We start from the raw sequence: 68949 nt of genomic DNA on the forward strand, positions 1-68949 counted from the left end.
TCCCTGCCTTGCCCTGAACCCCGTAGCTCTCTTAGTCCATGCACAGAAGCCAAAGCTGTCCTCTGTCTTGGTTCTGAATCACAGGCCAGCACACCTCCTTTTCTGTGAGCACTATCAGTCTGTTATCCTCCTTCATGGGTGTCAGTCCTTATACTGAAAATCTGCAGCCATGGTTTACCAAGAACTTGTTCCAATATGATTGTGTAAAGCCCCATGTGATCCAGTCTGGGGCATCAGGACTCCACCTCCCATAGATCCACAGACCCTGGGTGAAGACATCTCTCCACCACGGGACTTAGGAGGTCCTAACAGCCTGGGGGTGAGCATAGGATCTTCGGTGCAAAGGGAGCCTTGGAACTTTCTGCTCAAATCCCCTCCATGGGGCCACAAGACAAGACACTTGTCCAAGACCACACAGCCAGTGCCTGCAGACTGAGGTCAGGCCCCAGGCTCCCACCACAAGGAGAAAGGGAGAGAAAGACCTGTGGGGATCTGGAGGGTACAGGCGTGCCAGCCTGCCCCACCCCTTTCCCTGAGAAAGCCAGTGTGGATCATCTACCTGAAGACAACGTGAGAGAGGGCTGAGTTCATGTGTCTCCCCTTCTCCAGGGATGAGGATCAAAATGGAAGAAAAGCAAATATGTGCTAGGACCACCCTCCCGACGGAGTCCACTTTGAGATAAATGTCCAGTGTGACCTGCTGGGCTACAAGGGAGTCCTGGGCCCCTATCCTCCATGGAGAAGATCTGCATCTTACGTTTCTTCTTAAAGAGTTGACTGCTTCTGCCTCCACCCCGCCTCAGCCCACTCCCTTCTCCACCACACCCTCCAGTAAACTTCACGGGAAAGTCACCCATTTGGGAACCTACATGCGCTGACCAGATAGGCTCTGAGTGTTGCTCACCCCCATTCGCCATCTGTCTCACTGGCGGAAGAGCTTGTCATTTCTATTCAGCTTTGGATGGTGGGCAAAATGACCCTTACTTTTCTTCTTTACTGGGAAAGCTCCATTTAAAAAATATTTAACTTCAGGTTCTTGAGCCCTACTTGGCAGCCAAACTGGAATCATTATTGCCTAATTAAGGGGTAATAGTGTACTATTGTTGTTATTAGGGGTATTATCAGGTGAATGGCCAGAGGGTGTTTAGTGGGAAGCAGTAGCCTTGGGGCTCAAGTTGGGAAGGCAACTCTGCTGCTTCGCCCAGAAAGCAATCCCCAGCCCATTACACCACGGAGTCCTGAGGTGTTGGGTTGGGAGGTGTCCCGTCAGTTCTCTTTCATGAGCATTTAGAGGAAGGGAGGTAGCCAGGGAGGGGATGGGCATAGCTCCTTGTATAAGCAAGCCCTAGGCTCTTGAAGTAGCATTTATTCAAAAATCATTAACTAAGCACCTACTATGCGCCAAACTCTGTTCTCATCTTGGGTACAAAAGGTGACCAAGACCTTTGTCTACTGGGAATGCAGGCCAGTGAATGTGCTGTCAGATATGAGTCCTATCTCAGGGTCGTGCATTTTAGGAGCAAGGGGCTAGGGTAGGTGGATGGGGGGACTTTCTTGATGAAGAGCCCTGGAAGCTGACACCTGATTTTGGAAAGATGAGGAGTTAGTAGGGGTAGAGAGTTTTAGATAGAGGTGCTCTTTCTCCTGTGGGGAAGCCAAGCCCACAGTAGGTGGACAGTAAATACAAGTTGAATGAATGAGAAGGAGGTTGACAAAAGCACGGCTCGTTGGGGTCTTTCAAGGAAGTGAGTCTGGAAGCGCTTGGAGAGAAAAGTAGGCGAGGTGGCTGGGGTCAGATCATGGGATGAGAGCCTCTCTGGGTAGACTGACCGACTTGTTCGTTTTCCTGAGACATCCCTGGTTTTAAAACTGAAAGTCCCATGTCCTGAGATCCCACTCAGTCCCAGGCAAACCGGGACGGTTGGTTGTCCTGCTGCTGCATTACCTCAAGAGATTTGGACCCCATGGCGCAGTTTTAAACAGTGGGGTGATACTGGGACCAGGGTGCTATCCAGCAGATAGAGTGCACCGGAGCCTGCTGTTCGTTCCCCAGGGTCCTTTCTCCTCTTCTGCTACCAAAATAGAAATTGTAGGTGAGGCCTGGCTACCCACCTGAAAACTACATTTCCAAGTCTCCTTTGCAAACAGTTCTGGCTACGAAACCAAGTTCTAGACAATGGAATGTGAGCTGAAAGTAGTTAATGCTCCTGATTGTGACCTTAAAAGGCAGAGCCCCAGAGAGTGGGTTCCGACTCCAAAGAAAAAAGTGTGAGGAAGGACAAGAAACTCTACAGGCTCAGGCCCTGCCCCAGACCTTTTGAATAAAAGTCTCAGAGTTAGGGAAATGGATTGTTTTAAAAAGACTTCAGGTTGTAGAGGTTAAGTGCGTGGGCTCTACAGCAGGCTGCCTGGCTTCCATCCCTGGTGCCCAGCTGTGTGACCTTGTCCAAGTGACTTAACCTCTTTGTGACTCAGTTTTCTTACCTGTAAAAATAGGTGTTAATTATATCTCCTTGATAGGGTTACTCTGAGGATTAATGTTCTCAGAACTGTAACTGGCACATAGTAAGTGCTCAATAAATGTCTCAAGATGATAACACCTTGCAAAACTATAGTATAAGATCACAGCGAGGATATTGATGTGGATACAGTTAAGACATAGAACATTTCCATCACCATAAAGATCCCTTCTGTTGTCCTTGATACACCTACTTTCCTCCTGTGGCACCCCCTCTTTACCTCCGGTAACCGCTGATCTGTTTTCCTTGTTCATATTTCAGGAATGTTATGTAAATGGAATCATACGGTATGGAGCCTTTTGTGACTGGCTTTTTTTCACACAGCATAATTCTCTGGAAATTCATCCAGGTTTTTGCAGGTTTCAGTAGTTTGCCCCTGTTCACTGCTAAACATACTCCATGGTACGACTGCACCACAGTTGGTCACCCATCGAAGGTGTTTGCATTCTTTGGCTATTACAAATAACGCTGCTATAACACTTCTGTGCAGGGTTTTGTGTGAACATAAGGTTTCATTTCTCTCCGATAAATGCCCAGGTGTGTAATTGCTAGGATGTGTGTAAGTTGCATATTTAGCTTTTTAGAAATTGCCAAGTTCTTTTCCAGAGTGGCTGTACCATTTTATGTTCCCAGTAGCACTGTATGCGTGGCCCAGTTTCTCTGAGCCCTTGCCAGCACTTGGTGTTGGCACTGAGTTTTATTTCAGCCGTTCTGGTACATGTGTAGTGATTCTCACTGTGGTTTAAATTTGCATTTCCTTAATGGCTAATGATACTGAAAATCTTTTCATGGGCTTTGCTACCATCTGTACATCTTGTTAAACGAAATATCTCTTCAGGTGCTTTGTCCATTTTCTAAATTGCTTGCTTGCCCTTTTATTGTTGACTTTTGAGGGTTCATTATATACAGTATTCTAGATATAAGTCCTTTGGTGGACTTGTGATTTGCCAATAATCTCTCCCAGTCTGTAGCTTGTCTTTTTTATCATCTTAACAGGGTCTTTTGCAGAGAAAAAATTTTTTAATTTTGAGGAAGTCCAATTTATTGATTTTTCTTTTTATAGATCATTCTTCTGATATACAGTCTAAAAGTTCTTTATCCAGCCTAGATCCTGAAGTTTATTTTCAAAAAGTTTTTAGGTTTTTTACATTCTAGGTTTAAGTCTGTGATCCATTTGGAGTTAATTTTTGTCTAAAGTGGGACACGCTGAGGTTGTGTTTGTTTGATTTGGGCTTATGGATACGGGGCTGCTCCCACACCGTTTGGTGGAAAGGCCGTCTTTCCTCTGTCGAATTACTCTTGAACTTATGTCAAAACTCATTGGGGGCCACTTTTCTATTTTTTCTTTTGTTGCTTGTGCATTTGATGTGTTATGGATTCAATTGTATCCTCCCCAAAAGGTACGTAGACGTCTTAACACCCAGCACCTCTGACTGTGACCTTATTTGGAACTGATGTACATGTATATAGACCACATAGACACAGACAACACTGCGGTGGCAGCCAGAGGGAGGGGGCAGGTGAGTGGGCAAAGGGAGGAAAGCAGGATAGGAAGAGGCTGTGCTTGGGGCCATGACGCACCATGCAGCACACAGATGATGCTTTATTGAGCTGTGCACTCGAAACCTGTGTGGTCTTGTGAGCCAATGTCACCCCAATAAATTCAATTAAAAAGAGAAATGTTGTGTTATGAAATTTTTCTCTTGAGACTTTTTCTTTGACCCATGGCTTTCCAGTTTGAGTCCTTGTTCCCTGGCTCCTGGGATCCCTAGCTGGCCTGTCTTCGCTCCACCTGTCAGCCTCCTTACATCCGTTGTATGTGTAACATCCAGGCTTTTAGCAGCAGGAAGTGGAGGGATGATGTTCACAGCAGCTCCCCACTAGAGCAGTGTGAGATAGAGCACATCTGCTCCATCTGCCAGGACAAGACACACAAAATATTCTTTTACAACCTGGTTGTATTGCTCCTGGCGAGGATGGGGTTAATTTCCTGGCTCTTTCGTCCTAAACCCATCAGAGACACCTGCCCTAGAGGCCCTGAGTGGGAGGTGGCTGACTTCGTAATGGGGCGAAGATCAGCAAGGGTTCAGCTGGCACTGAGTGTCCCTGTGGAGAGCAGTGGCAGGATGGGAAATGTAAGGGCCTACTGTTTAAAACGTCACTCAGAGAAGTTTTAAGACAGGTGCTAAGGACCCTGTCGTTAGGGGAATGATTCCAGGGGCCCCTGACAGCCTGCCTGCGCCCTCTGAGACGTCCTGAAGACCCCTCACCCCGTGATGCTGGACACCGTGTAAAGAGCACTAGCGGGAGGATGGGACTTGTCCTCAAGAAACTTCCGGGCTGCGGAAAGATGGGCACACCTGGCACACAGGTAGAGACACCACGTTAGAGTGGAGAAGCCGTGCAGTTTGGGGAGGCTGGGCAGATAGGACTGGCTGGGCCGAGACATGACCAGAGGTTTCCCAGGGTGCCCTGCGCCAGTGGGCAAGGAGAGAGGCCAGGGTGGGAGAGGGGAGGCCCAGGCCACGCGGGTGGGGGCTAGCTGCGCAGTGACACGCGCACCCCCCTGCGGAGCTGGCTGTTGCCGCGTGGACGCTGCTTCAGCCCTGGGGAGCCATCCTGAGGCTGTGGCGCAGCTTGTGGCTCTGTGGAGACAGGTCTGAGTCACGTCTGCGACTCTGGTGCCGAGAGAGTCAATTAGGGGGCGATTCTTGCGGAACACACAGCGCTGTCATCACAGCGCAGCTTTGCCGGTCCCAGCTTGTGCCTTGTGAAGAACCCGCACAGGGATAAATCCTTGGTGTCTAAAGAAAAAAAGACGAAAAGGATTGTCAAGTGCCATTGCGGGAAGCAAAACTGAGACTAAGGAAATGATTATTCTGAACTAGAAAACAGCTGTTTTATATGAAAAGAGAAGGGAAGATTGAATTTGGCATCTGTGTGGTACACAGTATTAGAGGCATCATGCTACCGTATTATGCTCTACAGTATAACGTGGAGTAGGGCCATAATCGCTGTGCAGAAATAGAAGAGAGGGAGTGGCAAACTGTTCGTTCAAGCACTCCAGCTAGTGAAATCAATGATTTTTATGGAGGAAATGTTGTACTGTGAATGGATTTGGGATTTGGGAATTGTGAATACTTTGGTAATGTCAAGGATCTAATGAAACTTAAAAATCTGCCCTCCCCCTAGAATTGCGAACTAGGTTTCCGTCTTATTAATTGAGGACCCTGGAGCCTTGCACAGTACCCTGGACAGAGTCAGCCCTCAACAGAAGGGGTGGATGGATGAATGAATGCAGACAGGAAAGGCCTGCATAGTAAGGCCTCTCTGAATGAGGAGACAGAGACTCCTCAAGGCTGGGTCCTACGTTTTGTTGGGCGTTTGCATCCTTTGGGATTCATATAAAGAAAGGGCTCATGGAATGTCTGTCCTCAACTCTCTGAGCCTTGGTTTTCCCATTTGTAAACTGTGGGTCATCCCAGCTCCTCCCCAGGTCGAGCAGACTAAATGAGACTCTGTGTACCGGGAGCTTTTCCATGCTGTAAAGCTCTGTACCAGTGTCAGCCACCGTGAATGGTGGCAATCCATTACTTCAAGGTCAAGGGTGAGGGTGGTGGGGAAGAGGCAGAAGCAAAGCCGGTGTGTGTAGGGCAGCCTGGCCAACACAGAGGAGCAGGGAGGCCACAGTGGGCTGGCAGCCAGAGGGCTGGGCCGGCTTCCTCGACCTGGCTCATCGCCATGGTCCTGGCCACCATGAGAACGGTCTCAAGGAACCCCGGGCAGGTAGGCCACGGAATCTCTTCCTAACCACATAAAAGTGGTCCTTGAAGCAGCCCATCTGATGCCGATATAATCATGAGATCTCTTAGGTGACACTGTCAATTAAAAGTCTCCCCTCTGCACCCCCGCAATCCACTCCCCCCCTTCTGATTCCCTGGGGAAGGGCAATTGAGACTGTGACAAACCTCCTAGCCAGGATCTCTCTAAGGATAATTTGGCCAGGCTAAGTGCCCCACGTTCATTAGATAAGACTCAAATTACATGAGCAAGGCTTGCAACCCACCACTTCAGGGGTTTTCAAATTATTTACCTGCTATCTCTGTTTTTTTGTTGGGAGAAAATGATTTCTTGCTCCAAGGCAAACTACACCCACAAATTAGGGCAGTGGTTCCCTCTCGAGTCCTATAAAGGGGGAGACCAAGATCGCAGGCTGGCAAGTTGCATCTCAGCTAAGGACTAGCTTCTTACCCCAGCTCTCGGGCCTTTCAAGCATGAGCCGCCAGCTCACCTCCAAGTCAGGAGCTGCCCCCAAGGGGGGCTTCAGCGGCTGCTCTGCAGTGCTCTCCGCGGGCAGCTCACCCTCCTACCGGGCAGGGGGCAAAGGGCTCAGCGGGGGCTTCGGCAGTCGGAGCCTCTACAGCCTGGGGGGCTCCCGGAGCATCTCGTTCAACTTGACCAGTGGCGGCGGGTGGACAGGGGGCTATGGGTTTGGCCGGGGCCGGGTCAGCGGTTTTGCTGGCAGCATGTTTGGCAGTGTGGCCCTGGGGCCCGTGTGCCCCCCTGTGTGCCCTCCAGGGGGCATCCCTCAGGTTACTGTCAACAAGAGCCTCCTGGCCCCCCTCAACGTGGAGCTGGACCCCGAGATCCAGAAAGTGCGCGCCCAGGAGCGGGAGCAGATCAAGACTCTGAACAATAAGTTCGCCTCCTTCATCGATAAGGTGGGACTTTCTGGAGAAAGCTGAGCATAGAGTCCCTTCCTTCTTCCTCCTCACTCCCCTTGGGGGCTCCCTGTCTGAGGCAGAGGAAGGCAGGCCACCTCCCAGGGTGCAGACACAGCCGAGGACAATGAAGGAGGAGCTGGACAAACCTTGCACATCTGACTGAGAGACCAGGGTGGCCAGAGGGGTGGGGATAGCTAGACAGCTTCGTCTAAAAGGTCTCCTGGAGTCATGAGTTGAGAAGTAGGAGAGTGATGGCGTGTGAAACCAGAGCCAGAGAGAGGAGAGGCCCACGGGAGCCTAGGATGTCTAGTGTGCCGTGAGGCTCAGCTGCTCCTCTCATGGAGCCCAGACCAGCTCAGGCTCTGGTCAGAAGACAGACTCAGCCTGTAGCACATCCAAACTAGAGGGCGAGGCACGTGGGGACCAGCAGTGCCCTGAGCTGGCAGCATCAGCGTCACCTTGGTGCTCATTGGAATGCATACGGCCAGGCCTCGTGCCTGTGGAGCCACAAGCTCTGGGTCGGGCCTGAGAAGGAGCATTTCTAACAGCCCCAGGGTGCTGCTGTTGCACACTCAAGTCTGACAACCGCTGACGAGCAAAGGGGTAGGAGCATCTTGGGACGGAGACTTCCTGAGCTTCAGGGAGTAGGGGAATTCCCAAAGGTGAGGGGTGGCGGGGGGTCAAGCCTGAGTAGGAGTTTGCCAGGCGGAGGTGGGGAAGGCAATTTAGGGAGAGGGAGCAGTCACCTGCCCCGCGGAGGACTGTTTGGAGAGCAGGACACGGGTGTCAGGGGAATGTGGAAGAGGGGCTGGGCATACTGGGCAGAGCCTAAGAAGGATTTGGATTTGACTCTGTAGGTGGTGTGGATCCACCAGAGGGTTTTCTGCAAGGGAATGGCATGATCGTTACAGGCTGCCACTTGAGAATGCTGGGGGATGCTCTGAGGTCATAGAGAGTTAGACAGGAAGCAACATAGCAGGGGCCGAGCATCGACCTTGGCTGTGCTGGCAAAGGTGATGATGAAGGAGACAGAGTAGGCAGAGCACAGGCCAGGCCGCTCGCCTGAGCAGAGCCACCCAGAAGCATGAAGGCCCGTACAGGACAGTTCACATATCTAAGGACTTCCTCAGAGCACTGGCTCAGGCTGACCCCGGCATTGGTCCAGGCAGGTTTGGATGGGTGCAGAGGAGAGAGATCTTGACTAGAGGGAAATGAGGATGTTGAGGCCCCTCCTGATCGGAGCTGCTCCCAGGAAGAGACCTTCTCAGTCAGAAAAAGGGTCGGGCAGGTTGGGGCACGAGGCTTACCCTTTAAGTGAATGCAGCGTAACGGAACACAGGGAACGAAATTCCACAGCCTCTCCCCAGGACTGAGTGTCTGCTGATCTGGGTTCCAGGTGCGGTTCCTGGAGCAGCAGAACCAGGTGCTGGAGACCAAGTGGGAGCTGCTGCAGCAGCTGGACCTGAACAACTGCAAGAAGAACCTGGAGCCCGTGTACGAGAGCTACATCAGCTCCCTGCGGAAGCAGCTGGAGACGCTGTCGGGGGACAGGGTGAGGCTGGACTCGGAGCTGAGGAACATGCGGGACGTGGTGGAGGACTACAAGAAGAGGTGAGCAGGGATCCTGCACCCAGGCCGACCATCTCCTTGGCTGGGCTTTCCCAGCCAGCACTGGGGCATTTTCCTCTGGCCTTGGGAGCACTGAGCTTAGGTGGGAGTGACCCCTCCTGAGCTCTTCTGCTGGGTAAGATGAGGGCAAGCCGGGCAGGGGAGGGCCAGCCTCTTGGAAAGTGGCAGGACTGTCCTGACAGGTGACCACCTCCTGGGCATGTTCTCTACTCTCCCCAATCGAGAGAGCTCAAGTGTGCCTACCCCCAGCCTCTCGGTTCCTGAGCTCACTCAGTTTGCTTCTAAGTTGCAAGGAAGCTCCCTGGCACGGCAGGGAGCTGGGATTTCTGTTGGGCTTTCTTTCTCATTTCCCACAGGTCCTGGGCATTTGGGCCATGCTTCTTCTTCCTTTCCCAGGGGACAGTTTAGGCAGCCATGGGACTCATGCTTGGGGGTGAGGTGGAGTTATTGATAGGGGTATCAGATAGTGGGGTGACACAAGAATCATGGCCAAAAGGGACAGCGACATGTTCCTGTGATTTGGACACTGAGTAGGAGGAGGGAGAACCTATTCACTCTCCAGGCAGCAGAAGAAATTCAGACCCCACACCATTCGGTCACCTGGCCTGGGAGGACATAGCTTCAAACCCTGCCCACAGTGCTGAACAAATAGTCTTAGTGTGTTTTGGACAGATTTGCAAAAATGTACAATAATACCTATTTAAAAATACGTAACACAGGCATTTCCTTACACACACACACACACACACACACACACCCCTTGCTCATTGTGACAATTTTCCTACAGGTATGAGGAGGAAATAAACAAGCGCACAACTGCTGAGAATGAATTTGTGGTGCTTAAAAAGGTGAGGAGGGGTGTGTACCCCTCATCACCCAGGGAGTGGAATGTGGTGGGTGAGGGAAGTGACATCAGAGATGAGACAGAGGTCTGTGCTCCCTACAAGGCAGATGGAGGAATTTGCTGCTTGGGACATGTTGAACACCTTGATGTTTATCTAGAACACATCACTTTGTCAGTACCTATGTTTGTGTAAATCGAAGGAGCCCAGACCTGGACAGTCCATCCCCAGGTCCTGCCCACTTTGGTTTTGGGACAAGGGACTACAGGTTTATCTCTCAACTTGGCCTGTCTCTGACAAATTGCCGTGGCCGCTCTGGGCTCTGACCACTGAATGGCAGACTGTGGGCGTGTGGGTGTGTATGGGGGAGGGCATGGGGCTCTTTCCCATACCTACTCATTGAGAAATGGAAGCAGTAAAAAGATCCAATTTTGGATGGGGTAAAGGAGTTACAGAGGCACCAGGATCTTGCTTAAGGTCTCACAGTGAGTCCTGTATGGAAGTCAGGCGCCTGTCCCCTGGGTCTTGACTCCATTCCCTGAGGCAGCTGGTCACAGAGTTGGAGCTGGGGTGACGGTCCCTAGGAGAACGCTGTGTGGCTGAAGAAGGGTGATGTCAGAGGTCTCTGGATTCCCTTAGGACGTGGATGCGGCTTACATGAGCAAGGTGGAGCTGCAGGCCAAGGTGGACGCCCTGGACGGAGAGATTAAATTCTTCAAGTGTCTGTATGAGGGGGTAAGGCTTCCCTACCCCCACTCCCTGCTCTCATTTCTGGGAGGACAAACGTGAATGGGCAGTTATTTACTCATCAGTAACGTTACGAGCCCAGGAGAGTCCGGCCCGTGGCTCAGTGGTTGAGCGTCAACCCATGAACTAAGAGGTCACCGGTTTGATTCCTGGTTAGGGCACATGCCCAGGTTGTGGGCCCAATCCCCAGTGGGGGCATGCAGGAGGCAGCCAATCCATGTTCTCTCTCATCGATGTTTCTATCTCTCTCTCCCTCTCCCTTCCTCTCTCTCTAAAATCAATAAAGAAAAAAAATAATAAATAAATAAATAAATAAATAAATAAATAAATAAATAAGAGCCCAGGAGATCTCCAGTATTTGGAGGCTGGGAGCTTTGTTGATCGAAGGCGAGAGTGACTTCTGTCCTCATGCTTCCCAGTGATGTGTGCTGTCAGTCCCAGCCTGGCCTCCGTCCAGCTCTCACATCCTCCAGGAGGTCGTGGGTCCTTAAGGGGCTCCCACTGACCCTGAGCAGAGCACACTCTCATTTTTGCCTATCTTCTCTCTGCCACTTGGGGAATTTCCTAGGGTCTTGGTCAGGAATCCCCAGGAATGGAGGTGGGAGTCCTCAATCCATTTCTGCTGCCTCTGTGACCATCTGGCTTCAAACCTCAACCTGTTGGCCAAGCATCTGTGGGCTCCTGTGTCTTTAGTGTCTCTTGTGTGGTGTTCAGGCTGTTTCCCCTCCACCTTCTCTGCTTGACACTCTCCACTCTCAGGTGACAGACATGTGGGATGTTTCCCACTTGGGCTGCTTCAAACCCACTCAACAGTTTTTAGGTGTGGTGTTGGAACCTCTGGGCTTGTGAGCTCCGTTTTTATAAGCTTTGGACAATGCAGCTGCAACTGTTTGGAAGGGTTTGGGGATTCCCCTGCTGGGATGGGGCCATCACCTTGGCACCTTTCTCTGCTCACCAAAGACATTTCATGCTCCTTGTTTCCCCTGCAGGAGATCGCTCAGATCCAGTCCCACATCAGTGACACATCTGTCATCCTGTCCATGGACAACAACCGGAACCTGGACCTGGACAGCATCATCGATGAGGTCCGGGCCCAGTACGAGGAGATCGCCCTGAAGAGCAAGGCCGAGGCTGAGGCCCTGTATCAGAACAAAGTGAGGCTGCACACCTCCCAGAGTTACATGTTCCAAGGCCTCTGGTCCAGTTCCATGACCCACCATGGCCCCCACACTGGCTGGGAGCAGGACCCTTTGCACAGCACTAGGGGAAGCCCAAAGGGAAGAAAAGACAAAGCTCTGTCCTTAGGATCCACTTAGACCACGGCGGCAATGGGAGGACACACACAGCTGAGTGTGAATGAATGTGGCAGAGTCATGAGCACAGGGAAGAAAGATTAGGGAACTAGGATCAGATGGGCAGGTCAGGAACTACTTCTGCAGACAGTTTTGAACTGAGTCTGGGAAGGAGCAAAACATGGGTAGTTAGCATCTCAACTTCCTTGTTAATTATAATAAATTAGGGGGTCTCTTCAGTGTGATCTGAGATTAGGTAACTCCTACCTTTTCATTCAAGTCCAACTCCAAGAATAAAGGGGGTGTTTGAGTCCCTTAGATCTTAACTCCTCTAATGGGTTGTGGGTGGGGAAATAATTCTTTAGATAAGGTGGTTTCTCAGATCTAGATGGCAACTTCCTAATTGTTCCTTGCTGTTTATCAGGCTCATTCTCAAGGGAAATCCACACTCTTGAGACCTTATCTTGTCCATCCCTCTGCTTCCTAGCTACCCTAGGGACAGAAAGATTTGGCCCGCAAGAGTGGGAAGAAGGGAGGCTTTCAAAGCTTGGGCGACATCACAGGCCGGGGCTTCTTGATAAAGGTTCCAACTCAAGTCTCCAGTCCCCGAATCCCTCTACATTTCTGCTGCAAGCCAGGATCAGGGATGGCCGTGCGGCTTACCACTCAGGAGACCGCTCGGTGTCAGAGTGGGGGAGTTAGTGCCTCTGTCTTAGTCAGTGTGGGAGGGCCCTCGTACTCACACAGCCTTGCAGAGAAGCACAGGAAAGCCATCAGTCCTGCCGTAGTGCTTTTTGTCCTAAGATTATCCCCAAAGATGAAACATGGGAGCATAGAGAGAAGACACTTACCTTCCAGAATCCCAGCACCTTTAAGAGGAATCCTAAATCTAGGGCCATGCTAGAGACAGATATGAGACAAATGGCAAGGCCAAGCACCTGGGGACAGAGACAGGCAATGCACAGCCACCAGAGGTCTGGATGCCATACATTTTTCTGTTTCCCTTAAGCCAAATTCTAGGGTAGAAATGGAATATTCTCTGTTGACTATCCAATGGATGACATCAAAGGCAGGAATAATTCCAAACTAGTAGATGACCTAAAATTCATGACTAGTTGTGTTGAGGTATAGCCAAATCTATCCCCACCACTCATACACACGTTCCTCTATGCCCAGCAAGTCTGATAGTAGGCTGGGGCCCAGCTGAACTGTGAAGGGAAGGAAGTCACAGAAAATATAGATGGGTAGCTCATTAGCTCTCTCTTTGGTTCGTTCATTCATTCATTCATTCATTCATTCATTCATCAATCATGCCTCTTTTGAACACCAGCCAGGTACTAGGTATTCAGAAATTAAAAAAAAAAAGGTCCCTTCCCTCCAGTCATTCAGAGTCTGATGCTAAAGACATGGAAACTTGTGATCACAGTACAGTGTGGTAAGACCTAAGGACTGGTGTGGCAGGGGCTATGGAGATAAAAGTGTACCCAACCAGGGATCAAGGAAGGCATTCTGCAGGAAGTGATTATGTACTGACTGAGTTGGAGCCTGCTAGGGAGCAAGGGACAATGGATAGGGACAGGATAGGTGGAGGGAGAGGTTCATGCAAAGACCCAGAGACTTTAGAGCATGTGGGACATTGAGGGACATGGAACTGTTTGGTACAGGTGGAAAGCCAGGTGAGTGATGGGCAGGATGAATGAGTCTAGAGAGGCTGGTGGATGCTAGATCTCAAAGCATCTTGATTCCATAATAGGAGTTTGAACTGACCTTGACTTTGAAGGGCTATAGGCAGAGGAGTACTACTTTTGGAATTGTGTGTTATAAAGTTTCAGCGTGGAGGGTATGGGACTTTCAACAGTCCCTATGGCCAAATCTAACCATCAGTGAGATCAACTGTGCTTAAGGAAAATAAATACAGCCAATAATTGAGTGGGAGGCTACTGATAGACCTGGTGAAGTTGGAGACCCCTACCCACCCCTGCCACACTCTCCAGGCAGAGACACAGTCTTCCAGGCCCTGAGGTAAGGCTTTGGCCCATCTCCCCTTAGTTCCAGGAACTCCAGCTGGCTGCTGGTCGGCATGGGGATGACCTCAAACACACCAAGAATGAGATCTCAGAGCTGACCCGGCTCATCCAAAGGCTGCGGTCAGAGATTGAGAGTGTGAAGAAGCAGGTGAGGGGCTTTAGGGGTTTCTGGCTCACTCCCAAGGGAGGGGTGAACTGCCCAATCACACACCCTCCCTCATGTTCCTTGTCCTTCTCTTGGTTCTCCATCGCAGAACCCCCTTCCTCAATGGAGGCCCTCCTCTCATCCCCCACACTTAACCCCCATCTGAAGTCAGGGAACAATTGGAAAGGTCTTTTCAGAAAGACAAGGGGCTGAGGATACTACCCATCCGGCCCCAGTTTGACAGACTCCAACACCATGGACACAGCTTTGCTCTAAGAAGTGGGGCAGGACAGAGGAGGGTCCAGCCACTGGGAGCAGATGGGGGTGAAGTGAGGCTTAGCGTGCCTTAGAACTCAGGGGGATGCTACCTCCTGGCTCTCAGTGCTCCAACCTGGAGACGGCCATCGCCGATGCCGAGCAGCGGGGCGACTGTGCCCTGAAGGACGCCCGGGCCAAGCTGGACGAGCTGGAGGCTGCCCTGCACCAGGCCAAGGAGGAGCTGGGCCGCATGCTGAGGGAGTACCAGGAGCTCATGAGCACAAAGCTGGCCTTGGACATCGAGATCGCCACCTACCGCAAGCTGCTGGAGGGCGAGGAGTGCAGGTGGGTGATGGGAGGGTCTTACAATGTTAGAGCTGGAAGAATTTTTGGAATCCCCTGACTCAGTTTCCCAGAATTTATGGGGCAGGCTGCTGGAGGGGTTGAGGATGCTTTTCAGGTCACCCACAAATATAGCCTCAAACAGCATACGATCAGATGAGACAGAGGTTGCCTGTATAGTTTTTCTCCTTTCAGTCTTCAGCGTGGTACTGCTCTGTCTCTAACACTGCCCCCACACTTGCAAATACCCCTATTAATAAGAAGAATAAATCCAGGTTCCACCTCTGGGCAGAGCACAACATCCAGCCAAAAAATTCTTTAATTGCTTAATTTTTATTATATTCATTTTGACTGCTACTGTTTTGTTCTTATTCGGTCAGGTAGTAGGTACTAGTTGTCTATTTATCCTGGTGATATAACACTTCCTTATAAGAGCAATGCATTTTTTTTGTTGTTATAAAAGGTAGAGTCGATGAAAAATACTAGCTATATAACACTATGACTTGCCCCTGGTCGTAGCAGCCCTCAGAGGGTGGTACATGAAGCACTGATACTTTAAAAGCTCTGTTCTAACTTAGCACTGTGTTATACACAAGACCCAAAGAGGATACGTTACTGGCCCTAAAATCATAGTTCGTCCAGTAGTGGCAGCTCCAGTGCTCAAATTTCCACATGTACTTATTCAGGCGGAAGCCTCTCAGGAACGGAAAAGTGGGCTAAGGAGAAACTTGGCAGGAGCTGTTGCTGCTGGGGGCTCCAACGTTTCAAGGTCACACATCTCTGAAGGGGGAGAGAAGACGGAGAGGGAGGTGCTCAGAGTCTCGCATGCGCAGTGCACCCCCCGACAGGAGCCGTGGGCGGAGGGTTTCAGGGGTGGTGAGGGTACCTCGGATTCCATGTGACGGTGAGTCGCCTTTGCTTTTCTCTCCGTGCAGGATGTCTGGAGAGTACACCAACTCTGTGAGCATTTGTGAGTATTTCACACCTCTGGGGAATATTTCTAGTCCATTAACAAACACAAAGTCAGTGGGTGCCTGCCACCAGGACCCCCCTGGAACAGCTGGGCTCTGCCTGGCAGAGGTCCACTGTCATACCCACCACCCTTGCCAAGACCTGCTGCTGCTTCTCCCATCGCAGCTGACCGTTCACATGGGCCCCTTCTCCAGAAATCTCTCCCAGACAGGGAGGGCGCTCAGCTTTCCCACTTGAGGGGAGCCGGGAGGCGGTGAGCAGGCAGAGTGTGGGACCCGGCACAGACCCTGCGCACGCCAGTTGTAGTGCTGGCCATATGGGGTTCAGCTCGCTCTCCTTCTAAGACAGGCCAGCAAAAAGCTCCCCTAAATCAACCAGTCAGGAAATTCTTTGGGGAAAAAAATTAAGACTGCATTCGAAAGTTAAGTGCATGACTAGCTTGGCACCATCTGTTCTTCAGGGATAGCCCTTGCTACTTCTGTTCACTCAGAGAAGGAGGAGCTGCCTGATTTGGGGGTCTTGTGGGATCTGGGCTGTTTCTCCTGGTGCTTGAGCTGCTCAGGAATTGAGTGTGTGTCATTAAACTCAAGTACCCGGTTGATATGAAGTATTTGCTTAAAGAGGAGACATTTAAGTTAGTTGGGACACACAGGTTGGAGAGGACTCAGGGCCACCCCTGTCCAGGGACACACACTTACCATCCCTCCCTCCCATCCCCTCAGCAGTCATCAGCAGCTCCACAGCCGGGACCCCGGGCACAGGGACTGGCTTCGGGTTCGGCGGTGCAGGCACCTATGGCTACCGGCCCAGCTCCGCTGGCTACGGCATACTGTCTGGAGGCTGCGTCGTTGGCACTGGAAATTGCAGCCCTCGCGGGGAGACCAAAACCAGGCTGGGGAGTGCAAGTGAATTCAAGGACCCCTCTGGGAAGACCTCAGCTCTGAGCTCACCCACCAAGAAAACCACAAGATAAAGAGAAAGATAGCTGTCTGCCTTGCCCTGGTTTCCTCTGGATTTCCTCCTCCAGGAAATTCCCCTGTCAGATTTCCTCTTGGTTTGCTTCGCCACCGGCATCTCCTCTCTTCTCTTTCTCTGCTTTTCTTAATGTAAAATCTGGATTCTAGCCCATCCTCTGCCTCTGTACCAAGAGACCTCTGAACTCAGCCTGCCCTTCCTGCATCCTTATCCTTGCTGAGGAAGGATTTTTCTCAAGGGTAACCCCCACCCTCCACGGCTCCTTCCATGTCCTAGTTGAGGGAGTTATTTGGCCACGTGCACCATGGGTACAGAAGATCGCAGGCCCACGGACAGACCTGTAAGAACTGTCTCCCGTGAGAACAACCCCACTCAGGGGAACATCTGGTTATACATCGTACCTCACGTGGTCCCTGCAGATTTTATAGCGGGGAGCACACTTGCAGGCTGGTTCTGTCAGTGAAGGGACTTGTGCTGTCAATATGTGGGTTCTTGTTCTTGTTCAGACCTTGCCTCCCTGCTCCCCACGTCTCACCAATAAACTTATAAAACTCATGCGGGAGCAGATGCTTCTCTCTCCTTAGGGAATCCTCATCTCAGGTCCCGTTTCTTCTACACGTGGAGGTCAGTGACCTGGAACCTGGGCATCTGAGGTCCAGGGTGCTCCGAAGAGTCCCCAAGTATCTTAGGTCTGAGTGAAAGAGATCCCCGCATAGCTGCCAGATCCCACCGTCACCTCCGCTGAATCTGGTGATACTCGGGACTCATCTCAGTCCCCCATCACCAGCAGGTGCGCTTTCTAAGTCACGCTTTCCTGAGACCAGCCCTCCAGTGAACGGGCAATCTTTAAGAACATTCGGATTATCAGCAAGGAGAGGGAGCCGATACTTGTGGCCAGATTTCAAACTGGTCAAGAGGTAGTAGAAGGTCAGTTCCAGAAGCCTGGGGCTCAAGTTATGACTGTTGTCCCAGGAAAGGCCAAAGGTAGATTCTCTTTAACACAATGACCAGTGTTCTCTGGGTCCTTGGTGATGTTTCAGTGGGTTGAGTATGGATGTGAATGTGTATGGGTCTGGGTTGTGTTTAAACACGGGGCCACTTCTGTTGCACACACCACTCAGCTCCCAAACATTCTCTGCTCAGAAGATTTCTCACAGGTCCCCAAGCCACGATGCTGCCATCAGGATGTAACAAGTTGCAAAGAGCAAGTGAGAGGTCAGCACTGTTCAGGCTGGGCTCACAGGGGCATCCGAATAGGATCACAGTGGGTCCAGAGAGTCCTAGACTTCAAGACAATAGCTTTGAATTTAGATTCAGACTCTGCGAGTAACGGGGGTGATGAGCACAGCTTCCCACCCGTTGGAGCCTCATTTCTTTAGCTATAAAATAGGCAGAAGAATACCCCCAGATTGTTGTTAGGCTAAAGGGAGACAATATGAGGCTGTCTGAGGAGGTCTGTGCAATGCCCGGTACAAGTTCATGCTTAATAAAGGTTATTGGAAATAGATTCTTGTCCTCAATCTTTTTGGTTTTAAAACTTGACTTTGGGAAAGGGAACCTTCGAACATTGTTGGTGGGATTATAAATTGGCGCAACCACTATGGAAAAAACAGTATGGAAATTCTTCAAAAAATTAAAAATAGAGCTGCCATATGATCCAGGAACTCCACTTCTGGGTATTTGTCTGAAGACAACATAGACACTAATTCGAAAAGATATATGCACCCCTACTTTCACTGCAGCAGTACCAGTGACAGCCAAGATGTGGAAGCCACCTAGGTGTCCATCAGTAGGTGAATGGATGAAGAAGACATGGTACACACACACACACACACACACACACACACACAGAGGAATATTATTCAGCAATAAAAAAGAATGAAATCTTGCCATTTGCGATAACATGAACTAACGATAAAGAGCACTGGCTACTAAGAGATATTTCTACCATCCCACTTCTACACTAGGATTCAGATAATTAGCCTTGACCGCCTCAACAGACAAATCCTGAAATCTCAGTGGCTTAACTTAATAAAAAAGAAGTTTATTGCTCAATCACTATTCAAGGCAGGTTGGGGAGCTCTCCTACATGCTTCTCCCAGTGGGTGTCTCAGGGACCTGGGCTCTTCTGTCTCGCAGCTCACACTGCATGACCCTTGGCCTGCAAAGCCACGGGAACAGTGGGAAAGAGAAGAGGAGGGAACCACAGGCCAACTGCCTCACCTTAGAAGTGACACATGTCAATACTCACGTTTAACTGGACAAAATTCCCCAATGAACCCCAAAGGAAGCTGGGAAGTGAGGAGGAGAGCCAGGACCCTCTGCCAGCACTGGCAATTTTAGGCACAACCTTCCTCAGTGCAGAGAACGACATCGGTCACCAGCCTGAGGATTCTTTCTCCCTTGGGCAATGCTGGGACGATGCTGGCTCGTGCTCTTGAGTTCAGGCAAACACCCTCCTTTTGGCTCTGACGATGGAAGCCTGGGCGTATTGCCACCTACCACACCAGACAGCACAGTGTGTTTATTGTACTTAAATCTCCTTCACGGCTTTAGATGTTGTCGTGTATGTTTGAATATGGGAAATTTAAGTTGATTTAATGGTGAAATAAAGATAACTTGCTCAGTGTTTCTTAAAGTATATATTCTTTTATTTCTGATGCTAGAACAGCCCTCTTCCTCTTTCTTCTCTAGTTTTTTTTTTTTTAACAATTGATTTATAAATATATGCTGTTAGAAAATTGAAAAATATTAGAAAGTAGAAAAGAAAGTAAATCTGATAAACCTGATTCACAATCCCACTTCCAGTCACTATGTATGGAAAACACTGAATTTGGCGACGCCTTTTGCCCAGCGATGCCCTTTGCCCAGCAGAAAGTACTAAGCATGTTCACGAATCTAAACAGTTTTGCAGTCACTTGTTTAACTTTCTTTTAACCTATCATGGAACCCACCCCTACACATTTTTCTACATGGTATGTAATAATTTCCCAAGAACTAGAGTTCCGGGGCAAAGAAGACCCAATATACAAGGCAACACATCTGCAAATCCTCGTACAGTGGTTTTCTCCACTCTCCATCGCTGAGCACTGCTGTCTGAAGGCTGCTTTCACCCAGAGCGGATGGCCGAGGCGTCGCCAGGGCCCGAGGTCACACAGCAAGCTGCTGCCAGGGGCCGGTGCAGTGACAGGCCTCCTCTCAGACTTCAGCACCTGTGATCGGCCCACACATAGAAACCAGATGTGTCACTCTGTCTCCTCGTTACCTGTGAGAAAGGTGAGCTGGGTTGAGGGTTGTGAGGAATTTCTGATTCATCCAGCTAGTCAGCCCTTCAGGGGAAGATAAGAAAAAGTCACCTTACCTGTTCCCTACCTGTGGGCAGAAGTGGTGTGGTCCCGACAAATGTGTCTCAGCTGCTCGGAAAGTTTCCAGAAAAAATAAAGAGACTTCAGAGGTTCCCTTTGATAACCAATCCTATGTAAGTTTAATTCTATTCTTACTTTTCTATTATCAATGACCAGAATTAATAAACTCTTTCTTGTGCTTGCAGAAAAAAAAAACAACTGGCTAAAATTAAGGGGAAAAAATCTCATGAAATAATAGAAAGCAGTTCAGCTGGTGTGGCTCAGTGGTTGAGTGTTGACCCATGCACCAAGAGGTCGCCGGTTCGATTCCTGGTCAGGACACATGCCCAGGTTGTGGGCCCGATCCCCAGCGGGGGGGCATGCAGGAGGCGGCCAATCGATATTTCTATCTCTCTCTCCCTCTCCCTTCCTCTCTCTCTAAAATCAAGAAAGGAAAAAAAATAATAATGGAAAGCATAATGTTGAGCTTCCTGAAGGGCCTGCTGGTCACCCAGGCTTCCTGACATTGCCCCTCCCCTCCTCAGATGAAATGGACTATAGCATCTCTTCTTAGACAGCACAGGGAATCCACCCTCTTTCCCACACAGGACACCCCAGACTCTTCTATCTGCTCATCTGTGGCTGGTGCCATCTCCATCACTCACTAATGCCCCCACAGCCTTGTTCCCCATGGAGTAAACACGTTGGTTGTTATTATGCTCTGTGATTGGTTCAGTGGAGGCTGTATCAGCCAATTACCCCCAGGAACCTGCTGGCTACTCCATGAGGGCCCCACAGAGAGCCCAGACTCCAGGGTATAACAAGGGCACAGCAATGAGCCGTGTCCTAAGCACCAGTCTGCTTCACATTCATTGTGAATGTCCCTGGTGCCAAGGCCTGGGCTGAGCAAGGGGGAAGCAGGGGAGAGGAGAACTAATCCAGAGGACCTGTCAATCTGACGGGGGAAATAGGACACGTACCTAGGACTCAGACTGAGAGGCAGAATGATGAAATAGAACCTCACTGGGGCTGTTTCTGAGAGAAGAATTGAAGGCAACTTAGGTTGGAGAAGAGGAAATTGGGTTAGATCAAAGAAGGCTACTCTTGCCCTGGCCAGTTTTGCTCAGTGGTTAGAGCGTCGGCCTGTGGTCCAGAGAAACCTAGGTTCGGTTCCCGCTAAGGGCATGTATCTCGGTTGCAGTTTGTCCCCGGCTCTGGGTGGTCGTGCGGGTGGCAGCCACTTGATGTGTCCCTTTTACATTGATGCTTCTCTCTCTCTCTCTCCCTCCCACTCTATCTGAACAAAAAATGTCCTCGGGTGAGGATGAAAAAAAAAAAAAAAAAGAAAGCTACTCTTGTGCTTACATGGAATGAAGTCCTGGAATCTGGATCTTAATTTCAGATCAGCAGAATCTTCCTCAGCCCTTCTTGGCCTTGTTCTTAATAGTTGGTCACATATTGATCCAGAATCAGAGACTCCAGGTCAGGAAATGTCCTGATCAGAGATTCCTTGTATTGGATGAATATTCCTCCTCTGTCATTAAAGAACACCCTCTTCCCTAAAACCCCCCTCAGGTGAGACCATCTTCCTAAAGCTTTCCCATGTCATCTCCCCAAGCCATCTTCTCCCCACCTTCCCAGCTAGGATCTCCCCATTCTTATTCCAGAAATGCTATTTTGGAGAAGCATTTCAGCCACGGCCCAAAGTCATGCCCCAGCACTTGTGACCAGGGCTCTCAGTGCCCTTAAGTCTGTCACTGTGTCCTGCCTCCCCCAACAGACTGAGAGTTCCTTGCAGATAGACCAGAAGTCATAACTCCTCCAGCTTCCTTCCCAGACTCGGGACCGAGCCATCCTCATCCAGAAGCTTAAGGAAGCAGCAGGGGACAGGCTACGAATGATTCACTGGAATCTTCTTGACCCCGGTCATGTCCTGTAGCAGAACCAGCCTGGACCTCTGCTTCCTCGAACCTCTCTCTTCCCCCACACACCAGAGTGGCCAGACCCGATGGAAGTTGCAGGGGAGATCTTGGCATTGATAACCCCAGTAATTGAAGGGCGGCAAGTGGAGATAAGGCAGCCAAATTATTATAATGCAGGAGGTGAGAGAGCAAATGCGGGGTTCTGGGCCATTTTATAGGGTATTTATTGGGAGTTCGGGGAGTAAGAGACACAAATATCAGAGAGGGGGTGGTAATTTCCTAAATGAAGAACCCAAGAGGCCCCCACATGGACTAACTAATGTTTTCCACCTACAAATTAAGCTGACTCCAGCCGGCAGGCCCGTGCTATTTAAGGGCTGAGCGGGGCAGAAGGTCCAGCTGCGCTCTGCTCCCTCAGCCTCCGCCCAGGCCGGCCAGCGCATCCCCACAACCATGAGCCGACAGCTGCACCCTTTCCCCGGCGGGGAGCGCCTGGGCTTCAGCGGCTGCTCAGCAGTCATCTCGGGCAGGGTCAGCAGCAGCTCTGCCTCCTTCAGGGCGGGCGTCAAGGGCACCACCGCCTTTGGCAGCAGAAGCCTCTTCAGCCTGGGGGGCGGCCGGCGCCTGGCTCTGAGCGCCTCCGCCGGGCGAGGCGGCGCCTTCGCGCTGGGCCACTGCGCGGGCACCGGTGGCCGCCTGGGCGGCTTCGTGGGCACCGTCTTCGGCAGCGCCGGGCTGGGCCCTGTGTGTCCCTCCGTGTGCCCGCCAGGGGGCATTCCTCAGGTCACCGTCAATAAGAGCCTCCTGGCCCCCCTCAACGTGGAGCTGGACCCCAAGATCCAGAAAGTGCGCGTCCAGGAGCGAGAGCAGATCAAGGCGCTGAACAACAAGTTCGCCTCCTTCATCGACAAGGTGGGTCCTGAAGCATGTCCCCGCACTGGTTAGCATGCGGACAGGGGTGCTCGCTCCGCCTCTGACCGCTGCGTGGGAACCTGGGCAAGTTAGCTCTCCCAGCCTCCCTTCCCTGATCTGTGAAATAGGCTCAAGAGCGGCTCTTACCCAGGAGGGTTGTGAGAGGATGAGCTGGGTGTGTATCAGGTGCTTAGAACAGTGCCGGCATCAACCACAGCCTCATTCTGTCTTTATAGGATAAGACTCTGGGAAGGGGGTTAGTGTCTGGAGCAGGAGATGCATGGGACGGGCCCTCTGAGGGCTCTCAATGTCAGACAAGGAGGGGGAGACACACATTCAGGACAGGGACACTAGTGGGACACAGGCCAGCGGTGTCATGTGACGTGACGCTTGGTGAATGGGGAAGGCCTTGGAAGGTAAGAAGTGGGATAACATTGTAAGCCAGGATGGTTTTTAGAGGAGATGTTTGAAAAAGTCCAGAAAATTGAAGGATGAACCTGAAGGAGATGCAGAGGAGGGCACGTCAAGTTACACGTGAGTGTCGTGCATGTGTGTGGAGGGTGCCAGAAATTGGGAGGACAGGGAAGATATCTCTGGAGATTCTGAGGTAATGACCCTAATGAATGGGGAGGAGACAGGGAATGAGCTCCTCTTTTCTCCACCTGGAGCAGAAGGTCTAGATCATGAGTGACAGGGGACATAATACTAACAATCGCTGATTCCTCAGTGCCTAGTGCTGTCCCAAGTGGTTCATGTTTGTCAACGTGCAAACCATGATTCTGTTATCATTCTGCCATGCAGACGAGGAAACTAAGACAGAGGGAGGCTAAGAAACATGCCCCAGCTGATAGAACAGGCAGCAATAGCCTGCCCCTCACCGCTGTGCCTGGGAAGAGGAAAGGGGTGGTTGGATGGGCGAAGTCGGGAGTAGAAGAAACAGAGCTACTATCCCAGAGGGCAGGCGTCATTTTCTTCCCCTCAGTCTGTTCTTCCCTCACATGCTCCTCTGCCTCAAGCTAAAGAGACAGGTGAGAAGAGGAATACTGGTGAGTAGCAGAGTGCCTGAGTTTCGTTAGTTCAGAAATGTGAAACTTTCGGTATAGTAGGAAGGAAGCTTGTGAAGATGTGACAGCCCTCTTTGAAAACCAAAGAAACAAACCAACCAAGAGCCATGTAGGCTGCACATGAGAAAGAACATACTAACCACCAGAGTGACTTTCCAATGCCATCCCCCCATCTTTGTTTCTCTTCTGCTTCCCATTTCCCTTCACTCTGAAAACACCAGCGTTGATAGTGGAAGAAGCTCCCTCATGGCACGATAACCCATGACGGCAGCATTGCTTAAGCCCACTTCCCGATTTCCTTTACACTGGCTCTTATTTCTTGTCCTGGACACCTAGATAGGCATATCCCCCTGGCTGAATGTACTCTCTAATGAGTCTTGCTCTTTCCTGCCCCACCCCAATCCCAGGATGACGGCATCTGATTTCTGGACCCTCTCCCCATCCCTAAGAGACAACAGGATGGAGATTCTGATAGAACAGGCAGCAATATGACCGCCTTTGGGTTCCAGGTGCGGTTCCTGGAGCAGCAGAACCAGGTGCTGGAGACCAAGTGGAGCCTGCTGCAGCAGCTGGATGTGAACAACTGCAGGAAGAGCCTGGAGCCCGTGTACGAGGGCTACATCAGCACCCTGCGGAAGCAGCTGGAGACGCTGTCGGGGGACAGGGTGAGGCTGGACTCGGAGCTGAGGAACATGCAGGATTTGGTGGAGGACTACAAGAAGAGGTGAGTGGGCAGGCAGAGAATGTGCCCCTCGAGGGTCTTGATTACAGATGAGCACCAGCATTTTTGCCTTCTTAGATCTTCTTGTGATCCCATTGTGATGTCCCTTCCTGTAGTGGAGGGAGAGAGATTCAGACAGAATGAGGCTTGGGAAGAGAAAAGAGTTACCCAAAATGGTGCTCTGAATTGCCTAGGAAATGGTATGTTCAATTTTTTTTTTTTTTTTTTTATCTTCACCCGAGGATATTTTTCCATTTTTTGTACAGATAGAGTGGGAGGGAGAGAGATGAAGGGAGAGAAAGAGAGAAACATCGACGCGAAAGGACACATCGAGTGGCTGCCACCCGCACGACCAACCAGGGCCAGGAACAAACTGCAACCGAAGCACGTGCCCTTAGCGGGAACTGAACCCAGGTCTGTCCGGACCTCAGGCCGACGCTCTAACCGCTGAGCCAAACCGGCTAGGGCGGTATGTTCAATTTTTAACATTGGAAATGGAGGAATGGTTCTCCCAACCCAAATGGCTTTGCAGTTCCTCCTGAGTGAGGTTTTTCATGGGAGTTTCCAGAACATGAGAACAAATATTAAAGTTAAGCAAAAAATGAGTTTCTAAAGCTGTTTCATGATGAGGCATATCTATGCTGCTGAATGCCACCATGTAAGAGAAGAATTGGGAATGTACTCTGAACCAGAGATCCCTCCCTCACCAAGTTGAGGACAGGGGACACATCTGGGCCCAGTGTGATCTGATATTTGGGCAGTTTGCTTCCAGAAGCCAGGATTTCTGGGATAGATGACGGTCACAGTTCAAGGGGTGAAGACCGTCAGAGCTGAGTAATTTCCTTGTTCCATGTTTGATCTGCTTGTTCACCCCCTTTGTGAAGTCCCCCCAAAGCAGAACTTGGCCTGAGCCTTGGCCTGAGGGAGCAGGTAACATGGTCCCTGACCTCTGAAAGCACACAGACTGTGAAGACTTTCAGATAGCTCCCAGTCAGTGGAAATGAATTCACTGTGAATTGAGATCGAGTGAAAGTAAGATGGGAGTATTGGAGCCCCATGGAGCTTTGCGAAGGATTCTGGGAAGAAGAGAGGGCTGCCCGGCACAGCCCAGAAGTCAGGTCAGAGGCACCCAGGGACTGCTCTCTCTGAGCCTTTCCGAGTGGAAAGCCAGGTGGTCCAGAATTACCACCCACTAGTTGAGTGACCATGGTAAGTCCCTTGATCCTTGGTGAAGTTTAGTTTTACTACTTAAAAAATCAGATGCTGTTTTACCTGACTTGCCACCTACAAGAGCAGTTGAGAGGGAACCGCCAGCTAGTAATGTATTAACAGCTCTTAAAAGAACCAAAGAGCTAGACAAATGTAAGGTGTTTTTCCTTGATGTCAGAAGTCTTGGATTAGGGTCCTAGCTTCACTATTAACTAGCATGATGATCTTGGGCAAGTCTTTGCTTCACTTATAAAATGGAGAAATAATAATAGAACCTACTTTATAGGCTTTTGTGGCAAATTAAATGAAATAATGTATGTGAAGACTTTAGTGTGATGTTAGCTTGTAGTAAGGGGCAAGAAAAATATCAGCTGCATTTATGTATTGTTATTATTATTTTAAAATTAATTGTATCATTCTCTCTGTTACCTGTGGGTTCTCAGCTATTGTTTTTGGTACCTCTCTTATGTTATATCATAAAAGATCCTGATCATAAGTCATCTTTGTGTTAGAATTTTCAGTGTATTTACCTTCCTGTAAAACTATGAAATTCTAAGCCCTGGTGGGTAGCTCAGTTGGTTAGAGCATCATCCTGATATGCCAAGGTTTCAGGTTCGATCCCCGGTCAGGGCACATACAAGAATCAACCAATGAATGCACAAATAAGTGGAACAACAAGTCACTGTTTCTCTCTCAAATCAATAAAAAAGAAAAAAAAACTATGAAATTTTGGAGAACAGGCAGTTTGTGTCTTAAGCATCATTGTGTACTCTGGCAGTGGTCAGGTTTTTTCAAAGGCACTCTAAAATAATTTTTAAGTACTATACACACACACACACACATACACACAGAGAGAGAGAGAGGAAGGGAGAGGGAGAGAGATAGAAACATTGATGAAGAACATCGAACATCGATTGGCTGCCTCCTGCACACACCCTACTGGGGGTTGAGCCCTAAACCCGGTCATGTGCCCTGACTGGAAATCGAACCGGTGACCTCTTGGTGCATGGGATGATGCTCAACCACTGAGCCACATCGGCCAGGCAGTATTCACAATTTAAAAAAATCTCCTTCCAATTTAAAAAAGCTGACAAATTTTTTTATTATAAATTTAAGTCATTGCAAAAGACATAATTTCAAGCATATTATATATATCGCCAGTTTAAATGATAAGGGCTACATTAACTCATTTAAATGTATCCAATTGGATCTAGGTGTCACGGCAGTTAATAGCTACCATCGTTCATCTAAAAAGTGAATATGAAACCACAGAAATTTCTTTTCTGTGATGTTACTGGCTCTGATTGTTCATTCAGTATATTTGACTATATATCACGTTTTATAATCATTGAGGCAGAGAAATACTCACAGAGTATTTCATGGAAAACCTTTCTTTTATCTCAAGGTTAGAAAAAAGAAATTTATTAAAAATACAAAAAAGTTAATGTGAACAAGCCCTGCTTTAAAAATCATAAAATGTACCTTGATCCTTTCCTCATTTGAACTACAATTTGCATGCCACTTTCCCCACGTGATTTCGTTCCAAGGCAGTGCATCTTATGCCTCAGTCTTTTGTTGGTCACCCTCCCTGTTCTCGCTGACCCAAGATCTGCGTGTCACTTGAAGTTTTAGACATTTTCTTGTGATTATATATTTTTCAATGTCTAAAGATTTAGTCTAGGCTGAGTTATACAAACAACAAGAGGTATTACTAATTTTGTTAAATAAACATTGAACATAAATAAGTAAAAAATAATTTTGAAGATAATTTCTTAATGAGTTAAATGGGGAAGATTCCCCCCCCCCCCCCAGATGGCTTAGCTAGTCGTGTATGGATATTGATTCTTGCTAGAACTAGACTGGAATCTAGTCCCATGGTTTTTTCGTTCTTATCTAAGTGCTGGGAGACTTTGTTCATTCAAATAGATATTAATGGAAGGAGTTTTCCAAGAGTAGTGTTACTCAGTTCTTTGAATGCTTTACCAGTTTTTCTGCTTTTTTTCTGCCCATTGTACTTATCATTTTCTCACATGCTATGTAATTTACTTATTTGTTATAGTTACTGTTTCTCTCTCACTGCTGCATGAAAGCAGGGATATTTGGTTTGTTCTTTGATTTATCCTTGGCTCCCCACATTCGCTGACCGTGTCAGAATCACACTGTGACATGTTACTGAAAGGTCCTTTTCCAACCAGCTCTCAGCCGACAACTCGGTTCTTTCTTTATTTTTGTTGAGCACAAAAACAGGGAAACACCTGACTTGCAAAAAAGAAACTTGGTTTGTTTCCTAGTCAATAACATCATTTACCTTCCAGATTTCTGGGAAGCTTTTCAAAACCACAGTTTTATGGAGACCAATCCGATGACTGCTGCTTATACACTCTGTCCCTTAGCGCATCAGGTTTACGCCAATAGACCAGAAAGGACTGGGAACACGCAAACATTGTTAGTGTTCAATACTCCTTTGCCTATTTTCTATTTAAAAAAATGTTTCAATCCTACTTTTTACATATGTGTACACACAGACACACTTACCAATGTTTTAAAGCTGCAGATTTAGTTCCTTCAGTTTAAAGAAAACATCTACCGTCCAGTGTCTTTGGAAAGCCAGCGTTTCCTGTCAAGCCAGGGAATTAAGAGTTGCTTTCTGTCAGGAAAAGTCTGATTTAATTTCCAAATTCAAATAAGTTCAAGTAAAAATATAAATATGCACTTTGGGAATTATTATAAAATCCACTCAGCAAACAGCAAGAAATACATCTTGTAAGTATTCAAGATTGCATTCAAGCATTCAAGATTAAAATGATGTAGATTTAATCTAATTGACATTTTAATTAAATAATAATCTATTTATGTTTTAAAATAGGATAAATCAATATGCATTTTCTCATGGTTTAACTTTTAATTATGTATTATAGTGTGTCTTTTAAATTTAAGTTATTTATAAAGTCAGTAGTACTACAAAATGCATTATTAGTCTTTGTAAATGTGTGTATGTGTGCATTGAGCTCTGGTGTTTGGTTTCTAAAAGTAAATAATGAAAAATTATTTGTAACAAATGAATGTGTAGTTTATGAAATACGAAGATGTAAACTGCTAACATCGAATTGGCCTGCCACTAGCACGGGCTTTTTTTCTGTTAATAGGAGGAAGATAAGACTGAACATTTTCTAAGATAATATGAGCTGAAGATTGGTTGTAGGAGAAACAGCTATTTCATAACAAAAGTTGATAAAAAGAAGCTTTCAGTGATCTTTTGAATACCACACATGGAATCTGAGATAAATTATATCATCTGTTTTCTGTGTTTTATCCAGTGTAACTAGAAAAATCTGGCAGTTTTCAGAAAAGGCCCCAGTCCCTTTCACCAGCCTGTACTACTTCAGCCGCCCAACAGGGTCCCCCCCCCCCCCCCCCCGGCAGTCAGTGGCCTTAGGAAGGAGCAAACTGAAAAGATGCGCTCATGTTAGAGTGTATCAAAAAAGCCATTTTCTAGCATTCATTATTTCTTTCCAGTGCTCTGTGTTGGCTCTCACAAATGTCCTGTAATCCAATCTTTGACAATGGCAAGAGATGAGATAGTGAGGTCGTTAAGTGAAATGATCAATACTCTTACCCCCCCAATTCACAATATATCTGTATTCAGAACATCTCACCCCATCCAAATACCTATTTCCAAGACCTTGCTTCGCCTGAAACAGATGTATTTATAAGAAACAGGTATAACACACAGCTCGGAGGTGGGACAGTATTTTGTTTGGTGCCTGTGAGGTTTGCACTGGACCAGTGCACAGTGCTGCTGCGGACAGAGGAGGGGCGGCCTCTCTGCTGTCTCAGGGAGAGGGCAGTTGTGAACGGGAGGTGGGACAGCGAATTCCAAGGCAGATCCATTTAGGGCAGTCTGTGTGTGGTCTAAGGAGCTGAAAACTGACTCCTTTAGACCTGTTCTTGTCTCATCCCCCTCCCCCCCCAGGAAGGCTATGCATGCCCCAGGGGTACATGACCAAGTCTGTAGGCCACTGCCATGCAGCTCTTGGCACAGAGGTGATCACTAACTGCTTAGTGAGCATTTGCAGAACTGAATTGTCCCAGTGGCCATGCTCTCTCCTTTCTCTTGCCCTGCGCAGGTATGAGGTGGAGATTAACAGACGCACAACTGCTGAGAATGAGTTTGTGATGCTCAAGAAGGTGAGGGGGGCAGGAAGGGCTGGAGGAAGCCTAGAGGGCTCCCTGAGCACTAGGCTGAGGAAAGGGACCCTTAGTCCCTTGGGCAAGGGGGGACTGAGATTCGAATTTTCCTGCTCCTCTCTCCAAGTCCCTTGCATGTTATTCCCAGAATCTGTCAGTTTAAAACCCAGGCATGTGCCACGCTTCTGGTACACCAGAGCACTGCACATTGGTTGGTTTGCCCTCAGGGATGGGCCACCTTGGGAAACATGGGGATGGGGAATGCCGAGAGTAGGGAGGGAGGCTTCTTGTGACAGGGAGGGAGGGAGAGAGGGAGGGAGGATTGGAAGGAGGGAGGATGAGAGGGAGGGAGGGCACCTGGCCACTCACTGGCCGTGTTCCCCAGGATGTGGATGCTGCCTACATGAACAAGGTTGAGCTCCAGGCCAAGGTGGACTCCTTGACAGATGAGATCAAATTCCTCAAGTGCCTCTATGAAGGGGTAAGGACCTCACTGACCTCCTTGTGTGGTCTGCCCCTCTTACAAGTGGCTTCGGGCCCTTGGCCCAGGTGGTTGTGTGGACCAAAGACTAGCAGAGAAGCCTTTCAGCTCAGTGCAGCTGAGGCCCTACTATGTGCAGAGCCATGAGATGGGCTTTGAGGAAACCATGATGGAAAAAATGATTCCTGTCCTCCAGGAATTCACAATCTCAGAGAGCTGAGCTGTGCTAAAAAGCATGAGAGGCCTAGAGGAGGGAAGGTCATTGGCATCTCCCTAGAGAGCTCTGAGTTCCACATAAGAAGTTTAGACTTGATTGTGTCGGTGAAGGGTGGCTATTGCTGCAGAGTGTGGAACAGGGTGGGAGCAGTCCTGAGTGCATGGTGGAGAGCTGAAAGCCCAGCTCGTGCATCTCACATCCAGCTGGCCCTGGCACTGTTGGGCTCAGCTAAGGAAGGGCAGAAAGGGACCGTGAGGATCAGGAGACATACTCCCCTCATGGGGAGGCTCTAACTGACTCCACTCCCCTAACTGCCCTCCAGGAGATCGCTCAGATCCAGTCCCACATCAGTGACACATCTGTCATCCTGTCCATGGACAACAACCGGGACCTGAACCTGGACAGCATCATCGACGAGGTCCGGGCCCAGTACGAGGAGATCGCCCTGAAGAGCAAGGCTGAGGCCGAGGCCCTGTACCAGAGCAAGGTGAGCTGTGTGCCAGGTGGGAGAGGCTGCTGCCCTCTCATCCTGTGTGCATGTGTGTGCTTGTGTGTGTATGCGTGCATGTATATGCTTGCGTGTGCTTGCATGCATGTGTATTTTGGCTGGGAGGAGACCTCTTTCGTCTTGCAGTTGGGCTTAGTGGAAATGCCTCCCTGTGGACCAGGGAGACCAACCACAGTCTTGGCATATGTTGGGGACATATATGGAGCTTAGCCCTTCTTCTGCCATGGCCCTTACTGACAGCAGAGGCCACACCAGCCGCAGCTCCAACAAGACTCTGACAACATTTCTGGGGATAATCCAGATGCCGTGGCTTTTCTTTCTGTTCTTAACTTTGTCAAAATAAGGATAGTAAATTCGAACTCCACTAAGGCTCTCACATTTGAGAACCCGAGGAGACTGCTGAGCTGGGGCAGGGCTTTTCTATTCAGAAGGAAAAAGTTGTCTTTCTCCCTTTCCCCCTCCCTCCCTTCTGCCATCTCTGTCCCTCCTCCCTCCTTCGAGTGTGTCTACACTGTCTGGATAATGAGAAGAGCTTGTGGCCCTCCTCCTCCAATGAACACCCGTGAGAGGTGAATGCTAACTGTCCTGTGCTCCTCTTCTCTTCTCCCCTCAGATCCAGGAGCTGCAGGTCACAGCAGGCCAGCATGGGGATGACCTGAATCTCACCAAGGCTGAGATCTCAGAGCTCACCCGGCTGACCCAGAGGATCCGCTCGGAGATAGGCAGTGTGAAGAAGCAGGTGGGTTCTATGCAATGAGTCAGATAACAGGGTTTACTGAGCACCAATCTGTTTAGGACCAAATGTGGAAAAGGGTCCCTCTTTTGGGCATTTGTAATTCATCAGGAGAGAGCAGTCTGAGCAAGTATGGAAAGATGAAGCGTCCACCCAGTAGGTGGCATGTCCCCTGAGTGCCATAGGAGCCCTGAGGTGGGATTAGACAGGCAGAAGGAGAGGGGACAGGGTCTGGGGAGGGAGCCCGCAGGAGCAGTGGATCCCAGGTGGGGACGTGCATGGCATGTGTGCAGGAAGGAGAGGCATGGACCCCGAGCAGAAGGTCCAGATGGGGGGGGGGGGGGCAGGGAGCAGGACAGCCCTGGGTCAGAAGGGGTGAAGTTGGGCAGTGGGGTTTAGACCCAATGCAGTAGGCAAAGGGAGGCATTGGAGGTTTCACATGATAAATCTGAGCTGGAGGAAAGAGGGTCGGGCAGTGGATTTCAGAGAAGAGTAGGCCTCCCACCTCGGCCGAGGGCTCTGTTCTGTGATTGCCTGTCCCAGTTCCGAGGATGGGACATGGTTTGTTCTGGCCAGACAGCTGGGTCCTAGGGGTCTCTGCTGAGGCTGTAAACTGCTCACCCAAAAAGCTGTGGGTGTTTGCACGGCTGGGGACCTGCCCGAGAGAGGGGGTGACAAGAACCAGCTGACGACAGGCCAGAACTTCACATGGCCTTGGGTTCAGCTGCTCTCCTTGGGGTGAAGCAAATGCGACTCCAGAAGCAGGGGACACACTAGAAAGAGAAGTGAGATGCTCCAGTCCCACCAAAGCCTTGGTCAACAACCAGAACACACCCCCAAGACTAAAAGGCGGTGGAAGGCTCCCTCCCCCACTATCCCACCCCCCCCAGACTTTGCATGGACCCGCAGAGCCCTCCTGCAGCCTCCCTCTGCAGGTTACCTTTCCACCCAGCAGCAGATGCTGTCGGCTGGTGAAACCTGCCGGTTAGCTTGTAAGGCTGCTGCCGTGTAGCAGGATTCTCTGCGACACTTGGAAGGCCAGATTCTCAGTATGGCAGGTTTACTGGATAGACATTTCATTCATAGGAACTTTGTTAGTCCTCAATTTTTTCCCCCATGGTTTACAGGATCTCCCAAGACAACCTTTACACTGCGAGGCAAAATTAAGGTCAGCTACGCAGAGACTTTTCAGGGTTGGCATTAGAATCTCATAGCTCATGTTACACACCAGGAGGGAGAGGGCAGGGGCCATGTGCTCAGCTGCCCACCTTCTCAGTGCCCTTCCCTTCCTCTGTCCCGTGGGGAGGACGCTCCGCCTTCACATGCCGCAGCACGAGTCAGGGTGAACCAGCCTGCAGTCAGGGGAAGGACACATTCTCCTCTAGTAATTCCAAAGGTGGAGAGACCAGGAGGACTTCAGAGTGTTTGCTATCAGTCGGGACCCAGTGAGGGGAGGTCATCTGAGTGGGATCTCAGAACTGGGCTCTGACTCAAAGCGCTGAATTCGTTTACCCTCAGTGCTCCAACCTGGAGACGGCCATCGCCGATGCCGAGCAGCGGGGCGACTGTGCCCTGAAGGACGCCCGGGCCAAGCTGGACGAGCTGGAGGCTGCCCTGCACCAGGCCAAGGAGGAGCTGGGCCGCATGCTGAGGGAGTACCAGGAGCTCATGAGCACCAAGCTGGCCCTGGACGTGGAGATCGCCACCTACAGGAAGCTGCTGGAGGGCGAGGAGTGCAGGTGGGCCAGATGTGCTGGTCTGCACCAGTTATCTCCTTGCATGAGTGGGAAGACCGAAAGCAAACAGTTTGGTTTTGTTCAGGTCCTACTGAGGTAAAACCTTAGAGAAAATGGGCTTTGACATGGTACAATAGGAAAGACCAAAGTTAGACAGCAAGAAGAGCTGAGTTATAAAAACTCCCTAGAGGTGGAAGCAGAGGAAGTATTAACATCAACACTTGAGAAACAGAGCAGCACTTGGCCCTTCGTGATGCGTTCTCGAGGGTGGGTGTGGGAGGGGCAGGATGGCCCCCAAGAGTCAGGTACTTTCAAGGTCGCTCTGGCAAAGCTGGAGCCCAGTGAGGATGTGAGCTCATTCCTCGTAATTGTCTAAGACCAAAGGCATAACTAGAGGGAAGCAGAGGCACAATTATTTCACACATCAGATAATCCCAGAGCTGCTTTGATGGAGAGCTGACTCCCTGCAACAGGTTATTCATCTTGGCTCTCCATCCCTTGAGAGAACTGCTGGGGTGCTTGGGAAGAAGAGTCTGGGATCGGGTGGCGGTGGGATGTTCTGGGGGGAGAAGCTCCTTCACGGGAGACTCCTGGTGATGGTCTACCAAGGCTTTACCTGCTTTTCTCCTCCCTCTTCAGGATGTCTGGTGAATATCCAAACTCTGTGAGCATCTGTAAGTACCTGCAGGACAGTCCCGCCCTTGGTCACCACCACAGTCTGAGTTCCTCTGATTCCCTGACTCCAAAGACAAGTCAGATACTAGAGGGGGTTCAGGGAAGCTTGGGAGCACAAAGAGGGAGCTGCTTTAATCACCAAGGAGAGTAATGGATGGAGAAAAAAATAATACTGTGAAATACAAAGTATAACCTGTAGAAAATCAAATGTTACTTAGCAGCGCATAATCCAAGAGTCTGTTGTAAGGATAATGCTTAATGGCTACATTCTATTTCCACCGAGGCCAGACCCAAGACAGCAGAGAGTTATTGAGGGAAATCTGAAAGGGAAATGACGGGAAAGGGCTGGGATCCCCTCCTCCAGATGTAAAAGCTAGAGAGAGTGAGGGGGTGCTGTCTGTGACGGCGGGGGGCACGCGGCCTTCCTTCCGCAGCAGCACCGAAGGCCTCCATGAAGGCCTTTCTCCCTGAGGCCCTGCCCGTGGGGAAATGCACGGGTAGAACCTGCAGAAGCTTAGAGTGACACAGACCAGCAGGGCAAGATCAAAGACGGGCCCAGGGCATCGAAAATGCCCCGTGCTGATGAAAATCTCCGAGTAGACTAAAAATGCGCAGCAGAGAGAATGCGTCTCAGTGTGAGGCCACCCAGGAGAGAACTGAGGGAGTGGCCAGGATGACGGGCCAGGGTCTTCTCTCGCCCCTTCCAGCTGTGATCAGCAACACCGGAGCCGGAGCCGGAGGGGGCTTCAGCGTGGGCTTCGGAGCCTCCAGCGGCTACAGCTACAAACCGGGGACGGCAGAACTCAAAACCAAAGGCAGCTGTGGCAGCGAGTTCAAGGATCCCCTCCCCAAAACCTTGGGCAGCAGCTGTGCAACCAAAAAGAAGGCCTCCAGATGAAGGGCAGAAAGCCACCCTTCTCCTCCCCAGGCCCCTTTCCAATCAGAAGTGCTGTCCCTGTAACCGCAATCCCAGTCCCCTCCTCTCTCCCTGTTGTCCTCAGCTGGGCGACACTCTCGCGCTGGAAGTCCAGTTGCGGTCATGCTCGGTGACCTCCTCCTGGGCCACCTTCCACTGGGTCACCGCCCCAAATGCAGAGAAAAGACACACGCTCAGCATGCTTCCTTGCGACCAGGTGCCAGCCCCTCTGTCCCCACGTGCCTTTCTTGGGTCTTCACCGCCAAGGGGCTCTCTTTGTCCTCCGGTTCGGGTCGTGTCCAGGTCTCTGCTTCCCCTGCAATAAAGCTCAGTGACACTTGATTCTCCGTGTCAGTCTGTCACCCAAGATGGCAACAGCTGCATCGCCCGTCTCACTCTTCCTGGTCTGACTCCTGCTTCCCTCTGAGTCCCTGGCCTGACGCTGGTCTTTGCTGTCTGGTTCTGGCCAGGCAGGCTCAGGGTGAGCGCTGCTCCTAGTGAACGGCTGAGGTTTGTTACTGACGCCTCTGGGCAGACTCGGGGCTCCCAGGCCCTGGGCCCCTATTTCACACTTTGGCCCTGTGGGAGGGCATTATCAGCCCTGTCACAGAGAGGCTCACACCCCTAGGAGCAAGGAGCCAAGTCACACCAGGCCTGCCAGGCGTTCAGCCTTGGCCTGGCTTCTCCGTCCGTTCTCCAAAGCCCCTCCCGCCCCCCGAGTCCCACACAACGGCCTCTTGTTGCTGGAGTGGTCAGTCTTTCTCTTTCTTCACCACCTCCCTCTCTTGCCAACCCGCCTGCCAATCAATCCTGCCCCCCTTCAATGGCCCTGCTTTCTTTCTCTTCCTGACAATGATTTTCCACCCTAAAGTTTGAGGCTGGCGTGTATAGATGCTTATGGATGCATCTGTATCTATTATGTACGAATAGGAGTAACTCGCGGAACAAATCCTTGGTGAGCCAGGCTGCTCGGGCACTGGGAATACCGACGTAAACACGTGGTGCAGACCTGTCCGCAGAGCGTACAGTCTGGCGGGGACGGTAAAAACAAGCCACTGACAAAGAAATACGTAGCACACTGTCAGTAGTGATAACCACTATGAAGAACTACTATGTGGGGCGAGAAGGGTGCTCTTTGAGGTATGTGAGCATGTTTCTGCAACAGTGTTTGTTTTCTCAGCACAGTTGACTTGAGTAAGGTGCTAAGGAGCAGAATCCTTAAGGATGAGACCACCTTCCAAGGAGGAGAGTGGCATTCAAGGTGCCCGTGACCCCTTCTCCCACATCATTCCCTGTCCTGATTCTCCAGTCTTTCTCCAAGCAGGCCAGGACCTTTGCAAACAGGATTTTTCAGTCGCAGGAATTATGCCCCATTTATTGGAAGCCTGCTTATCCTTTGTGGCCCAGCTGAGATGCCACCTCCCCTATTCATGCATTTTCTGGCCCCTCCAGGTGGGCTCTGTGAAGTCATCAAGTGTTAAATGAGAAGGAACATTAGAGCTGCTGACCCAACAGCGCTCCCCTGTCTCTCACTTTACAGAGCAGCAAACAGAGGCCCAGATGCTAAGCGCTCTGCCCAAGGTCACAGCCTGCACACCCGCAGCACCGATCTCAACGGCATGACAGTTGGGGCTTTATTTTCCTGGTGTCACGTTAGCTGCACACATGTCCGTCCCTTCACCCTGGCTCCTCTTAGCCCCTGCTCTGGGGTCCTCCAGTCTAGTGCGCAGTCAGCACTCAACATGTTTGCGGCAGGACCATGGGCGTCGTCTAGCTTACCTTCTCTGGGGAGACAGTTCAGGGTAGATGCACGTCCCAGTGATTTGACATGCAAATGGTAAAACACATTAGGGTTAAAAGAAATGTGTATTTTCTATGCATCCACATGAATGCAGTTTATGTAATTTATCAACCAAACTGGGACGCTTTTGTCTTGGACACATGCTGAGCTGGATCCTCAGACAACAGGCATAAGCCAGCACCACCTCGGGCAAGTGGCGTCGCGGGTCTAGCACTCTGGCTGAGCAGTCCGTACCTGGCTTCAAATCCTGGCTCTTCTGATGGCGAGATGTGGCCCGGTGCAGGATTCTGCCTTTGTCAAATAGGACCGAGACAAGCTGGTCCTTACTGAGCGCTTCCCTTCCCGCGTGCCCGACACTGTCTCAGCACTAATTCTTCTAAGCACTTGATGCTGGCAGCTCGGTGAGCTCTCCCAGAACCTGATAGGGGTTATTGCTATTGTAATAATTCACATCTCACTAATAGGATACGGAGGCTCAGAGGGCTTAACTAGCCCACCCAGTGTTACATGGTTAGCAAATGACAGAGTTGGGAATTGAACCCCAGTCCAATTCCACAGTCCATGTTTCCAGATGCTACACCTTATTCCCTATCAAAGTTCTCACCTTAGAGGAGAGTTGAGAATGTGAAAAGGGATAATGGAAGAAATACAGTGCCTGGAATACAGTTTGCAGCCAATAGGTGGTCGTTGTTATTATAGTAGTCATGAATGCGTGTTTGTGAAGACTTCAGTGTTTGCTGGCTGTGCACTGGTTCACAGTCCTCAGCAGGACTGTGCCTAGAGACCTGGCTGAGTTTGGCTAAGTGCAGGCAAGAGGGCAGTGGGTCTGTTCATTGACTCACTTTCCCATCCAATCACCAACTGTTTATTTCCAAACTGCTAAATAACTCCTTGGTGTCTGTAGTTTGTGCATACACTGCCCTCTGTCATCCGATCTCGGTACTGCATCTTCCATCTGTGTGGCCCAGGAGGAGAGTTCTCCTAATAGTGAAGGTGTTGGATGATCCTGGACAGGCTCTGTGCTCACTGCCAAGCTGCCCGCTGGAGGGGAAGCTCTTTTGCTCCCTAGTGTGCCCAGGCCCAGCCTCTGTATTGCCCAGGACCTGGCTCCTGTCTCCTCTCCCTCTCCTCTCTGATTCCTCTTCTCCCAGGTGGTGGATGGGGGTGATGGTGTTAGTACTGCTGCTGTCTGAACCTCTGAACCTCTAGTCAGAGAACTCGGGGCCTTCGGACAGCTCTTCCTCAATGGGTGCCTGAGAATGTTGATGCGGAGGTCCTGGGAATGAGAATCCCTATCCCTCATCACTATCCTTCCAGCCCCACTCACACTATGTGCAAACCCTTGCCCTGGCTATATTGGGGAGGCAGGACTCTGAGCACGCGCTCTCTCAGCAGATAATCCAGCGTGGAGACTGGCAAGGCACAGCAAAGGTATCACAGAGGACGAAGGGGGTCAGAACTGAACACTGACCCTCTTGGAAGGCTTCCTGGAGGAGGTGAAAGGGACATGAGTCATCCTGTGTAAGGAAACACATTTGAGAGCCTGAATACCCTTGTTGGTTTGTTTCTTTTGTTACTTATAACCATGACTTGGGCAACTCAGTCTCCCTACTCCTGTGTTACCTCGTTTGTAAAGTGGGAAAAATAAGAGTCTTTTCCTCGCTGGATAGTGGTGAGGATTAAATGAGTTAAAATGTACCAAGAAGCTCTCAGCAAATGATCACTCCATGTCTACACCTGGGGCCCCCTGCCAGGCTAGCTTCCAGCTGGATTACAATCCCAGGCCAGCAGCTCTTCCCCATCACATGCTCCTCAGCCCTTGAAGCCCACATCCAATCCAGAAAATTCTCCCCACTGTCTGCTGGTCCCTCCCAACCCTCTCCTTTGGCCTTCTGCTATGATGTGCAGTGCCTGCCCTTGCTCCACGGGGCCCCGCTGTTCCCTTTCCTTCCCAGTGTTCACCAGTGTGCCCCAGTCCCCGAGTCCACGGGCTCACACCTACAGACTGCTTGCATCCCGGTGTGCGTCCCTCTCCCCCACTTCTTGGTCTGCTGGATCATTTCACAACCAGTCTTCTGAACTGACAGCTGCATGCCACAGCCTGGCCACAAAGTCCACTAGCCTCAGTGCGGGCCCCTGACGCTGTGGAGAGGGAGACTCGGCCTGCAGGCCTCCTTCTCTACAGGGAAGGGGAATAGAACTTTTCAAAGGGGCTGGGCGGCGGTTTCAGCTCTGGAAGGAGGAGCTCACACTTTGATCACAGACTCAGGGGCCAGCATTGAGCATCACCTAAGCCCCATGGGCCTGGGCCTCTTCATCAGGGCAGGCTTGGTCCTGGAGCTGGTGCTTAGGGCCCCTCGCACAGTGTGCTCCTGGCTCCTTCCAAGCAGGCTGGGGGAGGGGAACTGTGAAGGGCTCAGTTTGACCCCATGCCTCCAGCCTCTGGGCTCATCCTCCACCCTCTGTGTTTTAGCCCCTCCCCTGGGGCAAACCCATCCCTCCTCACTGACCTAGTCTTTCCCAGTTCCCTTTTCCTAAAATACTCACTTTTTGTATTTCTTTCTTGATGTCCTACTTTACATTTTTTCCTTCCACTCTTTACCTTGCTGTGGTCATCCAGGCCCTTTAGTGCTTCTGCCCTGCCTGGGTGTTTAAGCTCCCCTCCTAACCCTGTTCCCGGGGTCCAGCAGGCTCAGTTGTAATGTGGGCACAGGAAGAAGTGATGGCCACTCCCCACACCTGAGGCAGGTGCTCCCCCAGCCCCGCCTGCCTCTCCAGCAGCTTCTTCCAAGGAGAGGGGTGGGGGCAGGGATGACCTTCCCCTCCGGTTTGGACAGGGCTGTGCCGAGCTCTGATGGGAGGTAGAGAGCCTGTCATTAGTGGTGACTGGCTTAATTACCACCTGCTGCGCAGCACAGCCCGCCTGTTTGCTTTGGAAATGGGTAAAGGAAGAGGAGGATCAAGCTTCAAACTTCACACTCAGATCAAGAGATTAAGGCATTTCCCCCAGCTTCTCTGTTCTCTTAAGAGAATCATGCAGCAAAAGGGGCTGGGGGTCAGAAAATACCTTACAAACTTCTAGAAGTGGGTGGCGGTGGAGGGGTCTGAGGGAAGCAGTCGGATGAATTAATACAGAAGTGGGGGCCTGGTCGTATTTTGAGACAAACAAATGGAAGAAAACGTGTGCTCCGGAGGCAAGACCGCACTTGTCCAACAGCTCAGTGCTCGGAGCTCAGGGAAAAGCTCTGGGTGACGACAAGCAGGTGGTGGGGGTGGGGGCTGTAAGGAGAGCTTGTCTTTTAGAAAAGAAGAGAGGAGGAGAACTAGGCTGCTTGACTGACACTGAAGGACTAGGGGTCTGTTCCGTTTTAAAGCCTGAAAAGCCGGGATGGGGGGGGGGGTGAGGGGGAAGGAAGGGGAGTGGAGATCGGTGAGGCACAGGCCAGGATGTGCTGCAGGCAAAGGGCACTCGGGCTGGGAAAAGGACAGAGTCTGCAGGTCCCTTAGCCAGAGGGAGCAGGGCAGGGCAGTTAACGGTGGACAGAGCCCGGAGTGGACAGGTGGGAGCTGGGGGACCGCACTTCCGCCAGGGCTCAGAGCGGGAAAGACCCAGGGGCCTGGGGGACAGAGCGCAGGCAGCCCCGGAGGAGCAGGGGAGAGCTGGGTGGGGGTGGGGCCAGGAGCCGGAAGGCCCTCCCCTTGAGAGCAGCGGCCTTCTGACCACAGGCCGCAGCTCACCTGCAACAGGCCAGCCTCTCCCTGAGGTTCCCGCGGGCCCTGCGCGGTGTGCGCGGGGCCGGAGGAGCCTGAAGTCAGGGCGGCATCTTTCTGACCCGCACAAAGGTGCCCTCGGGCCCAGCAGCAACTTGGTTAAACTGCGGTGACAGGAAGGACAAGGACATGCCCCTCCTGAGCTAGGCTGGCAGGCAGCAGGCAGGAGACAAGGACGCTGAGGAGTTGACCAGGAGGCCCTAGACTCAGAGAGAGACGTTTGTGGACAGATGCCAAGCAATGATGCTAGAAAGTTCTATGACTAGCTGTGCTGAGGGAACCACCACCAGGCGTCGGGTCCCCGAACCTCCTCTGAAGGAGCAGAGGCTCTCTGGGGTGTCTTCCACACTAACCGGGCACTGTGGGGCCCGCCCGCTGGCTGCTGTCCGGATTCCTCTCAGCACAGTGCCTGCATTTGATAAGTGAGACTGAGTTTAAATGGATGTGACCCCGCCACCTGTTTTCTTAATAACCTGGAGGATTCATGTTAACATGTGTGTAGGGGTGGGGAGGGGGAAGAGGGACAGGTAGGGACCCCTAAAACTACTGGGGAATCAGGTACTCTGTGCGCTGCGATATAATGAGTGATGTCAGGGTGGTCAACCGTCCATGTTTTCCAGAACTGTCCGAGTTGTAGCACGGGACACACCGTGATCCTAGGACCCTGTGCCTGCTGCTCAGTCTAGGGCCCCAGCTTGCAGCAGTGGGCTCTGCCCTACCATCTGGGCGCACATCCCACTTGCCGTGGGACTCAGACGCCAGGACCCGGAGAATTTCATGTCAGGAAGGAATGGGAGGAAGGCAGCTGAATCTGTGTTTGAGCTAGCTAACTTTGGACACCGATGAAAAAACTGGCTCCTTTCAAACTGGTTCAGACAAGCACAGAGCATTAGGTTTCTGCACTGAGCTCATTTTCCGATGCTCAGACAACTCGGTTGTAAGTCCTTTCCAATTCTAAGTCCTTTCCAAATCAGCTGTGGCGGATCCCCAGATCTTGTCATCCCATAGTTAGCGCAAACATCTATCAAGCTTCTTTCTCTTTCCATTAATGACCTTGATCTACAGAATGCTGGTTCCTTCGATTATGCCCAAGAGTAGTCAAAAAACCAATGGACTAGAGAAAATTGACCTTCAGGATCTATTCTCTCATGAGCAGACATGATTTTAAATATGTCCATCTGGGATTATTCACGGCACTGCTTTCTCTTTACCTCCAGTGCAGTGTTCTCAGTGGAGCGGGACTTTTGCTCCCAGGAATATGCTTACCGCAGGTGGCTGAAGATCACTGTATAAATAGATCTACGGGGTCCCCTCTCTCACACAGTTCTCCTTGTGTAACATGGAACCTGTGCTGCAGCCTAAAGCACTGGCTCAGTGCTGTTTCTTCCCCTCAAGTCCCTCCTGTGACTGCACACTGTCTGCAAGGAGAAGGGGACTGTCTCGACCACCATCCTCTTCCCGTCTTTGCTGCCCGAGTCAAACGTCCCCCTACCGTCCACCTGGGCTGCTCGCTGCCTCTCAGAGGCACCGCGCGCCTGTCCAGTCCGGCCCACCCTCCAGCTCTCAACCCCCACCTCACAGAGCCCAATTTATGTTATTCTGATTTTTAAAGAGAATCAGAAGTTTAATAACAGCTCATCTGTCATTCATGTAGGCACATGACTGAATACAGGCATGTAGAGTTAAACCACAGCATCACAACAGCAAAGCAACTCTCACGGGCTTATATTTTGTCTCCTCCAGTTCAATTTCATTTCTTTAGAGGGGAAGGGGAAGCTCTCAGCTGTCTCCTCCCTCAGTGTCCAGCACCAAGTAGTGCACACAGTGGGCACTCAATTTTATACTTATTGAATAAATCAGTCACTTCAGGCCTTGGGACACTCATTAGTCCAGTGGACGCACAGTCTGGGGTGTGGAATGTGATGACTAATTAAAGGGTAGCCAACAAGGTGAAAATTAGGACTGTCAGAGATCATCCTGTGTAGGCCAAAGAAAACTCCCTGCAATTATATTCCCTAGGAACCATCTGGGCGGGCACCTGTGTGTGGCCGAAGTCACAACACTGTTGTCCTGAAACCCTTTCTGCCTCCTCCTCTTCCACCGCCACCATCATCATCGCCACCACTAGGCCCTCGCTTGCCAGCCCCCAGCCTGGGCCCTGGCACAGAGCGGCACCATTGAGTGTGTGTGGAATGCACACAGAAAGGTGCCAGGCCCCAGCCCGAGCCCTGGGCTCCTCAGCCCACCACTTTGGAGTGTGGATGGGCTCAGTTCATTCTGCAGCATTGTCCCAGGCACCTGAAACTCTGCTTTTTATTCATCCTAAGTCTTCTCCAGCCTTGAAGACCTAGCTTTGCATCTTTCTTACTTTGTAAGTGTTCTTCTGTGTAGGTCCCTGGAAAGAGGTCCAGCTCCCCTAGCAGACAGGGCTCCCCCAGCCACACAGCAGGGGTGCAAAGCTGGCCCAGAAGACTCAGCTCACCTGAACCATGTGTATTTCCCGTAGGGATCCCCTCAGGGATGGCTACTGGGGGAGGGGTCTAGAATAAAATAGCCCTGCATGAAAGGGAGTCCTTTCCTCCCTCTGCCCATCCCCATTTCGACTGACTCTCTCTCTCCCTGAACCCTAGAGCGATGTCTAATTTATTTTATTTTATTTTATTTTTTTTTTATCCTCACCCGAGGACATTTTCCCAATTTTTGTACAGATAGAGTGGGAGGGAGAGAGAGAGGGAGAGAGAGAGAAACATCGACGTGAAAGGGACACATCGAGTGGCTGCCACCCGCACGACCAACCAGGGCCGGGGACAAACTGCAACCGAAGTACGTGCCCTTAGCGGGAACCGAACCCGGGTCTCTTCGGACCGCAGGCCGACGCTCCAACCGCTGAGCCAAACCGGCCAGGGCGAGCGATGTCTAATTTAGAACAACCGCCGTACATAAGCCCCCGGTCCTAGGACAACCTTTCCTTCTCCTTTCACCAGCTCATCTCAACATAAGGAAACATCGGCCCAGGGGACTCAGATGCCCGTGGCTGTCACACCTACCTCATGTGTCAGAAAGTCTTTGCATCTTTGGCGCTGACTCATCTCTGTGTCACTCATCTATGTGATGATGATGGTTAGGAGCAGGGACTTTGAAACCAGACACTTGAACTCCAGGCCCAGCTCTGGGGTACCAGCTGAGTGGCCTTGGACACATTTCCGAATGTCTCTAAGCCTCAGTTTCTTCCACTGTGAAGTGAAGTCGGTGACGTGGGGGTCACCTAAAAAATCCTCTCAGTGCCTGGCATAGTGCCAGGCATGTGCAAAGTGAACAATCCATGTGGACTCTTGTTGTTACTACTGTCATGTGAGCACAGCTGACGTGTAACATGATGCTGCCACTGTGGCTCCTACTGCTGCAAGTTACACTCCACCCCACTGCCTTGTGGTGCTCTGAGCCGGCCCCCTGACAGGTGCTGTCTGGGGTACAAACCTGGCCTCTGGAGGCCTCTGAAACCCCGATCACAATTAGCCCCTCCTCCCCAGCGGACCCCTCATCTCTGTTCACCAAGCTTGTCTGTTGTTCTGGAGTTTGAGCCCCAATTCAGTTCTTTGTGTGGACTCCTCCCATTGGTTCGGGCTGCCTGGGGGCTGGAGCCGTGTGTTAGCCCTCCCCAGTCAGGGGCTCACAGCGTTTGCTGACGTTGAGAACATCAGTGCTCACACACGCTCTGGTTTAGAAAAGCACAAGGACTCACTTCAGTTCTGCCCTCTCATGCCCTAGGGCTAGGCCGTGCCAGGCAGGAGGGGAGGCAGGGGCCCTGGAGGAGGAGCTCACTGCTCCCCTGGGCTGAGAGGGGACCACTGTGAAGGGAAAACCCTCCGAGGCAGCCAGGCCTACCCTGCTGCCAGCTCACTGCCTCCCCTTTCCCTTCCCCAGAAGCTGGAGCAGCTGTGCACCCCCCTCTGGCTCATCCCAATGGTCAAGGCTCCCCGGTTTAGTTGTAGAAGTGGTCAGAGTCCTGTATGAGGGCAGCTACCAGGTGCCAGTTTTTTTTTTTATCCTCACCCAAAGATATTTTTCCATTTTGGTTCAGATAGAGTGGATGGGAGAGAGAAGGAGAGAGAGAGAAATTGATGTGAGAGAGACACGTCGACTGGTTGCCTCCTGCGTGACCCTGACCAGGGCCGGGAATGAACTGCAACTGAGGTACGGGTCCGCGACTCATTGGTCCGTGGGCCAATGCTCTAACTGCTGAGCCAAACTGGCCAGGGCAAGCTGCCTGCTTTTGAAATAAATTTTTTTTAAAATATGTTTTTATTGATTTTAGAGAAAGAGGAAGGGAGAGGAAGAGAGAGAAACATTCATCGGCTGCCTCCTGCACGCCCCCTACTGGGGATAAAGCCCTGACTGGGAATCGAACCTGCGACCTTTTAGTGCACAGGATGATGCTCAACCAACTGAGCCACACTGGCCAGGGCTGAAATAATTTTTTAACATTTTTTAACTACCCCCCTTCCCAGGACTACCTGAGCTACAAGGGGCTGGTCTCTTCTGTCCAAGATTGAGTGGTGTCCTGAAGTGACTAGATCACTGGCAGGACGGCCCACCCACACCCTGGAGTGAGCCTCACCGTCTTGTGCACCGTGGTCACTGGGCGTGGAGTGTTTCCCCAGGGAGTGCGGGGGCAGGTGTTATCCCCAGGGAGAGAAGAGCTACTGTCCCAGCTTCTGAGGCTGCTCCATGGCCCGACCTCCTAGGATGGAACAGATCACCTTGTCCAGGAGAAAAAAATCAGCTGCAGGAACTGCCACCTACCTGAAAAGACAACATCAAGGTCACCGGCACCCAGGCCCTGCCCGGTACAGAAAGCCCCAGACACACCCTGCTGGGGCCCCTGCAATCATCTCCCTATCTTCTGGGGTCTCCATTGCTGGCAGCTGGGGTCCTCAGGGTACCCAGAGCGTGGCCAGGAACTTCTTTCTTAGGTCCAGGTCTTTGAAGGCACCCTTCAAGTCCTTTTCAAGCCTCCCCTTCTCCAGCATGAACACCCCAGCTCCTTGATAAGACCGGATACTAGGGAGATGGGGCCTCTGGGGAAGAACCTGGGGTTTTGGGATGAGCCCTCTTGGATAAAGCCAGGCATTCCCCCTGCTCCTGGTGACAGATACGCCAGAAGGAGCAGCACCGGAGAAGTAGGGTAGGAGATCTGAGGAGGGGATAACGCGCCAGGCCCCTAATTAGCAGCACAGATAAACGCCCGGCCAGACCCCTCCAGCCTGCAAGGGCAGCATTTCTGCTATCAGAGGTGCTTTGTTGTTGCGAAGGGCTTGGCGATCTCTGTTCCACAAACTGCCTCAGCCCCTGGCCCTCTGGCAGGAGGAACGATCTGGTGGAGAGACGCCCTTTTCCGGTGTCCCGGGCTCGCAGGATAAAAGGAGGCAGCGCTCTGGGAGTCCCGTCAGTGTTCTCTCTGCTGGTGACTGCTTTTCTCCAGCTGCCTCTTCCCCGCCATGAGCCGGCAACTGAACATCAAGTCTGGTGGTGGCAAGGGCGGCTTCAGTGGCTACTCGGCAGTGGTGCTGAGGAAGGCCGCGGGCACTGTGGCTTCTCACCGCGGGGCTGGCAAAGGAGCGGGGGCTGGCTTCGGCACTCAGAGCCTCTACGGTCTCAGAGGGCATCGGGGTACTTCCCTCAACGTGGGTGGTGGTGGTGTTCGGACTGGAGGTTACAGCTTCTGGCCTGGCTCTGGGTATGGGGGAGGCCGGGCCCCTGGTTCTACTGGCAGCATGTTCGGCAGTGTTGCCCCGGGGCCTGTGTGCCCACCCATGTGCCTACCTGGGGGCATCCACCAGGTCACCATCAACAGGAGCCTCCTGGCCCCCCTCAACATGGAGTTGGACCCCAAGATCCAGAAAGTGCGCACCCAGGAGCGGGAGCAGATCAAGGCGCTGAACAACAAGTTCGCCTCCTTCATCGACAAGGTGGGTCTCGCGGGAGGAGGAGACAGCCCAGCGAGGTGCAAGTGGCCCGGCTGCCTGGGAGCGCACAGGGCTTGTGAATGGGAAGGCTGCAGCTGGAAGGGCTCCCTGATCACAACGGAGGGCAGAACAGACCTGTAAGTGAGGCAGCACAAGGAAATAGCAATGTGTTGCTCTTTGGGGGGATTTTATAGAGAAGGGTGGGAAGTTGCTACAGGGTAGCCATTTAGAAAATGAGAAAAAGGTGATGGGATTCTGGAGGCTGGTGGATGGCCTCAAGCTCTTTAAAGAAGACGAGGGGTTAATAGATCAGCACTATTTAGAGGGAAGGGCTCATGGTACAGAAGAAACATGCACACCTGAGGAAGAGCGTGTCCTGGGTGCTGGCCCAGGTGACAGAGAAAGCTGTTGGACTCACCCTTTTCAGTGGTTGATTTTGTCCACACGGCTATGGAATGAGCATTTGCAAAGGATCTAGTTTATGTGGAATTCCACGAGGAGTCAGGGCTCGAGTCAAATGACTTTAGGAAAAACTTCTATGACCTGGGGAGTCCACGGTGCGCGTCCACGGGACACGATGGCGTTCATGTTGGTTCCAGGTGCGGTTCCTGGAGCAGCAGAACCAGGTGCTGGAGACCAAGTGGGAGCTGCTGCAGCAGCTGGACCTGAACAACTGCAGGAAGAGCCTGACGCCCATCCTGGAGGGCTACGTCAGCTCCCTGCGGAAGCAGCTGGAGACGCTGTCGGGGGACAGGGTGAGGCTGGACTCGGAGCTGAGGAACGTGCGGGACGTGGTGGAGGACTACAAGAAGAGGTGAGCGGGGACCACCGAAGATCACGGGTCGTGTTCCCAGAGGCTCCTGGGCTCACCCAGTTCCCGAGCCACTTTAGGAGGGGAGGGAGCAAACACCAGGGTCAGCGGCTCACACCCTGTCTCTGGTTGTGGGGGAAAGACTTACCCTATCGGACAACTTCCTGTGCGGTTGATAGGAAGAAGTTCCTATGCTCAGTGACCCACTGGCTGCTCCAGTGTCTAGTTTGCAGGAGTCTAATAGACATTTGGATATATTCCTAGGATCCAAAAAGTGGGGCGTAAATGATCCCCTCTAGGGGATCTTGTGGGGACTCTATATCCTGAGCGCTTGCCCGACCAGAGGGAAGACAAGGTTACTTGGCCACCGGGATTGAGGCCTCTGCTTTCTTCTTTCCTGGCCCACAGGTATGAGGTGGAGATTAATCGGCGCACAGCCGCTGAGAACGAGTTTGTGGTGCTCAAGAAGGTAAGGGAGGGCCCTGGCCTTGGCTCAGCGGTTGGAGCGTTGGCCTGCGGACTAGAGAGTCCCCGGTTCCGCTAAGGACATGTACCAAAAAAAAAAAAGAAGGTAAGGGTGGAAAGAGCCTGAGGACTCTGGTCTCCCCGGCCCCTCCATCCTAACCAACTGTGCTCAGGACCCCTGGGGAGGAAGGAAGCCTGAATGGGGATGAAGTCAGTTCCGGGCTCCAGCAAGTTGAAGAGGCAGAGCATACACCCAGGAGATGGACAGATGGACAGGAGAGAACTCTGGCCGGGCAATGGGGAACTCTGGTTCAGCTCAGCCTTCCTGTGTGACTTGAAGAAACTCACTCCACCTCTCTGGGCATGGTTTTCTCTAGGTGTAGCAGAGAATGAGTAGGCCTCATTCTCCTTCCCTGATTCCCAGAGAGAAAAGTAATATTGAGTGATTTTATTTTATTTTTTAAAATCCTCACCCAAGGACACATTTTTCCCATTTATCTTCAGACAGAGAGCGGGGGGTGGGGAGAAACATTAATGTGAGTGAGATACATCGATTGGTTGCCTCCCACACAGCCCTGACAAGGGCCGGGGACTGAACCGCAACTGAGATATGTGTCCTTGACCGGATTCGAACCCGCGACTCTGGTCTGTGGGCCGATGCTCTAACCACTGAGGAAACCAGCCAGGGCTATTGAGTGATTTTATTCATTAATATGCTTCCCTTTGTAGGCAAACCTTAGGGAATCAGATGGCTTTGGGGCAGGGACAAGACAGCTGTGGGACGAGAGTTGTGTTGACTAATGGCTCTGGGTGCCCCTTGGCAGGATGCGGATGCAGCCTACGCGGTTAAGATGGAGCTCCAGGCCAAAGTGGACTCTCTGGAGAAAGACATCAAGTTCCTCAAGTGTCTGTACGATGCGGTGAGGGCCCTCCCCCTCCCCCTCCCGCCTCTTTCCAGCTGAGAACTTCATCTGGCTCTTCCAGGGAGATGCCAGTAGGAAGGATTTCGGAGAAACAGTATGAAGGCTGTTTTGGTGGAAGGTGCAAGAGCCTGCACCGGGAGACCAGGAAAGGGTAGGATCCTGGTCCCCAGAGACTGTACACACAGGAGACAATCTCATCTGAGCCACGATAGTGACCTTGCTCACAGACAGGAAAAAAATGACCCATAAAGGCCTACTAAATCACACATTCTTGTGTCTGTAATTGTAGGAAATGCCTTCCACTGCCTTTTGCCGGGTGGGGTGTGTCCTGCTACTGTGAGCCTTCTCCCTCAGCTCCACAGACAGACCTCTGGCAGGCACTTCCTGCCTCCACTGTGGCCCATTCTGCCAGGGGCTGCAGGCCCAGAAACTGATGGCACAGGAGGGAAGCTGGGAGACCTTGACTCTGTCCTAACTTCTCAACTTAGGAGATGGCCCAGATCCAGACCCACACCAGTGAGACCTCGGTCATCCTGTCCATGGACAACAACCGGCACCTCAATTTGGACAGCATCATCGCTGAGGTCCGCGCCCAGTATGAGAAGATTGCCCTGAAGAGCAAAGCTGAGGCTGAGGCCTTGTACCAGAGCAAGGTGGGCACTGGGTGGGGTCTCCCTCCTTTCTTGGGAAGGGACACCTCACCAGTGAACGGGAGAGATACCTTCGCAGACGTGCTGATGAAAGAGTGGTTCTAACCAAGGGTTTAATGATACTCTGCCCATAAAGAATCCTCAGCCCAGGCCGTTATCGAAGATAAATCAAAAAACTGGTATGGATGGGTGTATCTGAGAGAAGGACAGGCAATCCTCAGGTGGAGGAAAAAAGCAGGTGTCCCAGGTGTCCTTATAATGAAACAAAGGTATCTCCAGGGTTGGAGCATGTTGCCATGGGTGAGCTGGAGTGGGCCAGAGGTGGCGATGAGGAAGCCAGGGAGGACCTCTTTTCTTTCCGTCTTCCCTCCCTCCCTCCCTCCCTCCCTCCCTCCCTCCCTCCCTCCCTTCCAAATCACAAGTAGGATTTTTTATTTGTCCCCATTAAAAGTCTGAATTTTAAATAGATTCTCGGACTGGGGTCTCATATTTATCAGTTTGTTCAATTTTCGCACCTGTCTTATCCCCAGTAACGTTTCCATACTGCCACCTTCTCCAGGAAGCTCCATGAGTTTTCCCAATTCAGACTTGGGCTTCTTCAGCATTTTTACTTTTCTGATCAAGCCACCATGGAGTGGATAAGTCAAATGGCAAGCCCTTTCTGTGTCTCTTCCAGTGCTGTCTGGAATCGACTTACTGAGCACTTCTTTCATCTCTGTGGTCTGCCCCTCTTGGGTCAAGAATACCATCACCTTCTTCCGGATTTGGTGGACCTGTCGATGTTGAACACACGGTCTTCCTAATCTGATTACTGTGTTTTTTAGTAAAACCAACACAGAATAGATGAAGCAAATAACCATTGGTAGTCTTGACATCAACATGGGCGTCAATCATAGTCTGCCAGTTTTTGACCATGAGCACATTTTGTCACTGGTAAGATCCATGCCTGGGAAATTAGGCAGTTTTTGCCCTGAACATCCTCTATAATCAGCTTGACTTTTCTAAATGCAACTTCATCGTTCTGTAGATCGGCTAGACTCACTTCAAAAACACCACTCTTGAGACCATCAGATGCGATACTGGTTCCTTGAGGTCCCATGCGGAGTGTTTCCCACTGTTTCTTATACTGAACACAGCCGGCACTTTCATGGTGCGCCGATCTTCCCTAGAAAACGCATCGGCCACCTTCTTCTTGGCCCCGCCTGCCGCCTTCCCAGGCGCTGGTTCTTGCTGCCGCGGGGTGCTGCTCAGAGAGCCAAGCCGGGAGCTCTGCTCTGACCAGAGTGGAAGGTCGCCCACCAGGACAGAGCAGAGCCCTCGGTGCCTTCTGGGTAAGAGGAGCTTTCCTTGGAGTAAAACCCCTTCGGGCTGTCACTGAGAAGACCCTTCTGGCCAGCTCCAGCACACTCCTTCCCACTCACTAAAGCCCAAGGACGGCAAGGACACAGGGCCCTTGTCTCCGCCTGTGGCCATGTCAGCCCCTCTTCTCTGAAAGACTGGCCAAGGGGAGAGGGGAAGATTTGAGCTACAAGTCCTGAGCCCCAAATCCCACCACCCCAAGGACATGTGCAGCCCTCGGCTCCCCTGGCCCTCTGCCTGTCCTTCCGAAAGGGCTGCAGGACAATGTGTTTCAGGGGTGGGGACCTCTCTTCTCTTGTTCATAGCTGTATCCCCAGTACCTGAACAGAGCCTGACCTCTAAGAGATGCTTCTACAGCCCTGGCCAGTTTGGCTCAGCGGTTAGAGCGTCGGCCTGCGGTCCTGAGAGACCCGGGTTCGGTTCCCGCTAAGGGCGCGTACCTCGGTTGCAGTTTGTCCCCGGCCCTGGTTGGTTGTGCGGGTGGCAGCCACTCGATGTGTCCCTTCACATCGATGTTTCTCTCTATCTCTTTCTGTTCCTCTCTCTCCCTCCCACTCTACCTGAACAAAAAATGGAAAAATGTCCTCGGGTGAGGATAAAAAAAAAAAAAAAAAAAAAAGAGATGCTTCTACAAAGAAGTACTAAATGAATGGAAAGGGTCAGAGTTATATATTTTGGAAGAGTGCTCAATAAATGTGAACTGCCTCTTTCCTCTATCCAACCCAGGAAAGACGAGGCAGGGTGATGAGAAGGGAGGGCAGGCCCAGCAAACAGGTTCTCAGACAAGCAGGTGGTGGTCAGAACCACCACCAAACAGCTGGAAGGATGCCCAGGTCCTGGCTCCATCACCTTCTGCTCCAGAGCCACCTCCCTGGCTCATTTCAGGGGTAGAAAGGGTCGGAGCTCTTCCCTTCCCTTGAATTGGGGGCAGGGGGTGCTGGTGTCCTGTCTTAGCACCAACTTCCTCCCTTTGGGAAGCCAGATCCAGGAGCTGCAGCTGGCGGCCGGCCGGCACGGAGATGACCTTAAGAAGACCAAGAACGAGATGTCAGAGCTGAACCGGCTCATACAGAGGACCCGGTGTGAGACGGCCAACGTGAGGAAGCAGGTGGGCAGCAGCCCTGCAGGGAGCACCCTCTGCCAGGCAGAAACTGGAGCCCACCCTTTAGTACAAAGCAAATCTCGCCTGCCTGGGTGTGGGAGCCCGGCCACTCACAGTCCCGTCTTCCCACCCTGCCTCCGTACCCCTGCTGTCAGAGCACCCTGCTCAGAACTGGGGCATCCGCAGGCTTATTTCACCTGACTCCACGGTTTAGATAAGGAGACTGGGCTGGAGAGGGGAAGTGGCGTGTCCAGGATCCCTACTGTTTTTTTGTTTTTTAAATTTTTATTTATTGATTGATTTTAGAGAGCGACAGAGAGGGAGAGAGACAGAGAGAGAGAGAGAGAGAGAGAGAGAGAGAGAGAGAGAGAGATCAATTTGTTGTTCCACGTATTTATGCATTTATTGGCTGGTTCTTGCATGTGCCCTGATCGGGGACTGACCCTGCAACCTTGGTGTATCGTAGGGGTGGGGAACCTTTTTTCTGCCAAGGGCCATTGAGATGATTATAACATCATTCGAGGCTCATGCAAAATTATCAACTTAAAAGTAAGCCTGTTATATCTGGTCAGGCTAATTTGGTGAGGGTGTGATGTTAGCTGTATTGATTTTGAGGGCTTTATGTGGCCTGTGTCCGGATGCCACCCCCCACCTCAGTGCATCAGGATGACGTTCTAACCAACTGAGCTACCCGGCCAGGGCCCCAGCTGGTTATTAACTGAACCAGGAGTAGAATCCAGGTTTCCTCTTTCTTTTTCCCTCTTTCTCAGACTTTTTCTGTGTGCAATGAACCCTCCCCATGTCCCCTTCAGGTGTGACCCTCTGAGGGCAGACCCCACGCCTCCTCCTCCCACTGGACACTCAGCACACGTGGGGGGTGGCGCGTGCATCCAGGGCCCCTGGTGACTGAGAGAACAACAGCAGATGATGCCCCTGGGCCCTGCCCTGCCCCGGAGCACCATGTACACATCACTGAGGGCTCCCGTCTTACCTGGAAGCAGCAAACCTTACACATTGTGTCACTGGGGAGATAACTTTAAGGGGTGGAGGAACCCCAAAGAACCAGGTCAACTCTGGTAGTGACAGAATCACCAAACTGGAAGACCAGAGTCCTCTCTCCTCCTCGCACCTTTCAACTTTCCACGCCAGGCAATGCTGGGAACACGGGACAGCTTCCCGACTGTGGAAAGCTTAGTCCCACGAAGCTAGTCCTCCTTTGTTAGTGCCTGTCATCCCAGGGCTGCCAGACGTTCAGCCCAGTGTCTGAGGCCATGGGTCCAATTTCAGGCCCGACTCTAGACCATCTAGAGTTCTAGACAGAGCATCTCACAGAGACCATCTCACAGAGCGCTGGAATAGTTCAGAACTCACTCTTGGTGCTAACGTAGGAAGGGTTCCTGCTGGGAGATGTTCTACAGGCAGAAACCCTATCACTGTGGCACTTGACCGGCTATCGGAGCCTTAAAGGCATTCTGGCTGGGGTCTCCGCCTGCTTCTTCTAGGCCTGGCATACTTGGGACCTACAGCCACTGGTGGCCTCCAACCCCAGGCATTAGACAACTTTTCAAACATCAACATTCCTGAAATACAACTGCTCTGACAGCTTTTTGCGACTTTAACTATCAGCAGAAGGAAGGGGAGACCCAGGTTCTGGTGCTGGCTCTGCAGCTGTTACCTGCTGTCACCTTGGGTCTCACCTGTAATGTGAGGGGTTTGTGCTACCTAACCTGTAAGATCTAAAAAATATTTTGTGTTTTGGTGGGCTCTCTGATCTTTGCCTATCAGTGCATCAACCTGGAGACGGCCATCGCCGATGCCGAGCAGCGGGGGGACAGCGCCCTGAAGGACGCTCGGGCCAAGCTGGACGAGCTGGAGGCTGCCCTGCACCAGGCCAAGGAGGAGCTGGGCCGCATGCTGAGGGAGTACCAGGAGCTCATGAGCCTGAAGCTGGCCCTGGACGTGGAGATCGCCACCTACAGGAAGCTGCTGGAAGGCGAGGAGTGCAGGTGAGGGGATAGAGGTGGGGGAATGCCGTGGTGCCAAGGGAGAAGGGGCTGTGTGTGGCTACCTGCTGGGACGGGGGGGCCATTTGGAAGGTTCCTGCAAGGGGAGGTCAGACATGGGCCACGAAGCATGGGTGGTCGGTGGTGCTGTGCAAAGAGCCAGTGAGTCGGACAGACCTGGGTTTCATGACTGGCTTTGTTACATAGGTACTGGCTGCTTGCTTCTGGTAAATCATTTAATGTCCCTGCATCTCTATGTTCTTGTCTGTAAAGTGAGGATTATAAGCTCCATCTCATGGGTTGGTATGAGGATGAATTAAAACAATATACACATTGCCCGGCCAGTGTGGCTCAGTGGTTGAGCATTGACCCATCACCAGTAGGTCGCCAGTTCAATTTCCGGTCAGGGCACATGTTTGGGTTGTGGGCCAAATCCCCAGTGGGGGGCATGTAGGAGGCAGTCAATCGATGTTCTCTCTTATTGATGTTTCTATCTCTCTCTCCCTCTCCCTTCCTCTCTCTCTCTAAAAGGAAAACAAAAAAACAAACAAACAAAACAATATACACATAAAAAGCAGGAGCCTGTCAAGGCTTAGCTGAATATAGACAGGTCCCTGAGGTTTTCTCCTTCTCTAACTTTCTGTCCTTCAGGATGTCTGGTGAGACTCCATCCTCTGTGAGCATCTGTGAGTATCCCTGAGAGGTGGTTTGGGTGGGGATTCTGGCTGGATGGGAAGGTGGCGACCCCAGGATAAGGCCGTGCCACTTGCTCATTGTCTCCCCCTGCTGGGAGCTTCTGGTGCCGTCTTGTGAAGTTCCCTGGCTTCAGAGGAAACCTAGCCCCCTTTGTCCCATGGAAAGAGTGACTGAAGTCATGCCCACCCATGACCTTTCTAGCTCTTCCCTGGGGCGATCGCCATTGAGGGAAAGGGTTGAGAATGTGGCCTGGGGAGCCAAAGGGTTTTAGAATCTCCAGGAGGGCAGGGAGCATGTCTGTCTGTGTGATGCTCACCTCACACAAGGCCGGGCTCCGTGCATCTCTGTGGTGTTTCTCGATGCTGCGGGCTGCTGTGGGGTTAAGGGCAATGGCACCCTTGCTGACGGACTCTGCTGCCCTCCTCCCCTGCTCCTGCCTCCTCCTCAGCCGTCATCAGCAGTGCTAACAGCTACCGCCTCGGCTCCTCCGGCAGCACCACCCTCGGTGCCAGCAGTGCGGTGGGGATCCCTGGCAGCACCCGCAGTGAGCAGAGCAGGACCAAAGGGGCACGAGGAGGCGACCCCAAGGACTCTCAGGGCAAGAGCATCCCAGGCAATGCTCCCGCCAGGAAAGACGCTCGATGAGCCCCACGGCCCCCTCGCTTTAGCACCTCGGAGGAGAGGTGCCCTCGCCGACGCCCTGCCTGAAGACACCTGCCCACCCCAATCCACACCGCGAGTCCTAGAACCCCGGGCTATGTGCACCATGGCCTGTCTCACTTGTGGAGTGCCACCGTACTGAGTTCTGACCGGACTGTCACCTCCCTGCTTCCTCAGGCCCCGTGCGCACTCTGTGACCTGTTCTTTTCCTTGCTGCCTTCACCTGGCAGGGGCCTTCAGGGAACACGCTATCATTATCTTCCTGGCCCTGGGAAGCTGTGGTCATCCCTGCAGAGAGGAGAGAAGGGAGTGGGGAGAGGGAGAGAAAGAGGGAAGGTGGGGAGGGGAGGGGGAAGGTCTTTGCAGAACCCCTCCGTTATCCAGGAGAAAATGTGCGTGCCCGCAGACACCAGTGTGCCCATAGTCACAAGGCCCAGTGAAGGAGAAGTGGGGATCTTCCTCCACCTGTGTCACCCACCCACTGTGTGGATTGTCAGTAATAGCTACCACCACACGTCAGAGCCTATTGTGTGCCAAGCGCCTACATGCTTTGCCTTCAGTCCTCACCCATCCTGCAACATGCAATCAGCATCCTTGGGACAGATGAGGGGCCCCATCCTCGGAGAGGCTGCAGAGCCTGTCCCCGTCACCCACTGAGTACCAGGGTCAGGAGAGCAGCCAGATCTGGCTGGCCCCAGGGTCGGTGCTGTTTCCGTGGCCGGACACGGCCTCTTTAACAAAGGGAATGCCAAGTGCATGATTCTCCTAATAGGACTGTGGGTTTATGGTTTATCTTTGGTTTTGTCTCTGGGGTTGTGTCCTGCAGTAGTGTCTGATTCAATTCCTGTTGCTACGAGCTGTGTTTGGTGATGGAAACTTGATCTGTTTCTGGTGGTACCGCCCTGCCCAGAAGTTATGGCTCTTGATGTAAATATTTCTAAGAATGGCAACACCCAGTTCCTTCTCTGCTTGAGTCAGGACTCCGAATTTTTGCTATATATTCAATAAACTGCCCTTGAGTAATGTCAGAGATGCACTCCTGCCAGTGTGTCAATCTTTCCAAATTGCCTACCTCCTAATGATAATGTGCCCCACCTCACACATGTGCACAACCCTTTCGAGATGCCAGGGCAGAGCAGGCAGCCTGCTCTGGACGTGGTGTCAGGTTGATAGGAGAGAGATGGACACACATGTAAAGCTACACACTTTTACAAATCAGAGACGGGCAGCCCAGTGCAGTAATGCTGAGAAGTGACCAGAATGGGCTAAGCAAGGAAGACTTCCTGGAGGAGGAGGAGAGTTTAATCAACTAACCAGAAAGACAGGCACATAGATTTCTGGAGAGAGAACTTACATCATACCACTGCAGTAGGTTTGAGTGCAGGTTTTGTGTGCTTGTTTTGATGAGGGGAGGAAGGTCTCAGATTTTCTGAAGTCATTAGCGGGGCTGATTGAATTTCTAAGTCCCTGAACTTTGGCTGGAAGAATTCAGCCTGTTAGTCAGCTTTCTGATTTGTCTTGTGTTGTAAGTGTGCACCAAGATGTTCCCTGTACAGCCCTCAGGGCAACAGGGGTGGAGCCTAGTGAGGGCGGGGCCTTTGGTCCCAAGCTGCTGCCTCCAATGACCTCACAGTGTCTTTCATGTATTAAGGAGGTCCTCTTCTGTGTGTGCAGGGATGCAATGAACCTTGGAAAGTACAAGATCCCAGGAATCTGGTGGCTTTCTGCCCAAATGCCTCTCTCTGATGTCACTGGGTCATCACTGTGGGCATTGGGAATAGGAGTGCTCTGGGGGTGACAGGGGTTCTGTTGCAGCTTGGCCACTACCCAGTCACCTGCTATGCTCAGACCAAACCAATGGCTCTTAACCTGGTGGGTCATGAACCCTTTAAGATCTGATGAAAGCTACGCCCCTTTTCCCTAGGAAAGTATACAGAATTATATCTGCATGTTCAGAGGTTCACAGACCCCCCCTCCCCCGCCACCTCACAAAACCCATCCGTGGACTCCCTGGGTCATGCACCCCAGGACCTGATACCCCTAAACTCCTTCCAGGCACTGATGTTCTGTAATAGGGGATGAGGTATAGGGCAGATGGGATCCACATCATGAAATAGCCTTTAGAGGAACCCCTGAGCCATCCATGAAATCGCCTCTTCCGAGGCCACAGGTCAGGCATACTTCTGACCACTGAGCTGTGAGACCTGAGTTCTGTGCCCTGCCCTAGATGCACAATGAAGGACCCAGAGGGTAAATGGGTGTGATATTGGGGGACAGATATAATGTGTCCAGTCCTGGGGCCTTGATGGCAGAGGGGCAGCCCCCTTGGTTGCAGCTTATGTGCATGAGAAATGGAAAGATTCTTTGTCATCTGGGCTTATGATCCTGAGATATGCACAGGGGTGACCGTGCTCTTGAGTCAGGACTCAGTTCTGGGATTTCTTTGAAGTCCAAAAGGGGAAAGCATGGAGTCAGGACCAGTGGTGACCAACTTTTGTCCCACAGGTCAGAACTCAGTGTGCAGGGCAAAGAGACCAGAAGGAACAGGTGCGTGTGGGGGTTTGGGTTGGAGAGCAGCCCAGGGATGTGAGGGAGCACCCGTCCTGTCTATGAGGTTCACTTGCTCTGTAGAGGCCGCCAGTGAAGGTCCAGTTAGGGTGGGGTCACTTGGCCAGGTGAGGTTCATGCTCACACAGTCCCTGTGCATGGATTGTTATTTACACCTTCTATCACCTGGACAACATTTACTTCTCCTTTGAGAGTCTTCTCAGGTACCTACTCCTCCTGGAAGCCTCCCTGGACCCCCAGGCGGGGCTGAGTGTCTATTGTCTAAGACCTCGCAGTGCCCAATGTCACCTGCACTGTGATATCTCCACATGTGATTGAGGTTATCTCCCTGTGTGACTGATTTCATCACCATCAGACCTGGGGTCCCCAAGGACAAGGACTGGCCTTATTCTTTGCTGGGCTGAGCAATTAGTAGACACTTAAGGGAGCTTCACCCAACAGAGACACCCAGAGAATAATATTCGCAGGTTCTTTCTATCCAGCACAATGTGTTCAAAGTATTTTGTGGGGTTAAACCAAACATCTGTGACCCTTGCCACAGGGTGCCAAGACCATTAAGTGGAGGAAAGAACAGACTCTTCAACAAATGGTGCTGGGACAATTGGACACCCTCATGCAAAAGAGCAAAGTTGGACCCCTACTTCAGACTATATAGAAAAATTAACTCAAAATGGATCAACAATCTAAATATAAGAGCTAGAACCATAATACACTTCGAAAAAAACATAGGGAGGAAGCTTCATGACCTTGAACTTGGTAAAGGATTTTTAGACATGGCACCAAAAGCATAAGCAACAAGAGAGAAAACAGATAAATAAAACTTCATCAAAATTAAAAACTTCTGCCCATCAAAGGACATTATTAAGAAAGTGAAAAGTCAACCTGCAGAGTGAGAAAATATTTGCAAATCATGTCTCTGATAAGAGACCAGTATCCAAAATACATAAGGAACTCTTACCAATCGACAACAAAAAGACAAACGACCCAATTAAAAATCGAGCAAAGGACTTTAATTTCTTCAAATAAAACATACACCTGGACAACAAGCACATGAAAAAATGCTCAACGTGATTAGTCATCCAGGAAATGAAAATCTAAACCACAATGCGGTGCCGTTTTACACCCACCAGGATGGCTGTGATAAAAAATCATGGAAAATAAAAAGTGTTGGTGAGGATATGAAGAAATTGGGACATTTATACCTTGCTGGTGGGAATGTAAAATAGCCCAGCCACTGTGGAAAACACCAAGCTTTGGACTATCATATGATTGAGCAATTCCATTCCTAAGTATGTTTATCCGAAAGAATCGAAAACAAGTGCTGAAACGAATACATGTACATACATGTTCATAGCAGCACTGCTCACAAGCCAAAGGTGGAAGCAGCCTGCTAGAGTCTGAATGTTTGTCTCCCCCAAATTCATATGTTGAAATCTTAGCCTCGAAGATGATAGCATTAGGAGGTGGAGCCTTCGGGAGGTGCTTAGGTGATGAGAGTAGAGCCCTCATGAATGGGGCTAGTGTTCTAATAAAAGAGACCCTGCGGCGCGAGCCCTTGCCACCGTGTGAGGACATAGCGAGGAGCCACTGGCGATGAGCCAGGCGAGGGCCCCCTCCAGAATGCAACCAGGCTGGCGCCTTGACCTTGGACCTCCCAATCTCCAGAATTGGGAGAAGTAAATTTCTGCTGTGTATAAGCCACCAGTCTGTGGTATGTGTTATAGGAGCCTGAAAGGAATAAGACACAGCTCAGATGTCCATCAGCAAATGAGTGGATTAAAAAAAAAAAAAAAAAGTGACATATTCATACAATGGAATATTATTTAGCCATAAAAGGACAAACATACTGATCCACGCTGCCATGTGGATAAACCTTGAAAATGTTATGCTAAGTGAAAGAGTCAGACACAAAAGGTCACAGGTTGTAGGATCCCATTCATCTGAAACGTCTGGAATAAGCAAACCCAGAGAGACTGTGACCACGGGACCAGGTCCGGAGAATGCGAAGTGCCTGCAAATGGATACTGGGTTTCCTTTTGGGATGAAAATATTGGGAACTAGGTAGAGGTGGTGCTTGCACTACATTGTGAATACATAAAGCCACTGAAGTGTTCACTTTGAAATGATTAATTTTATATGAATCTCACCTAAATAAAAATTAATATTTGTGGAGGGAGATAGCAGAGAAGAGGCCAGAGAAACTGTGGCCCTGGACTCTGCTCCCAGATTTTCCTACTATATGGAAAATAGTAACCTGAAATAAATATAGGGAGAACAGTTGGGGCCAGTAGGAGGATAGAGATAACTCACCCTCCATTTGATTAATCAAGGGCAAGCCTGGGGGATTTGGGGACCTCTCTCTTTCTTTATCCGCAACATGAGAGCACAGAGAGGTTGGTCAGTAATTGGAGGGCGAGTTGCTGATTACAAGAGGAGATGGCAGTCATGATGTGTGTGCCCTGTCTCCTGGAACCGCATCCACTTGCCCCTCCTCCCTGTGCCTTTCCCCCTGCCTCTGACCTCCTCGTTTTCTGATCTTTACAAACGTTCTCCCTAGGTTCCAAACCTGGTGTAGCGTGAGGCTTTAATCGATGCATCCATGTTCACTGGTAGAGAAAGTCTCATTGAAATAGATGCTCTGTGACCTTGAGAAGTCACCTTGCCCATCCTTCTGCCCCTGGGAGGCACATTCTTACAGACTCAACTCGTCAGAACCTTTCCTGCTTGTGTGGCCTCAGAGATGTGGAATGCATGAACACATTGGCTTCCCTTACTTGGTCACCAGCAGTGTGTCACCGCATCCCCTCATGGCTACTACTGAAAAATAATATAGTGAAAATGAGACAATCAGCTCTTGCTTGTTTGCCACTAGTGGAGGAGAATGGAAATATTAGCAATAGCTAATTCAAGATGGGGCCCATGTATACACCCATGTATACATGCCTAGGCCTGTGCTTGCTGGCTCACAGGTTCATGCTTATGGAAGATACTGAAAATATGTAACAGCTGGTACCCTCAGGCACTAGCCCATCACAGTAGATGTCAGCCACAGACAACTGGGACAGCATGCCCGTCCCTAGTGGCTGGATAGCTGTTCTGCTCATGTCCATGCCCACGTCCACCCACGTACAGATGTGCACCCACCCATGTCCCCTGATGTCGGAGCATGTCTGTGGCAGGCAGCACGCACAGTCCATGCCACACGTGCTGGAGCCTGGGGCCACAGGAGAGGCGAGCATGGCCCGGCCTTGGAGGGGCCTGTTAGATCATTTTAGGCTGGAGGGTTGCACCCAGCGCCTGGGCAATAGGGTTGTGTGCAGAAAGGTGCAGCGGACCCTACCAGGGAGGGTGCGGAAATCTGAGGAAGTGAAGGAGAGCTTGGGGGAGGCCTCCTGGGGGTGCGTCTTGGTTTCTCTTGAAGGATAGGACACGCTGCCCTGGTGGGTGGGAGGCTGGGAGAGCGGCCCAGAGCATGACATCAGGGCAAAGCACAATGGTGTGAGGAACATGTAATTGTCTCAGAAGCACCCACCTCATCTTCACCCAAGTCCTGAAATGACATCAGTTTTCTTCAGGAGAGCAGAAAAAGCTGAGAAGGGAAGTGGGGGTCAGCTCCGGCTGGCCGCAGGGTCTGCGGGAAGCAGCGTGTGGAAGCCGGAAGTGGACTTGCAGGATGGGTGGCAGGGGTCGGGGGGCAGAGTGGGGAGGGCGGCCTGAGGGGCTGCTGCCGAAGTCCCGGGCGGAGGGAGGACAGGGGGCAGCTGGGCCATGGCAGTGGTGATAGACGCAGCAGAGCTGGGGCACAGGAGGACAGGCGCCTTCCTGGGGGCCTGAGAGGCCGAGGCCATGGGCACTCATCGCATGGCAGAGCCCACGGGGGACAGGAAGTGTGGCGCCGCTGTGGGGGGGCTGCAGGAAGTGGGACTCGGCTTGTGGGAGGCTGGAGGTGGCTGTGTGCCCCTGGAGCAGGGCAGCGTGTGGCTGGGCAGTGCCCGTGAGGTGGCCAGGGCGGAGCAGAGGCTGAGTGCACACGCGGCCAGGCCGCCTGGTTGAACCTGGCTCAAACCCTGGATCAGCAACTCACTGGCTGTGCCGCCTTGAGTAAGTTACTTAACTTCCTGTGCCTCAGTATCTTCATCTGTAAAATGGGGGTAATAGCAGTACCTGCTCATAGTGCCGTTGTGAGAATTAAACGAGTAAATATAGGTGCCGTGCTCAGAGCCATGCCCGGCAGAACTCACACTGTGTTAGCTACTGGTATCATCATCATCACCATTGCTTACATGTTGCCATCCACCTTGGGGAGTAGGTGGAATAGGTATTAGTATCCCCCTTTATAGAGACGTAGGAGCAGAAGTTTAGGAAGTTGGGAGACCTGCCCATTGTCACATGGCAGGACCAGGACCTGGGTCCTCAGAGCCCCAAGGGTATACACTTTGCCAGAGGTTCGGGGTGAGGCTGGAGGAAGGAGAAGGCCAGCAAAGCTCAAAGGAGGTGCTGAGCGAGGGGGCGGGGCTGCCTGGCGGGCACCTCTCTGCAGACACATTGCAGGATGGCAGCAGAGCCGAGTGCCCGGTGGGCAGTGCTCCTCCGTCCTTCATAACTCAGCTCGTCTGGGGCGAGCTCAGCTTTGGCCTTGCCAGCTGCAGACCTGCTGACAGCTGTCTTGCTCTGAGTGTGGCCAAGTCCCCCAGGGACAGTGTTCTCTCCAGCTGGCTCGGGGCTGCGCACCCTGCCCGCCTGAAACTACAGGCGGATGTGGGGGTGCGAGGAGGGGGCTTGTGAGGGTTCACAGGCAGCATGCTCATATCCTGGGTCTGTCTGCTCAGGAGGGCTGGCAGGACCTGAGCTGATGTCATCCAAATAGTCCGGCTCATTCTCTCTAATTTTGGAGACAATTATTTGCAGAACCACCTGCCTCTCTCTCAGCGCCTCCAGCTTCTCCCCACCCCCTCTGCTCCTACCCACAGAGCAGCTAGACTCTGCTTCCTCGAACACGTGTGGCTCAGACTCTGCTGGCTCAGGAGCCCTCTGTGGCTCCCTAGCACTATTCCTCTCCCACGTACTGCTTGGGACCCAGCGTTCCACCCATGGCCACCCTTCCCTCCCATGATTGTGTCAGGCTGGAGGGCCCTCCTCATGCCCGTCCTCTTGCCAGCCTGGGCTCTTTGCACATGTGCTCACTGCCGGGGCACCCACGCGCCTCCCCTGAAGGCCTGGAACGCAGACCCCACCCTTCAGGCAGCACAGTGGCCTCTGTGTCTCCGGGTCCTGCCTCTCCTCTGCGCTTCCCCTTCCTTCTCACACAGCAGCTACCGTCTTGCATTGGACTCGATGTTCTTGCCCACCTCTTTCTGAGACCTTCTCTGGAGGTTCTAGACCCCAGAACACTGTGGGGGCACAAGTGGGTCTCGGCTGGGCCCAAGGACCACAACAACCGTCTCAAAGGGGTCATCATCACAGACACAGAAACAAGGTTACAAAGAAAGCGGCAACTTATGTGAACCAAAGAAAACATTTTGGCTATAAAACCAAGAGATACAAAATGTCATCTTTTAATACACAATTAAAAAATTTCCTTGACTGCCCATGCTAGGTGTTCTCGGTAGCTTAGGGACTTGACTGTGAGCCGACACACTTCCTGCCACTGTTTCACACATGAGTGAAACTGCGGCTCGGACATTTCTGTGCCTGACCAAGCATCGCTCAGAATTTCATTCCCACCTCCAAGCTGGGAGACCCACGGAAGGGCGTGAAGGAAAATGAAGCTAAGATACGGTAGATCGCATCCTGTCTCCTCCACCAGCAAGAGGCTCTGCCTCCTTCTGCCCCTGAGTCTCCCCAAGTCTCAGTTAGGGCCAGGGAAGGGCCTTCATAGCCTCAGTGAACTGTGGCCCTGTCCTGGTTTCCTTCAGTCCCTCCTTTTCTCCCTCCAGCAAAAACACAAGCAGCCCAGGAGCCCCACCTGGGCCCACCCTTCCGGTGGGTGGCTTAGAGCTGTATCCTTCCTGCACTATCATCATCCTCATCAACATTGGGTGTTTCATACCTAATGGCCAGTATCTGACTAATTCATGCTAAGGTGTTAATGACTTGTTAATAGCTTGATTAGATGCTTTTCCCAGGGACACCGATATCTGGAGGGATCCAGAAACTGAGTTCTTTAAGGGAAGAGTACATTGCCTTGCCCCTCTCAGCACTTGTCAGTGCTCAGTAAACATCTGATGAATGGATCGAACCAAAGGCTTGAGACTAAATGCTTGAAAAATGCTTCCTACTGAGTTCTGCACCGGGCAAGCACTTGTTGGCTTCAGTAGTGTTATTCCTAACCAAGGGTTTTTACATGATCAGAAATGGTCTGAATGGAGAGATTCCTCGAGCCCAGGACCTCTGGGAACAGCGCCCCTCCTTGTCCTCTATCAGCAGATGACATTTTACGGGAAAGGGCTGATCTAGCAGCCCCCCAGGGAAGAGAAAGGAGAGGACAGGCTGATTCCTAAATTCTGCTTTGCTCTCTACTTTTAGTAACTGATGATATTTACTGAACACTGAGTATGTACCAGGCACCTACCAAACATTTTCCATGGATTAGCACATGTAATCATCACAACGACCCCACGAGGAGTATATCATCCCATTTATAGCCGGGGGAGGTGAGGCCTAGCGAGGTTAAGCCAAGTAACACTGTTGGATGGTGGAGTGGAGTTCAGACCCAGGGGCAGCTCCTGGAGCCTGGGCTCCTACCTGGTGGCATGTCAGGCGGGTGCCGGCCCAGCAGCTCCTTGAAGATGCTCCGTCCCTGCTGTTTGTTTGCTGCACCAACCACCACCGGCCCTCCTGCTCCTGGGCAGGGATATCCGGAGACTGGCCCTGGACCCTGAGCAAAGGCACAGAGGGAGGAGTCGGCAGGGGGACATGGAATGCTCACCCCGGCCCCAGGCCCGAGGAAACACGGCAGCCTACACACAGGTGTCCATTGACAGAGAAGTCCAGGGCAGGAGGAGAGGAGATGGGCTGAATCCAGGGTTTTAAACAAGATTTCAAAAGAGCGGAAGGATTTGGATCGGAAGAGATGGGGGAGAAGGTGTTCCAGGCTGGGCAGGAATAGTTTGGCAGCATTTTGAAGGCATTTGAAGATGAGGCCTGTGGGTGCGATGCCCTTGGCCGGGGCAGGGAGCATCGAGGGAGGGGGTTGCTGGTGGGGGCAGGGCAACATCTGTGGGTCGTTGAAGGTTGGGCAGAAAGCGCTCATGCGTGTCACAGAGACAGACAGCCAGCCAAGCCGTAGAGGCTGGTCACCGTGTGAGGACTGGCTTCCGAGCTGTGAGAGGCCTTTCGTGTTACACCACACGCCCCTTGTCCCCAGCACTGGACACAATGCTTGGCACACAGTAGATGCTCAACAGAGATTTGCTGAAGGGAGAACATAAAAGAGAGAGGGAGATGGATACTAGGTGGTCTTTGATCTGGAGAACCTTCTACTTTTTTTTTTTTTATCCTCACCTGAGGACATTTTTGCATTTATCTTCTGATAGAGTGGGAAGGAGAGAGTGGGGAAGAGAGAGAGAAAAACATCGATGTGAGAGAGACACATCGAGTGGCTGCCACCCATACAACCCCAACCGGGGCTGGGGACGAACTGCAACCAAGGTACATGCCCTTAGCGGGAACCAAACCCGGGTCTCTCTGGTCCGGGGGCTGGCGCTCTAACCACTGAGAAAACTGGCCGGGGCAAGAACCTTCTACTTTCTACACCAAAAACAAAAAACTGAAATGATGTGACACAACCTTCAGAGGAACCTCGTGGGAGCCCACAGACTCACTGTCCTTGTAGCACATACCAAGAACATGCTAAGGGCTGAGGGAGAGGAGGGGGGCTCAGACCTGGGCTGTGCTGACCCAGGAAGACCCCAGGGAGGAGGGCAGGTGGGGGAGCAATAGAACGAGAGGTGGCACAACAGAGACGGGAGGAACTGATGGCAGCTGGAGAGGAGGGATGAGGAGGATGAGGCGGGACGGAGAGAGAAGGCAGGAAAAAGGAATTCTGGTGGTTTTGATAAGAACCATGAAGACAGAATGGCAGGGGGAAGGGCGAGGAGGTGCGGGGGAGGGGAAGCCTGCATTCCAGGTCAGCCCCTAACCGAAGTGAGACAGCGCCACTCCGCCTGGCTCCAAATCTCCTCCCTCCTGTGGCCACCGCCAGCCTCCAGCCGAGAGCCACAGCACGCCGCAGGGCCCCAGGGGTCTCTGGGCAGGGGCCATCTCCAGGGCCGGTGTCAGCCATGGGAGGAGAAGGGGCCACAGCAGCAGTGGCAGTCATGTGGGGGAGCCAGGGACAAGATGGAGGGGCAGCAGGTAGAATGCGGGACAGGGATCGCAGGGACCATAGGACCATTGGGGGCAGGATGGCACCATGCTCTGGGTCACCCTCCTGGGAAGGCCCATGTGGGGACGCCCAGCCAGCCTGCATTCTTGGCTCGTAGGGGTCTGGAGAGATGCCGCAGGGATCCAGTCTCGCTTTGACAGCAGCTTCTTCTAATTGAACCCTGAACAGGAGGCTCCTGTCCTCAGCTTGTCCCCAGTCTTATCCACAGACACACATTGGAGGAAACGGAAGTGATGAAATGGGACACCCCGTCCCCCAGGAGTCTTTCCTTGAAACCTCCAGCCCTGAACAAGCCTCTCTTTGTCGCTCCATCCCTCTTCCAGTTGACCCCCTGAATTCCTCAGGCCCCCGCCCCAACTTCATCTTCCTTTCTGGCCTCTTTCTGCCCAGTGCTGGAAAGACTGGATGCCAATTGCCCCTCGCCTCATTATGGGGGCTCGAGAGGTGAGTGTGGAGACGCCTTTCTCTGGGGAGTTTGCAGAAGCACATGCCCCCCCCGTGCCCATGGTTGACTCTGGCCTGGGCTGCTCTTGTCCCATGTTGGGGAGAGGGTCCCTCCACCCTCAGGAGCCCAGCAGAGAGAACTGCTGTCTTCTGCGGGTTGGGAGAAGAGGCCATCAGTGGGTTGTGCCTCCGGGAGGTCTGGGGGAGGGGGGAGTGCCTGAATGAGCTGCCCCTTGCTGGGAAAGAGGACCCGGCTATGCTCGGAGTCCCCAGATGCTCTACCCTGTGGCCCACTGCGTCCAGAGCAGTCCACCTTCTCCCACCTCTCAAGCCCCCAAGAGGAAACCTGCGATCCAGAGAAGATGAATCAGGATAGGGATGGTAAAGAGCAGTGACATCCCCCTGGAGAGGCTGGGCTGGGGCAATTACCCTACAACAGTGGGTTAATTAGATAAGACCCAAATTACATGAGCAAGGCTTGCAAGCCCAGCACTTTGAAGGTTTCGTGTTGTCTCAGAGGTGGGGAGGGCTTGGTCTCAGCACAGAGAAAATGACTTCTTGCTCCCAGGCAAGCCAAACCCACGAATTAAGATCCTGACTGCCCATCCACAAGCCCCAGTGCCAAGCACATATAAGGAAGGGCACCTGTCAGTCCTCACAGCAGCCTGAGGAACCCCGTGGATTTGCCTTGTCCCTCCTGTGTCTGAGCTCCGCCTCCGCCAGCAGCATGAGCCGCCAGCTCACCTCCAAGTCGGGAGCTGCCCCCAAGGGGGGCTTCAGTGGCTGCTCCGCAGTGCTCTCCACGGGCAGCTCACCCTCCTACCGGGCAGGGGGCAAAGGGCTCAGCGGGGGCTTCGGCAGTCGGAGCCTCTACAGCCTGGGGGGCTCCCGGAGCATCTCCTTCAATGTGACCAGTGGCGGCAGGAAGAGCGGGGGCTATGGGTTTGGCCGGGGCCGGGCCAGCGGTTTTGCTGGCAGCATGTTTGGCAGTGTGGCCCTGGGGCCCGTGTGCCCCCCTGTGTGCCCTCCAGGGGGCATCCCTCAGGTCACTGTCAACAAGAGCCTCCTGGCCCCCCTCAACGTGGAGCTGGACCCCGAGATCCAGAAAGTGCGCGCCCAGGAGCGGGAGCAGATCAAGACTCTGAACAACAAGTTCGCCTCCTTCATCGACAAGGTGGGTCTGCTAGGACTCGGGGACCCTGGGAACAGCATCTCTTTTGGAAATGTGAGCTTTCATCACAGGTGAGGGACTGGGGTTAGATATGGAGAGGCATTTACTGTGGACAAGACAGGTGTTTTCTATCATCAGGGTGACTTGTGTAAAATTCCTTGAGTAGTCATCCCCTAGAACAGACAGGCAGGTCGGTCTCTACTGGCAGAGGCTCGCCAGGGCTCGTGGCAGGAGCACGGAAGGGACGAACCCTCTTCTTACTCCCAAGGGCCAGGTTGGTGCCAGTGCTAAGCCTGGGCCCACACACACTGTGCAGAACAGCTGGGGAGAGGGAATCTGCCCCAGAGTAGCCAGGAAAGCTGTCCTCCCGCTGTGGCCAGCTGATCTGGTCCACCAGTCATTTAACTGATGGCTCAGAAACGTCAGTGTCTGCATTCTTGGGTGGCTCTGCCAAGGGCATTTGCTTCAGTCAGCTGAGGACTGTCCTGAGGCAGAATAGTGCATCTGCGAAGTCAGACCTGGCTCCCACCCTGGCCCATCGCTTACCAGCTGTGTGCTCGGGAAGAGTTATTTATCCTGTCTGTGTCTCCGTTTTCTGGTCTCTACAATGGGGATAATAACCTACCTCTTGGAGTCATTGTCAGGTTTATAAAAGAAAATGCATGTGGAGATCTTGGCATAATGCCTGACACATACCAAATACTCCCCAGCGGTGGTTACTGTTACTATCGTTTCGATCTCCAGAGAACTGGGAAAGGGTGTTGAGAAGGAGAGCATCAAAGGTCTGGGGGAGGCCTCAAGGGATCATCCAGTCCAGACAGGCCTTCGACTTTCGGTAGATAAGAAATTATTGCTCCCATTTTATGAGTCAGCAGAAGCATGGAGGTGAAGGCCATGCCCAAGGTCATCAGAGGGAGAGATGAGGTTAGGTGCTCAGCCCTCTGCTTCCGACCCAGTACTGGGGATGGAGGGCCATGTGGGCTAGGTGACAGGGAGGCACCGAGGACAGGTCAGCCCAGGACAGAGCCAGTGGCTGGGTGGTCGACAGCCATCAGAGCCTAGCTGCACCCCTGCC

At 51.8% G+C, this 68949-nt stretch overlaps 4 protein-coding genes across 6 annotated transcripts in view; all 4 read left to right on the top strand.

Annotated features, from left to right (window-relative positions):
* The first annotated feature begins 6766 nt into the window (after positions 1 to 6766).
* Positions 6767 to 16470, top strand: LOC118623531 (keratin, type II cytoskeletal 73). Its single transcript, XM_036251225.1, has 9 exons — positions 6767 to 7240; positions 8640 to 8854; positions 9660 to 9720; positions 10354 to 10449; positions 11451 to 11615; positions 13803 to 13928; positions 14308 to 14528; positions 15461 to 15495; positions 16220 to 16470. The coding sequence occupies exons 1-9, from the start codon at positions 6794 to 6796 to the stop codon at positions 16468 to 16470; spliced, it is 1617 nt and encodes a 538-aa protein (XP_036107118.1). The 5' UTR covers positions 6767 to 6793.
* A 5721-nt stretch (positions 16471 to 22191) lies between these two features.
* KRT72 (keratin 72) lies at positions 22192 to 35080 on the top strand. 2 transcript variants are annotated; one of them, XM_036251251.1, is made up of 9 exons: positions 22192 to 22650; positions 24224 to 24438; positions 29772 to 29832; positions 30218 to 30313; positions 30853 to 31017; positions 31652 to 31777; positions 33290 to 33510; positions 34147 to 34181; positions 34890 to 35080. In XM_036251251.1, exons 1-9 carry the CDS (start codon positions 22192 to 22194, stop codon positions 35078 to 35080), a joined length of 1569 nt encoding a protein of 522 aa, XP_036107144.1. The 2 variants fall into 2 exon arrangements, with proteins under 2 accessions (XP_036107144.1, XP_036107145.1); XM_036251252.1 differs by lacking the exon at positions 31652 to 31777.
* Positions 35081 to 46138: 11058 nt separating this feature from the next.
* LOC118623619 (keratin, type II cytoskeletal 74-like) lies at positions 46139 to 55290 on the top strand. The gene is made up of 9 exons (XM_036251389.1): positions 46139 to 46639; positions 47236 to 47450; positions 47856 to 47916; positions 48737 to 48832; positions 49324 to 49488; positions 51827 to 51952; positions 53732 to 53952; positions 54601 to 54635; positions 55094 to 55290. Exons 1-9 carry the CDS (start codon positions 46169 to 46171, stop codon positions 55288 to 55290), a joined length of 1587 nt encoding a protein of 528 aa, XP_036107282.1. The 5' UTR covers positions 46139 to 46168.
* A 12140-nt stretch (positions 55291 to 67430) lies between these two features.
* The window catches only part of LOC118623470 (keratin, type II cytoskeletal 71), an 8777-nt gene continuing 7258 nt past the window's right edge, over positions 67431 to 68949 (top strand). For both annotated transcript variants that reach the window (XM_036251086.1, XM_036251087.1), the window contains exon 1: positions 67431 to 67877. In XM_036251086.1, coding sequence (XP_036106979.1) covers positions 67431 to 67877 — 447 coding nt within the window. The remainder of the gene's footprint in view (positions 67878 to 68949) is intronic.

The sequence above is a fragment of the Molossus molossus genome, unplaced genomic scaffold, assembly GCF_014108415.1.
Source record: "Molossus molossus isolate mMolMol1 unplaced genomic scaffold, mMolMol1.p scaffold_m16_p_10, whole genome shotgun sequence".
In the NCBI taxonomy this organism is placed as follows: Eukaryota; Metazoa; Chordata; class Mammalia; order Chiroptera; family Molossidae; genus Molossus; species Molossus molossus.

Bases quoted from the DNA above. Each gene is read 5' to 3' on its own strand.
- LOC118623531 (XM_036251225.1), top strand. From the start codon at position 6,794: ATGAGCCGCCAGCTCACCTCCAAGTCAGGAGCTGCCCCCAAGGGGGGC. The intron at 9,721-10,353 runs GTGAGGAGGGGT...GGATTCCCTTAG, and splicing joins AATTTGTGGTGCTTAAAAAG to GACGTGGATGCGGCTTACAT. The intron at 10,450-11,450 runs GTAAGGCTTCCC...TTTCCCCTGCAG, and splicing joins TCAAGTGTCTGTATGAGGGG to GAGATCGCTCAGATCCAGTC.
- KRT72 (XM_036251251.1), top strand. From the start codon at position 22,192: ATGAGCCGACAGCTGCACCCTTTCCCCGGCGGGGAGCGCCTGGGCTTC. The intron at 29,833-30,217 runs GTGAGGGGGGCA...CGTGTTCCCCAG, and splicing joins AGTTTGTGATGCTCAAGAAG to GATGTGGATGCTGCCTACAT. The intron at 31,778-33,289 runs GTGGGTTCTATG...GTTTACCCTCAG, and splicing joins TAGGCAGTGTGAAGAAGCAG to TGCTCCAACCTGGAGACGGC.
- LOC118623619 (XM_036251389.1), top strand. From the start codon at position 46,169: ATGAGCCGGCAACTGAACATCAAGTCTGGTGGTGGCAAGGGCGGCTTC. The intron at 46,640-47,235 runs GTGGGTCTCGCG...TGTTGGTTCCAG, and splicing joins TCGCCTCCTTCATCGACAAG to GTGCGGTTCCTGGAGCAGCA. The intron at 48,833-49,323 runs GTGAGGGCCCTC...TTCTCAACTTAG, and splicing joins TCAAGTGTCTGTACGATGCG to GAGATGGCCCAGATCCAGAC.